The sequence below is a fragment of the Spinacia oleracea genome, chromosome 1 (assembly GCF_020520425.1).
Source record: "Spinacia oleracea cultivar Varoflay chromosome 1, BTI_SOV_V1, whole genome shotgun sequence".
NCBI classification, from domain to species: Eukaryota; Viridiplantae; Streptophyta; class Magnoliopsida; order Caryophyllales; family Amaranthaceae; genus Spinacia; species Spinacia oleracea.
This window is the reverse complement of record NC_079487.1, coordinates 18,447,707-18,519,795: the sequence shown is the minus strand read 5'-3', so window position 1 is coordinate 18,519,795 and position 72,089 is coordinate 18,447,707. Positions and strand designations below refer to the sequence as shown.

The following is a 72,089-nucleotide window of genomic DNA, read 5'->3' as shown; positions in this document are numbered from 1 at the left end:
TGGGCGCTGCTGCTCGGCCCCTTTGCCTCGCTGCTCCGCGCGCGGGCTTTCTTGGCCCTGGGCCTGGCATTTGCGCTGGGCCTTGCGTCTCGTAAGCTTGTTCGTCGATCGTTCGCACGTCGCGCTTCCGATTTGTTTTATGATTCCGGAATTCATTTCCGATTCAAACAAATATTTAATATTTCTGGTTCCGGAATTTATTTCCGATTCGAACAAATATTTAATATTTCCGATTCCGGAATTTATTTCCGATTTCGACAATATTTCCGATTCCGGCAATATTTCTATTTCCAATAATATTTTTCGATACGAACCATGTTTCCGTTTCCGGCAACATCTACGACTTGGATAATATTTATATTTCCGTCATGATCCATATTTCCATTTCCGGCAATATCATCATTTCGGGAGCACTCTATATTTTGCCTTTTGACGATTTCAGCTCCCACTGGAACCGAGATCCGTCGTTTCCGAATGTTCATCAATATAGTATTTAATGAATAATATATTCACTTAAATACTTTATCCGTTCACGTACTATTTGTGTGACCCTACGGGTTCAGTCAAGAGTAAGATGTGGATTAATATTTTTAATTCCACTTGAACTGAAGCGGCCTCTAGCTAGGCATTCAGCTCACTTGATCTCACTGAATTATTAACTTGTTTAATCAATTAATACTATTAGACTTAGCATTGAATGCATACTTGGACCAAGGGCATTATTTCCTTCAGTCTCCCACTTGTCCTTAGGGACAAGTGTGCATTGCCTAATTCCTTTGTCGCTTGATGCCTGCTCATGAACATAAGGTAAGAGTAGTCATCCTTATTATGTCCAGAGGTATTTCTCGGGTTTCAGAGTTCACCTGTTCAATTAAACAGACAATCATAGCTTATGATTCATTTGAGCACGGCCATGCATTTTTCAGTTTCTAGTTGTCCGAGTGGCCTTGTACAACTTTTAGCATCTTTTCCCGATTTATGGGAGGACAATCCCAATCTTGTGATCTTGAGGTTAGACTTCGTTTGATAGGTGATTATCTGAGCGTTGCCGTTATAGTCTCCTTTTATGGTGTGACGCTTGACAATGTCAAAGTAACCAATTCTCAAACAAGTAATCTCAAATCACTCAGGTATTGAGGATTAGTGTCTAATAATGTCATGAAATTTACTTATGATAGATTTTCATCTCTTACGGTAAAGTTTCATAGGTCTGTCCGATACTAATCTTCTCAAGTAAGTATCTATGAAAATGATTGCGATATTTCCATGTCCACATAGTTCATGAAACAGAACTACTAGTCATCTTGCATTCTAGTCGTCTAGCGTTTTCTATGCGTCCACCTTTATAGAAAACTTCCGACCAGGGACCTTTATTCAACTTTTGACATTCAAGTTCACTTGATAGACATTTCTTAGTCACAGGACTGGTCCTGACTGTCTATCTTAAAAATATCGTCAAATTGAAAGGACTCATCATTTAATAAACCACAAAATTAAATGGAAAAATGAATTCTATTCATTTATATGAATGGTTAACCAAAATGTTTTATAAAGTATTAAACTTTAAAACATTAAATGTTTTATTAAGGACATCAAATCCATTCTCCAACATGCTTGATTCCCAAAGCTGCAGTGTGCGAGTTGTGCTTCGCTTGCGGTAGAGGTTTAGTTAATGGATCTGAGATATTGTCGTCAGTTCCAATCTTGCTTATCTCGACTTATTTTCTTTCAACGAACTCTCGTAGAAGGTGAAATCTACGAAGTACATGCTTGACTCTCTGGTGGTGTCTAGGCTCCTTTGCATGTGCAATAGCTCCGTTATTGTCACAATATAGAGCTATTGGTCCTTTAATGGAGGGGACTACACCAAGTTCACCTATGAAATTCCTTAGCCAAATAGCTTCCTTTGCTTCTTCATATGCAGAAATGTACTCCACTTCAGTTGTAGAATCCGCAATGGTGCTCTGTTTAGCACATTTCCAGCTTACTGCACCTCCGTTGAGGCAGAAGACAAACCCAGATTGTGATCTGAAATCATCCTTGTCGGTTTGGAAACTTGCGTCCGTATAGCCTTTAAAAATTAATTCATCATCTCCACCATAAAACAGGAAATCATCTTTGTGCCTTTTCAGGTACTTCATAATGTTCTTGGTGGCAGTCCAATGCGCCTCTCCTGGTCTGACTGGTATCTGCTCGTAGCATTGAGTGCGTACACAACATCCGGGCGTGTACACATCATAGTATACATTATTGAACCAATCAATGATGCACATGGAATCCCACTTATTCGTCTACGCTCATCCAGTGTTTTTGGGCACTGAGTCTTTCTTAGAGTCATTCCATGAGACATGGGTAGGTAGCCTCGCTTGGAGTCTGCCATATTGAACCTTTCAAGCACTTTATTGATATAAGTGCTTTGACTAAGTCCAATCATCCTTTTAGATCTATCTCTGTAGATCTTGATGCCTAGTATGTACTGTGCTTCTCCTAGATCCTTCATCGAAATACATTTCCCAAGCCAAATCTTGACAGAGTTCAATATAGGAATGTTATTTTCGATAAGTAATATGTCGTCGACATATAAGTTTTGCTCCCACTGACCTTCTTGTATACACAAGATTCGTCTGCGTTCTTGACGAAGCCAAAGTCACTGACTGCTTCATCAAAATGTATGTTCCAGCTCCTTGATGCTTGCTTCAATCCATAAATGGATTTCTTAAGCTTGCACACCTTTTTAGCATTATTTGGATCCTCAAAACCCTCATGATGTGTCATAAACATAGTTTCTGTTAAAATGCCGTTTAAGAAAGCGGTCTGCCATATTTTGTAATCGTAATATGCAGTGATTGCTAACATTATCCGAATAGACTTTAGCATTGCAACTGGTGAAAAGGTTTCATCGTAATCCACACTGTGGACTTGCCTGTAACCTTTTGCAACCAATCTAGCTTTGAAAACTTCTAGTTTCCCATCCTTGTCCTTTTTCAGTTTGAAAACCCATTTGCTTTCTATGGCTTGGTAGCCATCTGGTAAATCGACCAAATCCCAAACTTGGTTTTCAGACATGGAGTCTAATTCAGATTACATGGCTTCTTGCCATTGCTTCGATCTAGGGCTCGTCATAGCTTGTTTTTAAGTCGCAGGTTCATCACTTTCCAGCAATAGAACTTCATGGCTCTCGTTCGTCAAAATACCTAAGTATCTTTCCGGTTGAGACCTATATCTCTGCGATCTACGCGGGGTTACATTTCTAGTTGGTTATTGATTCTCACCATATACTTCTAAAGATCTCTGTGTTTCAACCTGAATGTCATCTTGAGCATTCTCTAGAGTTTTTTATTCGACTCGAATTTCTTCGAGGTCTACTTTTCTCCCACTTGTCATTTTGGAAATGTGACTTCTTTCCAAAAAGATACCATCTCGAGCAATAAACACCTTGTTATCAGATGTATTGTAGAAGTAATACCCCTTTGTTTCCTTTGGGTAGCCCACAAAGATACATTTGTCAGATTTCGGTTGAAGTATGTCTGAAATTAATCGTTTGACGTATACTTCACAACCCCAAATCTTAAGAAAAGACACATTTGGAGGCTTTCCAAACCATAACTCATATGGAGTCTTTTCGACAGCTTTAGAAGGAGCTCTATTTAGTGTAAGTGCAGCTGTGTTTAGTGCATGTCCCCACAATTCTATTGGAAGTTCAGCCTGACCCATCATTGATCGAACCATGTATAGCAAGGTCCTATTCCTCCGTTCTGACACACCGTTTCATTGAGGTGTCCCTGGAGGAGTCAATTCTGACAAGATTCCACATTCTTTCAGATGGTCATCAAATTCATAACTCAAATATTCACCGCCTCTATCAGACCGCAGTGCTTTAATCTTGTTGCCTAATTGATTCTCTACTTCACTCTGAAATTCCTTGAATTTGTCAAAGGATTCGGACTTATGCTTCATTAGGTAGACATAACCATATCTACCGAAGTCATCAGTGAAAGTGATAAAGTAGCTGAAACCACCTCTAGCATTTGAACTCATTGGTCCACATACATCTGTATGTATTAAACCCAATAGATCAGTTGCTCTTTCTCCTACTTTAGAGAAAGGTTGCTTTGTCGTTTTTCCAAGTAAGCATGATTCGCATTTACCATAATCCTCTAAGTCAAATAGTTCTAGAATTCTTTCCTTTTGAAGTCTTTCTACGCGCTTCATGTTAATATGGCCTAATCGACAATGCCACGGATAGGTGAGATCTGCATCATTCTTTTTGGCCTTTTTGGTATTTATGTTATAAACTTATTTGTCGTGATCTAGTAAATAAAGTCCATTGACTAATCTAGCAGATCCATAAAACATCTCTTTAAAATAAAACGAGCAACTATTGTCTTTTATTAAAAAGGTAAATCCCTTAGCATCTAAGCAAGAAACAGAAATGATGTTTTTAGTAAGACTTGGAACATGGAAACACTCTTCCAGTTCCAAAACTAGCCTAGAGGGCAATGACAAATAATAAGTTCCTACAACTAATGCAGCAATCCTTGCTCCATTTCCCACTCGTAGGTCGACTTCACCCTTGCTTAACCTTCTACTTCTTCTTAGTCCTTGTGAATTGGAACATAAGTGTGAGCCACATCCTGTATCTAATACCCAAGAAGTTGAATTTGCAAGTATACAGTCTATAACGAAAATACCTGAAGATGGAACGACAGTTCCGTTCTTCTGATCTTCCTTAAGCTTCAAGCAATATCTCTTCCAATGCCCCTTCTTCTTACAGTAGAAGCATACAGATTCAGAAGTGGGTTGGCTCACCTTCTTCTTTTCAGACTTGGTGCCGCCAGTTTGCTTAGTTGGGCTGGCCTTCTTGCCACCTTTCTTAGCATTCCTCTTCTTGCTAGATTTCTTGAACTTGCCCCCACGCACCATAAGCACATCTTGCTTATCACTTTCGAGCGTCTTTTCAGCGGTCTTCAGCATACCGTGGAACTCAGTGAGTGTTTTTTCCAGACTATTCATGCTGTAGTTCAACTTGAACTGATCATACCCGCTATGAAGAGAATGGACTATGGTGTCTACAGCCATTTCCTGAGAGAACTGATGATCCAGCCGACTCATATTCTCAATTAATCCAATCATCTTGAGAACATGTGGACTTACGGGCTCTCCCTTCTTGAGCTTGGTGTCAAGAATTTGTCTACGAGTCTCGAATCTTTCGACTCGAGCCAGATCTTGGAACATGTTCTTTGACTCACTGATGATTGTGAAAGCATCTGAGTTAATGAACGTTTTCTGTAGATCTGCACTCATGGTTGCAAGCATTAGACATTTCACATCCTTGTTGGCATGAATCCAACGATTGAGGGCTGCCTGAGTGACCCCGTCGCCCGCGGCTTCGGGAATCGCCTCTTCCAGGACATACTCCTCTTCTTCCTGCATAAGAACTATTTGCAAGTTCCTTTGCCAGTCAAGGAAGTTTTTCCCGTTCAACTACTCCTTTTCGAGAATTGATCGGATGTTGAATGAATTGTTGTTTTCCATAGTTAAAACTACAATTGAAAAGAATAAACAAATAAATAACCATTCATAGTTTCTCTTAATAAACTTAAATTCTAGAAATCATGCATAATTCAATATTTATTAAGCATTTTATTCGAGTTATGTGTTCCGACAGGTGTGAATAAAATGAATCCAAGATCCTTAAATCATTGAAGAATTAAGCACATTATGTATTTAGACTCAATTCTAAAATATTTTAGGTAAGCAAATCCTTTGCTTATAGTCTAGAAACTACTCTTGGTTGATAGGTACGTCTAAGAACTTATTAGGTAAACCTATTTCATTTCCAACAACATAAAAGGACTCCTTACTTATATCGTTGAGTTTCACCAAAACTAACATGTACTCACAATTATTTGTGTACCTTAACCCTTTAGGATCAACAAGTAACACCTCGCTATGGCGGAAAACTATTACTTAGATTGGTGTAAAGGTTATCCAAGTAAGTGTTATTTTGGCATGGCACCTTTTAACTCAATTTTTAAAGTTTGGAACGTAAGGCTCTTACTATGTTGATTAGATTTTAAGTGAACTAAAATACTTAATCATGCAACATAATCAAGCTATAATCTCATGCATAATTAAGACATATTTAAAACAATAAATAACTTAAAGCATGCATAAGATTTAAATGTGATCTAGTATGGCCCGACTTCATCTTGAAGCTTCAACTTCAAAATCCATCTTTGAAAATGGATTGGAAACTCCGTCTGGAATTTCACCATGGCAGGCGCCATTTTCTTCAAATAGGATATGCTATAATTAAAACTAATTACAACTATTTGATGGTACGTAGACCATATTTAAAATAAAAACTTTGGTGCATTAGACCAATTTTACATTCAAATTAATGGTACGCATACCATATTTACTATCCTATTTGGGCCATACTAGTCACTTTCCATAACCTGCAAAACAGTACATTTACAATATACCATTCACCCATCCATTTATAATGAATGGCCCACATAGCAAGTTAGTAGAAAAATTCATGCATCACATAAACATTTGCAACAGCTAATTAAAGGTTCCAATAATCTACAAATTATTCAACCTTATTAGTTCTAATCGAGTTGTTTTAACCTTAAAGGAATGTAGACCTAATCAAGAGTTAATGACTAAAAGCTCCCACTAAAACCAAGAATCAACATGCTTTACAAATTTTAAACATAAAATTGTATTTCCTAGTCCAACCGGAAACTTACAAATTTAATTAAAATTTAAAGCTCATATAAAATAATATTTAAATCCCTTTATTTTATTTTCAGTTGATTAAAATTAATTAATTTAAATTTTATCAAAGTTTTAATTTTAGTAAAATAATTAGTATAAAATAATTTATAATAGTTAAATTAATCAAAATTAAATTCTGAGAAAAAATTAAATTACGAAATTAAATTTAATTAAAATCGTTTTCAACCGAAACACAAACAAAACGGCCCAAACCTACCAAGGCAAGGCCATAGGCCGAAGCCCATGCCTCGCCCAAGCACCAACTCCGCAACGCCCATGGGCCGCGTGCACAAGGCAGCGCCCAGGGCCCGCGTAGCTGCTGGCCGAGTGATGCACCACAGCAGCGTAACAGCTTCATGTTGTGCCTGCTGCCTGCTGCTCGCTGGCTACGCGATGGGCAGTGGCATGCGCAGCGGCATGCGAGCTCCCTTACTCGTTTGCTGATGCCTTGCCTCGTGCCTTGCGCTACGATGCATCATATCGTCGCCCAATTTTCTCGACCACCCGAACAACACACAAGGCACGGGGCCTAGCCTGCCGCGCATGCCTTGCTTGCTCATTGCCTCGTACCGCATGGGCGACGAGCTCCCTTGCTCGTCATCGCATGCCCGCACTATGCAACACCCCTTAAGGGTAACACTTAGTTTCCATTGCTTCGTGCATGCAAGATTGGTGATCAGTTTTATAAAAAATAATAATTTTTTATATTTTAAATTTAACGACAAATTAATAAATCATATTAATTTCACTAAATCTGGGCGAAAAATCGAAAATTTATTATTCAAATTAATTTCCGATTACATTTATTTTTAGGGATTAAAATCTAGGTCATAAAATTTTAAAACTTTTCAATTTTAAAAAATTTTATGGTGGTTTTTAATCATAGGATCCTAATTAAATTATCAATTAATTATGAAATTCAAATCAAATTCTAAATTATTTGAAATTCAACAAATTAATTATAATTACAAAATAGGTTGTATAATTAACAAGATTAGGCTTTAAATTTGTTAAACATATACAGTAGGTCAATCATAGATTCAAGATTTACATACAAGATTCCCAAATATTTAATTTAACATCATAAAAATTACAAATTTTGCAATAGAAAAACTAAAACCTCCGAAAAGTCATAGTTAGGCTTCGAATTTGGGAATTCTGGGTTCGGCGTCAAATCTCTAAGTTTTGTCAAAATTTTGAAACGTCGTTTACATGCGAAATTCACTATAAAAACATAAGATTCCGACCATTATTGACAAAACTGCCGAAAAATCCTGCGAACATATAATTAAATAATTGCACGAATTTGCAATTAATTACATACACGAAATTAATCACCCCCTTAATTCATTGCAAATTTATAAAATTTAATCCATTTTAACTATAATTTATTATGGAATTAATTAGAGGCTCGTGATACCAATGTAGGGTTATGAATAATATAAACAACATAATTCATGCGGAAAAATCATAAAGCCAAGAATCCAAATTAATTGTCACATAGTCAATTAGCATAATTAGTATACATACAATGTGATGCGTGCCTTCCCTAGCTACTTCCGAACCGAACAAGAACAAGTACAGGACTCCAAATGTCGCCCCTCCTGTTAGGTTATGATACATATGACAATTCATAAATCATGCGGAAAAACCATTTAGCCAGGAATACATATTATTTACACATAATCATATAGCATAGTTTAGATGCATACTCTTTGTTGCGTGCCTTCCCTAGCTGCGCCCGAACCGAACAAGAACAAGTCTTTAGGACTCCAAGTGTCGTCCCTCCGTAGATAGTCCACAGCACGTCCGGATCCGCCTTAAGATTAACCAACTAGAATCGCCCTTAAGGTACTAAAAATTTCGGCACTTTTGAGCAAGGAATGTGCCTGAATTTTTTCTCTCAAAAACTCACTTTGAATACTTGAAAAACTTATTATAAATTGTGAACCCAGGCCACATATTTATAGGGGTATGGAAAGAGAATTGGAATCCTATTAGGATACGAATTAATTAAATTAGAATCATAATAAAACTCTTATTTAATTAATTTATCAAATAGAATTAGGAATTTAATCATTAAACGAATCCTGCACGTTTTAGGTTTCGTATGTGAACACAAACACTCACGCACGCACAGCAGCCCACGAGGGGCGCCATGCGCGCGCGCGCACAGCCCGAGCATCGCAGCCCACGACTGCCGCAGCCTTGGGCGCGCGCTGGGCCTGCCTTGCGGTGGGCCTGGCGCAGCCTTGGGCTGGCGTGTTGTGGCGCGCGTTTCCCTTGCTGGACGTGGGCCTGGCTTCGTGTTGGGCCTTCGTCTAGCAAGCTCGTCCGATGCTAATTCGTACGACGCGCTTCCGATTAATTTTCCGATTCCGGAATTCATTTCCGATACGAACAATATTTAACATTTCCGATTCCGGAATTCATTTCCGAATATCCATAGATAGAGTATTTAATGCCATTAAATACTTGATCCGTTTACGTACTATTTGTGTGACCCTACGGGTTCAGTCAAGAGTAAGCTGTGGATTAATATCATTAATTCCACTTGAACTGAAGCGGCCTCTAGCTAGGCATTCAGCTCACTTGATCTCACTGAATTATTAACTTGTTAATTAATACTGAACCGCATTTATTAGACTTAACATTGAATGCATACTTGGACCAAGGGCATTATTTCCTTCAGTCTCCCACTTGTCCTTAGGGACAAGTGTGCATTTCCTAATTCCTTTGTCGCTCGATGCTTGCTCTTGAACATAAGGTAAGAGTTGTCATCCTTATTATGTCCAGAGGTGTTCCTCGGTTTCAGAGTTCAACTGATCAAATAAACAGATAATCATAGCCTATGATTCATCCGAGCACGGCCATGCATTTCACAGTTTCTAGCTCTCCGAGTGGCCTTGTACAACTTTTAAGCATCTCATCCCGATTTATGGGAGGACAATCCCAATCTTGCGATCTTGAGATTAGACTTCGTTTGATAGGTGATTACCTGAGCGTTGCCTTTATAGCCTCCTTTTACGGTGCGACGGTTGGTCAACGTCAAAGCAACCAGTTCTCAAACAAGTAATCTCAAATCACTCAGGTATTGAGGATTTAGTGTCTAATAATTTTAATGAAATTTACTTATGACAGATTTTCATCTCTTACAGTAAAGTTTCATAGGTCTTGTTCGATACTATTCTTCCCAAAGTAAGTATCTATGCAAATGATTATGACATTGCCATGTCCACATAGTTCAAGAAACAGAACTACTAGTCATCTTGCATTCTAGTCGTCTAACGTTTTCTATTCGTCCAATTTTATAGAAAACTCCGACTAGGGACCATTTTCAACCTTTGACATTCAAGTTCACTTGATAGACATTTCTTAGTCACGGGACTGGTCCTGACAGTCTATCTTGAATATTTCGTCAAATTTGAAGGGACTCATCATTTAATACTAAACCAAGATTAAATGGAATATGAAAATACATTTCATATATGATAAATGTTCAACCCCAATGTTTTACAACCATGGGCCTCTAACCCATCTTTAAAACATTTCATGGAATTCAAAGCTATGCTTGATTTCCAGTGCTACAACGTGAGTGTTGCTTCTCACTTGTTGCATAGGTTTAGTTATCATGCTTTGCCAATCTTAACATCCTTTTCATCGAATGTTCTTTGAGATATGATGATAAGATCTTTTCGAGTTTGTTTATTATGTGATCTAGTCTTTCTTACTTCGATGGTGGTTTTACTCATTTTGCAATGAAGAACCATCAAGTTAGCAGACGTTTTTCTTGCTTCAAGAGTGGTTCTACGCATTTTTCAATGAAGAACCATCAAGCCAGCAGATAGGTGATCTACCCAAGTTCAGTGAAGAACTTTAAACAACCCTGTTTTATTGCTTCTTAGGCAATAATTACTTTTACTTCAACTGTATAGGTTGCTAGTGATGCTTTGTTTGGATTTACCTATCCAGGCAGTTCATAGATATGTGGAAGATTCTCCAACTATATCTTAGAACATAGAAATTATTATTTTAATTTCCCACGCAACAACTCATGGTCTCCAACCCATGTTGCCATTTTCAAAACACGATGCTCTATAGCTCGTCCTTATCAATGGTTAACTCCAAAGGGTCTTGCTTGATCCTTTGCCAGTGTTTATGCGTGTAGCATCAATATTTAGCATATCTTTATTTCCTTGAATCAAGAACTATTCCTATGTACCTTTTCAAGTACCATAAGTATTCTTGATCTCAATCTAGTTGATCTTTACTTAGATCAATAGAGATTGGTATATTTTCGTCATGGCTAAAGTCATACGATACGTTTTTGGCGATCCTCATATTATATCATACATGATAAATTCTTTTGCAGAATAATTCCCAATTGAATTCTATTCATGTAACTTTAGCTTATCTAGTTTCAGTAGATACTAAATTCAGCTAAATTCTTTGACATATAATATAGGTTAAGAATCTTATTTAGATCCTTTGATGTTTAACTTAGTAAATGCTTATACATAGTTCAAACATCCTTTACTTAGATTTATTCACATGGGTCGAATATCTCCAATGGAGACTTTCGTGTTTGATTTAGTAAATGCCATTACTTAATCCAAAACAATATCATAAGATCTTTGTAAATAGATCTTAATACCCAGTATGTACTAAGTTTCGCCATGGTCCATCATTGATGAATAATTTCAAATCTAAGTCATTAGCATTTGAATGTTATTTCACAATAGAGAGATACGTGTGTAATACACATAGGACCAATTAAGTTTTAAGTACTCCCACTAAACTTATTATATATCTATAAGAATCATGTATATTTTATGAAACTAAAATACTTATAATTCCAATTCCCAATTGCTTGCTTAAATCTGTACTTAGATTTTATAAGCTAGCTTTCTCTTTCAAGCATTTATTTGGATCCACAAATCCTATGACATACCATGTACATAGTTTATTCCAACATTTGATTGAGGAATACGTTTTGTCATCCAATTGCTATATGTACCAATATGCAATCATTGCTTGAATTATAGACTTGAGCATTACGATTATGCATGAGGTTTCAACACAATTCACACCATGAATTTGCTTGTAACCTTTAGCAACTAATCTAGCTTTGTGTGTGAACACAATTCCATGTTTGATGGTTTTTATCCTTAAAACAAACTTGCAACCAATAGGTGTGAAACTATTCTTGCAAATCAACAAAATTTCAATTTTGTCATCAAAACATTGAGTATGTTTTATGGCCTTTAACCAATTAAACATATAGTCTATATATGGCCTCTAACCATTTTAGGGAATCTATATTTCGTCATAGCTTTCTTACAAGTCACAAACTCATTAATCTATATGATAATAGTTTGACTGCAAGTTGTAGGTTTCTTCACTATTTAATAGAAGAATCTCATAGTTTCATTGACCTGATCTCTATGTTTCTTCACTATCTAATAGAAGAATCTCATAGTTTCAGTGACTTGAATTCTATGCCTTCTTGGGTATAGAACATCAAACAATAGAATATCAATTGCCACTTGAAAGTCCTTTGAATATTCTGTTCTCCTTGAAGCACTTGTAAAGTCTTCTAAGAGATGTCTATTCTTTAAAGCCACTTCTAAAGTCCTTAAAGAATAAGTTCGGATTTTCTGAAGCACTTCGAAAAGCCTCCGGAATGTCCTTTATGTTTGTTGTTCGCCTCGAAGACTTTCGAGGTCTATTTTCTCCCAATTGTCATTTTGGAAACGAATCTCCAAAAGGACATTATTTCGAGCAAACAAACATTATGTTCTCAAAAATTCGTGGTAGAAACAATACCCTTGTGTCTCATTTGAATAAATCATAATGAAACATATATCTATACTTGGGCCTTAGTTTGTTGAATAACAGACACTAAGCTCCCACTGAGTTTAGGAGCTCTTTAGATATATTATGAAAAGATATTCTGAAATTACTTTTCAATAGCTTTGACGAATTTGGTTTAGTTTGGTGGTAGTTGAGCATTTTGTTTTAGAAATTATAGGAAAAGTCTTTATGATTCATCATTGATCGAATCAAGTACTAATTGACTTCGATCATTCCAACGTAGATATGCCATATCTTATGGAGCTAGATTGTGAAATTACAACACACAATCATTGATGATCATATTTGGTCTCAAGTAATCATCAACATGATCTAACCTAGATCTTTATGATTTCTTGCCAAGTGGATTTTATACTTCTGAATCTTTGAACTAGCCAAACAGTTTCAACTTATATCACATTTGAGTAAATAAACCTATATTCACTCAAATCCATGTGAAATAATAAAGTCATAAAATCTTTCTTTAGCTTTGAACTCTATTGTCTAGGCGTTCTAACAATAGTTCATATCTTTTGTTACTTTCAACAAGTAAGACTAGTTGTCTTAAAATGATCTAGAAATCAATCAACTTTCAAAAGTCCATTAAAATAGAGCTTGTGAATGTTAACTTGTTGACATGGTCTAAGCAACAATGCCAAAGATTAGTGGAACTCAAATCAAGGGCTTGATTTGAACCTAGTAAAGTTCTTTAAAGAGTTGTTTGTTTTAATCAAGCATATTGACTCATCCCGTAAATGACCATTTCATTCAAATAAACAAACAAACAAGCATTGTTTTTTGTTCTTCTAAATGTGAGTCTTTATGTGTTTGAAGCAGAAATTTAGGTATGCTGATTATGGAACAAAATAGCCATTTAGTTCCAGCCTTTGAAAGGACTTAAAACAAACTAGATGTCCCTACAACTAATGTAGCATTGCCATGCTTCATTTCCCACTTGTAGGTCATTAGTGTATCCTAGCTTCCATTGTTTGAGTTATTACCGAAGTAAGAACCTCAAGCGGTATATGATACCAAGGAAGTTTGATTGCTAGGTCACTTCTCTTTAAACATAAATTTATAGGTAGAAACGGAATCGTAAATTCCTTTCATTTGTTCCTCGTTTTCCTATTTCTTGTACCCTTTCTTATAGTCTTAAGAATTGAATTCTTTAGTGTTTGACTTTTATACTTTGTTAGACATGTCCAATGTCACCAACAAGGTTCTTTACCATTTTAATTTATGTTGAATATTTTGTTTCAACTAGATGATCTTACCAGAAGCTTCTAAAGTTCTCTAAGCATCGATCTATTCGAATGTCTAGGGACTAGACTCATTCGAGAATTAAATGGACAAAGATATTAGGTTGTTAACCATTGGTAAAGCTGAGCGTATTAAACTCAATGCTTTATGATCTCAAAACTACATTGTATTTTGAATTCACAAGCACCAATTGGTTTGCCATTCGATTTTGATATTCGAAAACAATCATAAAAGTCGCTAAAAGAAACGTACATTTCAAATTGCTCACTTTCTCTCATTTCCGTGAATCGTTCTTGGATTCACTACCAATCGAGGAAATTTACTGTTACCTTTCTAAAAGGATTTACTGCAGTGCAAGATATTTAATTATAAACAATAATTAAGACATACATTGAAGCATGCAAAGTCTAAACATTTATCATGAGTAATAACTTGAAAATTAAAGCAATCATGCAATTTCAACAAGTTATTAGCATTTTATTCGAATTTATTGTTCCGGCAGGTGTGAATAAAATGATTGCAAGATCCTAAAATCATTGAAGAATTAAGCACAGTTTGTCGACTTAATTCTAAAACATCTTAGGTAAGCAAAAACCTTTTGCTAATAGTCTAGAAACTATTCTTGGTTGATAGGTACGTCTAAGAACTTATTAGGTAAACCTATCGATTTTGCCACGACATAAAAGGACTCCTTACTTATATCGTTGAGTTTCACCAAAACTAACATGTACTCACAATTATTTGTGTACCTTGCCCCTTTAGGACCAATAAGTAACACCTCGCTGAGCGAAAACTATTACTAGATTGATGTAAAGGATATCCAAGCAAGTGTATATTTTGGCATGGCACCTTATAACTCAATTTTTAAGTTTGGAACTTGGCTCTTACTATGTTGGTTAGATTTTAAGTGAACTAAAATCCTTAATCATGCAACATAATCAAGCTTTTGATCTCATGCATTTTAAGACATATTTAAAAGCAATAAATAACTTAAAACATGCATAAGATAAATGTGATCTAGTATGGCCCGACTTCATCTTGAAGCTTTAACTTCAAAGTCCGTCTTGAAAATCTCCGTGGGAGGCACCATTTTCTTCAAATAGGATAAGCTATAATTAAAACTAATTACAACTATTTGATGGTACGCAGACCATATTTGAATTGAAAAACAACTTTGGTACTTTAGACCAATTACATTCAAATTAATGGTACGCAGACCATATTTTCTATCCTATTTGGGCCATACTAGTCACTTCATAACCTGCAAAACAGTACATATACAATATATACCATTCACCCATTCATTATCATGAATGGCCCACATTGCTGGTTAGTAAAACACATTATGCATCACGTAAACATTTGCAGTAATTAATCAAGGGCACCAATAATCTACCAATTATTCAGTCCTTATTAATTCTAATCAAGTTGTTTTAACCTTAAGGATTTTTAGACCTAATCAAGAGTTTATGACTAAAAAGGGCTCCCACTCAAACCAATAAATTCATATGCTTTACTAATTTTAAACATAAAAATGTATTTCTAGTCTAACCGGAAACATACAAATTTAATTAAAATTTAAAGCTCATATAAATTTATAATTGAATCCAAAAAGTTTAATTTAATTTCAGTCGTATTTAAATTAATTCATGATTTTAATTTTAGTAAAATAATTAGAATAAATAAAATTTATTATAATTACAATATTCAAAATTAAAATCCAAGAAAATAATTTAAATTATTAATTTTAAAATTAATTAAAATTACGTAAACTGAAAATTTCAAATTAAAATTTCAAAACGATCTAATCGTAACGCAACAACCTTACGCATCGCACGCCCATGGGCCACACGCACATAGCCATCGCTGGCCATGTGCGCGCAGCCCATGCGCTGCGTCGCATAGCTGCTGCTGCTTTCCTTCGGAAGACTCCACGCGAGCTTGTGCTCGCTGCGCGCGCGCCAGCGCTCGATGCACGCGAGCCATCGCTCGCTGTGAGCGCTCGCCAGCGCTCGATGTGCGCGCTCGCCAGCGCTCGCCAGCGCGCTCGCCAGCGCTCGCTTGTGCGAGCCAGCGCTCGCTGCGCGAGCCAGCGCTCGCTGCGCGAGGCATCGACGCTGGGCGCAGCACTCGTGGCACGCGAGCTTGCGCTCGCTGCGCGCGAGGCTGCGCGCGTTGTGGCGCAGCTCGCTTGCTGCCCACACGCGACTGCCGTGCCTTCGCCCATGCCCATTCGTCCATTGCTTTGTAGCCCACGACACAAGGCAGGGGTGCTGCCTTGTGCTCGTGCACCATACCCTTGCTCATTGCACTCGTGCCGCATGGGCGACGAGCTCCCATGCTCGTCGTCGCATGCCCGCACTATACAACACCCCTTAAGGGTAACACGTAGCGTCCATTGCTTTGTGCGTGCAAGTTATATGATCGAATCGCATAAAATTTAAAAATTTATATTTAAAATTAATGACAAATTAATAAATAATATTAATTTCATAATTTTAGGGCGAAAAATCGAAAATTTATTATTCAATTGATTTCCGATTAACATGGATTCAAGTCTAGGTCATAAAAATTTTAAATTTATCATAAATTTACAATTTTTATGGTGGTTTTTAATCATAGGTATCTAATTAAATTATAATTAATTATGAAAATCAAATTAATTCTAAATTATTCTAATTTTCAACAAATTAATCATAATTACAAATTAGATTGCATAATTAACAAGGCTAGGCATTCAAACTTGTTAAACATATACAGTAGGTCAATCAAAAATTCAAGATTTATCAACAAGAATCGCAAATATTTAATTTAACATCTTAAATTTACGAAATTTTGCACTCGAAAAACTAAAACCTTCGAAAAGTCATAGTTAGGCTTCGAATTTGAGAATTCTGGGTTCGGCAGAAAAAATTATTTTTGTCAAAATTTTAGAATGCCTTTTACATGCGGAATTGACACAAAAATCACTCGATTTGGATGAGTAACGAAGAAACTGCCGAAAAACTGCGTACGTATAATTAAATAAACGCAATTTGCAATTAATTAACAATTACGAAAATTAATCACCCCTTTTAATTCTTGCAAATTTGTAATATTTAACCATGTTCATACAATTTAGATTATGAAAATAATAAGAGGCTCTTGATACCACTGTTAGGTTATGATACATATGACAATTCATAAATCATGCGAAAAAACCATTTAGCCAGGAATACATATTATTTACACATAATCATATAGCATAGTGTAGATGCATACTCTTTGTTGCGTGCCTTCCCTAGCTGCGCCCGAACCGAACAAGAACAAGTCTTTAGGACTCCAAGTGTCGTCCCTCCGTAGATAGTCCACAGCACGTCCGGATCCGCCTTAAGATTGACCAACTAGAATCGCCCTTAAGGTACTAAAAATTTCGGCACTTTTGAGCAAGGAATGTGTCTGAATTTTTTCTCTCAAAAACTCACTTTGAATACTTGAAAAACTTATTATAAATTGTGAACCCAGGCCACATATTTATAGGGGTATGGAAAGAGAATTGGAATCCTATTAGGATACGAATTAATTAAATTAGAATCATAACAAAACTCTTATTTAATTAATTTATCAAATAGAATTAGGAATTTAATCATTAAACGAATCCTGCACGTTTTAGGTTTTGTATGTGAACACAAACACTCACGCACGCACAGCAGCCCACGAGGGGCGCCATGCGCGCGCGCGCACAGCCCGAGCATCGCAGCCCACGACTGCCGCAGCCTTGGGCGCGCGCTGGGCCTGCCTTGCGGTGGGCCTGGCGCAGCCTTGGGCTGGCGTGTTGTGGCGCGCGTTTCCCTTGCTGGACGTGGGCCTGGCTTCGTGCTGGGCCTTCGTCTAGCAAGCTCGTCCGATGCTAATTCGTACGACGCGCTTCCGATTAATTTTCCGATTCCGGAATTCATTTCCGATACGAACAATATTTAACATTTCCGATTCCGGAATTAATTTCCGTTTCGAACAAATATTTAATATTTCCAATTCCGGAATTATTTTCCGATTCCGATAATATTTCCGATTCAGACAATATTTCCGTTTCCGGCAATATTTCCGATTCCGGCAATATTTCTATTTCCGATAATATTTCCCGATACGTACCATGTTTCCGTTTCCGGCAACATCTACGACTTGGATAATATTTATATTTCCGATACGATCCATATTTCCGTTTCCGGCAATATCATCGTTTCCGGAGTATTCATTTCTTGCTTGTGACGATCTCAGCTTCCACTGAAACCAAGATCCGTCGATTCCGAATATCCATAGATGGAGTATTTAATGCCATTAAGTACTTGATCCGTTTACGTACTATTTGTGTGACCCTACGGGTTCAGTCAAGAGTAAGCTGTGGATTAATATCATTAATTCCACTTGAACTGAAGCGGCCTCTAGCTAGGCATTCAGCTCACTTGATCTCACTGAATTATTAACTTGTTAATTAATACTGAACCACATTTATTAGACTTAACATTGAATGCATACTTGGACCAAGGGCATTATTTCCTTCACCTCCGTAGATAGTCCACAGCACGTTCGGATCCGCCTTAGATTCAACTAACTAGAATATTCTCTAAGGTTTTATGTGCACTCGGGAAACTCACAATAATATTAGGCAAGTATTAAATTCTCTCTTGAATCTAATATGTTAGAATAGTATATTGAATTGCATTATAAATTGTGATCATGAACCACATATTTATAGGGTGGAAATAAAGGAATTTGAATTCTACTAGGAACCTATTAACTAAATCCATTAGGATTCTAGTTAAATTAAAATAATTAGAATTTTAGGTTTAATCAAACACTTAAGTATTTCAGATTTAACTAAAACATCTAAATTTAGTAGAATTAGGAAAACACGATTACTTGAAAAGCAAGCAACCCTAATCGGCAAGGGCTTTGGTCGTGTAGCACGCAGCCCCGCAGCCCACGAGTGGGCGTTGCTGCTTTGCTCGGCCCATGCGCGCTGGGCATTGGCAGCAAGCAGCACGCGGCCCACTTCGTTGGGCGCTGCTGCTCGGCTCCTTTGCCTCGCTGCTCCACGCACGGGCTTTCTTGGCGCTGGGCCTGGCGCTTGCGCTGGGCCTTGCGTCTCGCAAGCTAGTTCGTCGATCGTTCGCACGTCGCGCTTCCGATTTGTTTTCTGATTTCGGAATTCATTTCCGATTCGAACAAATATTTAATATTTCTGATTCCGGAATTTATTTCCGATTCGAACAAATATTTAATTTTTCTGATTCCGGAATTTATTTCCGATTCCCACAATATTTTCGATTCCGACAATATTTCCGTTTCCGGCAATATTTCCGATTCCGGCAATATTTCTATTTCTGATAATATTTTCCGATACGAACCATGTTTCCGTTTCCGGCAACATCTACGACTTGGATAATATTTATATTTCGGTCATGATCCATATTTCCGTTTCCGTCAATATCATCATTTCCGGAGCATTCTATATTTTTCCTTTTGACGATTTCAGCTCCCACTGGAACCGAGATCCGTCGTTTCCGAATGTTCATAAATATAGTATTTAATGAATAATATATTCACTTAAATACTTGATCCGTTCACGTACTATTTGTGTGACCCTACGGGTTCAGTCAAGAGTAAGTTTTGGATTAATATTATTAATTCCACTTGAACTGAAGCGACCTCTAGCTAGGAATTCAGCTCACTTGATCTCACTGAATTATTAACTTGTTTAATCAATTAATACTGAACCGCATTTATTAGACTTAGCATTGAATGTATACTTGGACCAAGGGAATTATTTCCTTCAGTCTCCCACTTGTCCTTAGGGACAAGTGTGCATTGCCTAATTCCTTTGTCGCTTGATGCCTGCTCATGAACATAAGGTAAGAGTAGTCATCCTTATTATGTTCAACTCTTCGGTTCTGATTAATGCATCTTCCATTTGCAGCACGTCAGCTATTTTGGTGGGTTTATTCATTGACAGCTTGTCACGGAACCTTCCTTCCTGAAGCGCGTGCTTCAATGCAAAGATTGCCACATCGGGTAGCAAGTTAGGGATGTTGGTTGATTCTTTCATAAACCTGGCCATGAAGTCTTAGACACTTTCGCCTCTTTCCTACTGTATCGAAGTAAGCTCAACATTGGTTTGTTCGAGGCGGTTGTTGCTGACGAACTGAACTTGAAATTTCTCACTCAGATCCCCGAAGCTAACGATTGATCCCTTCGACAGTGATCTGAACCATTCTCCCGCCACTTTGGTTAGCGTAGTTGGGAAGTACTTGCACCAACATGCTTCGGATTGGGGTCTCAGAAACATCTGCTGCTCGTAAGAGATTATGTGGTCTCGCGGATTGGTTGTTCTGTTGTATGTCAGATGCGCTGGTAGCCTGACCTTCAGGATCTCCTCCATGACCTACCCTTCGATGAATGGGGAGGACTTCAACGTCATTACCTTATTTCCTAGCCTCGCTTTGACTCCTCTACTCCTCAAGGTTTCTGCGCGAGAGTCCTCGGGTGTGTGATGGGGGCTAGGAGTTCGGTCGCGCCTCCTCTTACTCCTCCTGGCAGCTCGGCTACTAGTTTCAGGTTGGTCATTGGATTTGCTTGAATCACCTATTCTCTCATGTACCAAAGGCCTTAGCCTACTTAGGACTGCACTTCTGATCCGAGTAGGCTGACTTGTAGTTGTCCTGTTATTTCAGAAAGTCCGCGGGGTGGGTGACCTGAACCAATCCGGTTGATTCTGAGCCTTTTCCTGGGTGTTTCAGGTGTTTTCCGTCCACCGCGATGTCAGGTGAGTTCCTGTCACTGGTGGAAGCGTTTGATCAGATCTGGAAGGCTCCCCCACTATGTCATTGCTCCATGTTTAAGTGTCTTCTCATTCTCCGGTGCGTGCGACGGTCATTTCCCAAGTTTAGTTCCTTTTCTTTGAAAAGGAAGTTCTGCATACTCTCCTTTTATGGTCGCGATCAGCTCTTCCCTCGTAGGGACCAGAGGTCTGGAGGCCATCGTGTGTGTGTGCGTTGTCTGACTCAGTTGTGGACACACTTCTGATTCGTCCTGCGACTCGTAGTCGTGGAGGTTATCCATTCTTGGATGAAAAATCGTTAGTTTTGCAAGGCTTTGTAGTATCGTCCCCACAGACGGCGCCAAATTGTTCCGTTGTTGAAACAATGGGCTTCGGATTGAAGTCCCTTGTGTTGATGAGGAATATCTTGCTTGTTTGATTGTGTGGTGTCCAAATACACTTGCACAATAACAAAGTCACTATCATCAGGGGTGTTTCCGAGGAAAGCCCCTCCGATGCCTAAGAAAGTACTTGTTCGGATTCTAGAGAGAGTTATCTAGAATTATGAGTGTTTAGGCAATAAATTGGACGTACCTTGAGTTGTGGGCCTTGGCGGCTTATTTATAGTGTTTGTGTAGTAAATGTCTTTAGGGCATTTATTAATTGATGGGACGTGGGCCGCTTGGATTGACCGGACAGTCTTTGATGGGTGTTTGGCTTTTATATAATTTATAGCATGTTGGGCTTTTGAGTTGTAGGCCCATTGGAAGACAATTGGACACCCAAACAACTATATTGAGTCCCGAGACCCATTTTCTTCTCAAAAAGGGTTTAAAAAAAATCCAAATGCCAATTGCTAAACAATTTAGTTAGATGAGAGGGAGTACTTTATATGAAATACGAAGTATATATATATCAAAATTATCAAGTAAATTGGAGTAAACTAAGATGTTTAATAATACAATGGACGAACAAATCCAATTAATATTACAAACCCCCTAGAAAGTTAGGTGTCTCTTGCATGCTTCGAAAGGGAAGACAAAAGATGAAGTCCTATAAACATGAAAACAAGATGAACCCAACTCTTTGATAATCTCCTCAATCAATTCTCTAACAATTAAATCTTGAAGAAGCAATGCAATTCTTCCAACCTCTTGTCTTTGTCCTCGTTCGATGTCCCTACAAACCTCGATCACGCTCTCTTTCATCGCCGTACTCCATGGTGCCGCGGTTGTTACTGTCGTAGCAGCGGCGCTGAGCAGCTGCTGATGAGTAGTTCTTTCAGGAAGATGTAATGGTTTTGGTGTAGTAGTAACCATAACTGATAATGAGGGTTTGTTTAGGAAACTGCTCATGGCTTTGTCTTCATGATTCCCTGGCTTTTTCCTTGTTATTTGTTGTACGTACTTTTGCTTTGGCTTCTGTTGTTGCATAATTTGCTCTGGGTTATGGAAAATTTATTTTAGTCTTCACAGACAGTTAAACACAATGTACAATAAATATTGTAAGACGGGAATAAAAATTTAACAATAATATAAAAACTACCCATATATAATACTTCGTACAAAAGTTTTTTCACTATGAAAAAATTACCCCTTAAAAATAACTCATAGATATAAAAGCAACCATAAAGTAGTAATTCGTAATCGTACAAACATTTTAGTCACTTTTTCTCACGTGTATGGGGGAGAAAGTCAAAATCGCAGGCTTTTATGTTTTTGTAAAAACATAACAAAAAAAATAATCAATGAAATGATACTTTTTTAATCGAAATGATACTCTGTTTTTAATGAAATGGTACTCTTTTTAACGAAATGGTACATGTTTTTTATCGAAATAATACCCTGTTTAACGAAATAGTACTCTGTTTTTAATAAAATTGTACAATTTTTTTAAATAAATGGTACATGTTTGGCGCTGTGATATGTTTGCTCACACATCACAACATGTCGCCTCGCCTACCTCTGTATAGGGAGACTAACAATGGCTCGTCGTTGCGGCGGCTATCCGTGATGTATTGCAAAAACATAACACTCACTAAATGACAAAAGAAGCAAGGGTGGTAATAGGAAAAGACAAAAAAATTAGTACCATTTTAGTACCATTTCGTTAAAACAGTATCATTTCGTTAAAAGAGTACCATTTCGTTAAAAAGAGTACCATTACGTTAAAAGATGTACCATTTCTTCAAAAAAATGTTTCTCTAGAAAAAATATACCATTTCTTTGAAAGAAAATACCATTATATTGTAAGCAAGATGTTCATATATTTGTTTATTGTACAATCTCATTTTCCCTCCCAAAGTGTGGGTGGTGTACTGGAGTATTAATTTTAGCTTCAAATTTATGCTTTGCTATTAATAATAACTACGTTACCAAGTCTCGATCGAACGTCTTTTTCTTAATAGAAAAAAAAATACCAATTCTTAATGGATGATTTGATCCACACTAAATAATTGTGGATAATGCCTTAAAAAAGTTTAACAACTTATTCCTAATTTATTTGACATGTTTATTAGGATTATTATGAAAAAAATATACCAAATTAGTGTGGTGGATACATGTTTGTGTTTGAATAATGTGATTTTAAGTCACAATCTATATATATATATATATATTAAAACTCCAAGGCAATCCATGCCATCTCTCCATGTGTCACGATGACTTGGCAAGTGACATGGCACCGCGTCATGTCATACACACACATTATTGATTATTGTGTCCTCACAACAAAAATGTTCACATTCATCATCGAACTCATGACCTCTTGTATGTTAAGACAAAGTTTTATCAATCACTCCAAGAATGCAACTTATAACTCTAAAACTATTAAAAAATGAAAAAACTATTCTTATGAATGTATAAAACATTAATGTCCAAATTTATGTACTTGATTAACAATTTATGATTAAAAAAATTCTTCCTTGATTTTATTCATTTATTAATCAAATTATACGCAGTATATCTTTTCTAAAAAAATGTCTAGATCAAACATAAAAATTATAGAGAAAAAAATATGAAAAAAAAATGATTCGCTTTCCTTTAGCTAATCAAATAAAGTTTTACGCAAATAGTATAAACTACTCAAAAATTTCGTCTATCGATTGTTGATTAACCAATTTTATTTTTCAACAGTATATATATGAACGTCGTATTATTCTTTAAATGCATACATACAAAAATTTATAAGTGAACTTGAAATGAATTTAAAAAAAAAATTAAACTATAAGCAACACTCCGGGGCTTCGCCCGGCCACTAACTAGTTCACTTTTAAAAACATGTGGTCGCTATGATTCAAAAAATGGTTACTAAATCTAAGAATTTTGTTGTTTAATTTATTACAGTCACTATATAAACAATAGAGGTCACTATATACATAAAAAGGGTGCTGGAGAAAATGATTGATTTTAGGTCCACACTAATATTATTGTGGAACAGGTCCACGCAAGATTACTAAAAAAAAGGTACTTTAACCTTGTAAGAAATTTACCCGTCAAAAATTACTCTCCAATATAAAAAATAAATTAAACAAAATATGTTTAAAATTACCAGAAACTTAGTTAAAAGTTATCTCAATATACAAATATTTATTGTACACTAAAGACACACAAGACATTCTATTTAATCATTCATCTTAAAGTAAATCAATTAATCTACGCTTTTTCTCCTTACTAATTATGATATTCAGGGGCGGAACCAAGGGGGGCTGGCGGGGGCCATGGCCCCCCTATGATTAGGAAAAATATTAAATACTTCCTCCGTCTTTTAATACTCGCAACGTTTGTTAGTTTCACGCATGCCGATGCACAACTTTGATCATTTATATCTTAAATTATCTTTATGCAAAAATTATAAAAAGTTGATATTTTGAAAATACACATTGAGACGAATCTAACAAGATCCCACATGACTATGTTTTATCTTATATAAAAAACACTACGAATAGTCAAAGTAGATTATATGAATAGTGGCAAAAGTCCAAACGTTGCGAGTATTAAAAGACGGAGGAAGTATGCATTTAAAGACTACATATTATGAGTAGCTCAATTGGTTTGAATGTGTGTTGACGTTATGATGCTCCTAGGTTCGAAGCCTGCATCACACTCTTTTCTTTTTTCTTTTTTTTAATCCTTTTTCTTTTTCTCTTTCACTTGTACTTTTTATTTTTGAGGGGTTACAATAGTGCTACTACCTTATTTATACAACCGTATTACAACTTTTTCAAAAATAAACATACATCTTAGTTCAATTTATTGGGTTCCGCCACTGATGATATTGTTCACAAAATTTTGTAGCTGAATTTATGTGATGATGACACCCATTGGAGAATTAAAGAAGAATGGTTATTACTAATCACTAAAAGACAATGACGAATCAACAGTTAACACCAACTAGAGAGTTTGGCAACTACTCCGTATATGAGATGGGGTCCGGCCCATATCATACGTTGTGTGGTTATGGATTAAAGTTTGTCCCTTTTGCATGAACTAACATGCATTGTTTCCCACTTTAGTAATCAATTTCTACACATTTTATCTACAATTATACTTCGTACGTACCTAGAATGGCTGAATCCTAGATAATAGATTTGCACTTGAAAAATATATTGACAATATGTGCATTACACAGGGTTGAATTGTACTGTAATCTGTAGTATCACTTAACGTGAGAGCTTAAGTATTTTTTACACTAAATCTATTATGCCTTTATTCCCTTTATATGTATAAAAAGACAAAAATCCCTTACTATCACCCTCAACTCTTAAGAGGTTTTCCCTTTAACCTAGATCAAGTTGACATGTGATATTTTGGCTCAATAGAACCGTCTCCTTAACTATCTAAAAAAAATACGCTATATATTTAGGAAATACGTACACAAATATATACGTAGTAGATGCTACGGCCTACACTTAGCTTGGACAAGACCAAAAGAAACCTTAAGGGCACGCCTGGATTCCTTAAACTAATTATACAAACTTTTGTATAAGGCGGTCTTACGAAAAAGACCGCCTTGATGGCAGCCAATATGCCACGTAACATCTGATGTGGCATGACTCATCAACCTTTTATTTTAATCAAAATATAAATACACATTTTCTTCCCATTTTCATTTGAAAACCCTAATTCCTTTCTCTCTCCTCCAAAGCTCTCTGTCTCTCTCTCCTTCAATGCCGTCAACTTCTCATCAAAATTGACGACGGAGGTGGCGAAGGCGGTGGCGGAGCTCCTTCCCGTTCCACCGAGTAGCACGAGATGAAGGAGGAGCAACGGTGATTCTCTTCCTTTTCGACGCCACGGAGGAGCAACGGAGGTGGCTTGTTGAGGTAATTCCTCATCTCTCTCCTTCATCTGAATTTCTCTTTTCTATCTCCTCTGAAATTCTTCAATTTTTTCGATTTTGATTTTTGAAACCCTAATTTTTGATGATTTGAATAGAAGAAGCGGCGGCAGTGGTGGTGGTGGAGGAGGAGAACAGCGAAGTCGATTGTGGTGTTTAGCAGCGGGATCCTGGTGGCCGGCGGGATGGGGAAGCGAAAACCAGAGCGGCGAAGGAAAGAGAGGAATGAGAATCCGGCGTCGCCGCCTTGCCATCGTCGCAATCGAAGGTTGTCGGAAATCTAATCTCCTTTGCGCAACCTATAAATTTCCGGCTTCTCTCTCGCTCGAACTAAATCTTCAAGGTATGTAATTCATTTTTTTTATTGTTGTCGATTTTGATGGTTCAAGCTATGGTTATGCTGAAGTTTTTGGATTTTGATTTTTGATGTAATTAGGTCAACTCTTGAGATTTTGTTTTTGATTCGATTACGTTTTTGTTTCGCTTCGATTAAATTGATTAGGTTTTTGTTTAATCCTTTAGGTTTTTGGTGTCGATTAGATTGGATTGATTAGGTTTACTTTTTTCAGTTTTTTCAGTTTATGTGGATGTAATTGATTTGTTCTTGTTTCCGGTAGGAAGAGGAGGCTTTGCAGTGGTGGCGGTCTGGCTGATGGTTGTGCAGTGTTGCTGCTGCCGTGTGATGCCTATTATTGTGATAGAATCGCTGCAGACTGGGGATTCGTAGCTGGAAGCACTGGTGTTTTAGTTTTAGTTAAGAATTGTAATGTTTTAGTTACACTTTTTTTGTATTTAGTTAAGAATAATTATGTTTTAGTTTTAGTTATAATTCTGAAATAATTGTTGATGGACTTATTTTCTATGTTTTAGTTATTAATTTTTAAGTTTTAGTCACGATTTTTTTGGTTTTAGTTAAGGTTTTTTGAGTTTTAGTTACGTATTTTTGAATTTTCATTCAAGGCTTTAGTTATGATTTTTCGAGTTTTAGTTATGATTTTATCGGTTTAAGTTACGATTTTCTTGGTTTTAGTTAACATTGTTTGAGTTTTAGTTATGTATTTTTGAGTTTCAGATAACGAATTTCAGATTTTTAGTTAAGATACAAATTTTTAAGCATTGAAAATAATTAGTTAAGCAATTGAATCAATTAGTTAAAAATGAAACTAATAAGTTAAGCAATTGAATCAATTAGTTAAAAATGAAACTAATAAGTTAAGCTTCAGAACCAATTAGTTAAGCAATTAGTTAAGTAATGTAACATATTAGTTAAAGCATGCAACCAATTAGTGAAGCACTGAAATCAATTAGTGAAGCACTAGAATCAATTAGTTATGCACTGGATTTAATTAAGTTATCACTGGAACTAATTAGTTAAGTTTAAAATTCAATTAGTTAAGCAACGAAACTAATTAGTTATGCAACGAAACCAATTAGTTAAGTACTGAACCAATTAGTTAAGCACTGAAACCAATTAGTTAACCAATGAAATCAATTAGTTAAGCATTGCAACTAATTAGTTAAGATTTTATGAGTTTTAGTTAATAATAAGTTTGTTTAAAATTAATAACTATTTGACTCATAAGTTTAACTATTTGTCTTTATACCTTAACTATTTTGTTATTCAACTAGTTATGATTTTTATTAATTTTAGTTATGTTTTACACTAGTATAGTTATATAGTACCAAAAAAAAATTGAAAATTTTAATTTCAAAAAAAATTCGAATCGAAAAAATAAAATTTAAGCCTGAAATTCAATTAGTTAAACCTGGAATCCATTTAGTTAAGCTTGAAGTCCAATTAGTTAAGCATAAAGTCCAATTAGTTAAGCCTGAAAAAAAATTTCAAAAAAAAAATTTCAAAAAAAAAAAATTTCAAAAAAAAAATTTCCAAAAAAAAAAATTACATGCTGACGTCAGCATGACGTCAGCACACGCGCCAACATGGCTGCCAGCAAGACTGCCAACAAGGCGGTCTTTCCTGTGAGGCGGTCTCACACAAAAGTTTCTCAACTAATTAAGGGGGTAATTTTCATGGGGGGAAGATCTACAGAAGCATTTGTTTAGGGGATAAATTTTCATTTTCTAAAGTTTGGCATCATTTCTGGGGTGAATTTCTCTCCTCTCAGTCCAAAACCCCAAATTGATCCCATTGTCACCAACCCGAAAACCCACCGCACAAAACACCACAACCTAGCCGTCGGGTAAAAATGATCTGCTTTAAAAACTTGCAGATCAAAGAGATTTGAGGAGAGAGAAAGAAAGATCAGTTTAATTTCACACAAGGTTGTCAGCAAGCTCATCGAAAACTGAGATGAGGTGGTCGGTCGGATTTGTGATACGGCTGGAAACAAGACGGCGGAAGAGAGGGCAGTGGGCCGGTGGCCGGTGGTTGGTGGTGCACGAGTACAGGAGAGACGAGATGAAGAGGACCAGAGGAGAGAGGTTGAAGAAGACAACATTATAATTGTAAGGAAATTCAGTGAAACACTACCTTTAAGTTTGGTGGTTTTGTGAATTGCTACCTTTTAAAAAGGAAATTATATTTTACTACCTTATAAGTTTGGTTTGTTTGACTAACACTACCATTTGCCGTTTTTTGTTAATGTTTTACGTCTTTGGACTCCACTACAACGGTTACTTAATATGGCAAATGCACAAAATGACAAATGAACAGAGATATTTAAAAGAATAAAAAAAATACACGACGGAAAACATTAACGAAAAACGTCAAATGGTAGTGTTAGTCAAACCAACCAAACTTATAAGGTAGTTAAATTAAAAAAAGTTTTTATAAGGTAGCAATTCACAAAACCACCAAACTTAAAGGTAGTGTTTCACAAAATTTCCTAATTGTAATTGTTATTGGGGGAAAAGTTACTCTAGGGGGGCCTAGGTAACTGTTACCCTTGTTTTAAGGGGAACATATTAGATCAACAATTGTGGCTTATTCTTAGCCCACTCTTAAAGAGAGAGAAAATTTAAGAGTTACCTCTTAAAAAATAAGAGCTAACTCTTAACTACCTCTTATTTAGAGGTTGATTGTGACTTCCTCTAAATAAGAGGTAGCTCTTAAAAATAAGAGTGGGGTGAGGTGGAAGAATTTGATGTATTTTGGTTGCTTTTTATATTAAAAATAAAATTAAAAATATTAAAAAACTATATAAGAGTTAGTGTTTAAGAGATAGTCTATTTCTTGGTGTTTTTAGTAGCTAACTCTTGTTAAGAGGGGATGATGAGGTGTACAAGGAGAGAGACTAAGAGGGGGCAAATTAAGAGTGAGCCTACAATTGATGCTCTTACCCCTTTTAAATTATACACTCAATCAAGGCTTTTAAAAAAATCAGAATTTTTACTCCTTTATTTTTTTCTACCCCTATTCCATACAATCCAGGCGTGTCCTAATTGATACTCCAATACGTGTAAAGGGAAAAGAGAAACATCATCAATATGTTTGACTGCAAAACGCATCATTTTGATCGAGTAGAGGTGAGTTATATAGAACATGTGCTAAAAGTAAAGTATGGTCTCTATATGATTAGCTATCTTATCCATGAGATGATTGTGTTCTATTTGGAGTATCTATCTGACTCAGAAAGTTGCATTTTGGCACCAGTAAGGAAAGAAACAGGATTGAGAATCAAGGGTAACCGATGTAGACTGGATTTTACACTTATTTATGTTAAAATGTTAATCTTAACAAATCTAAATCTAGAATGTACTAAAGTGTTAGAAAAATCTAGTTAAAATAATGTCTAGAATTTACTTAGGAAATATCTAGTTAAAAAAAATCTAGATAAATGATAAGTGTAGAAAAATCTAGAAACTAGGACACAACCACTATAAATATGTTGTATGTGCATGAGTTGAGAGTTGAGCCAATCAAGAGAGCTCAACAAAATATAAGAGGTAGAAACAAGTGTTCTACCAAAGCATTATAAATATAAGGGGTAGAAACTAGGACACAACCACTATAAATAGGTTGTATGTGCATGAGTTGAGAGTTGAGCCAATCAAGAGAGCTCAACAAAATATAAGGGGTAGAAACAAGTGTTCTACCAAAGCAAATATTGTTGTACGATTCATATCAATATAATCAATGTTCAAAATACAATTTTGTTATATAATTGGGGTCCATCAAAACTTCCGTATGCGTTCTCAAATTTCTATCAATTTAATGGTTAGTTGTTGAAGTACTACGTAACGCTACTTGATTTGTTTCTTTAAATAGATTGTGGATCTTCCAAATTCCGAATTAAATTATATATAGAGTGAAAATTTTAAAATTTTCAATTGTTTACGGTTTTAAGATGATATCTTGACATGATATTAAATCTCGTCTACATTATTTACTCTCGCGTCTCCAACACAAAAGAAAAGTTGGTGTGCATCGTTATACAGAGTAGTACATAATTCACTTTAATTATCATCATAAAAACTAGGAAGTTTGGCAAGAAATTACATCCACCATTGTACCAACTATTGTCGTATTTGTTTTTATAATAGTATGTCTCATGTCATACCATTTGACATGGAGTAATCAACAACATGCAAGTTAAGTATGTAAGGAATTAGATGATGTGGCAAGTGATGTTGAAATTTATTACTCCCTCCGTTCTTAAATACTTATAACATTTTGACTTTTGTATTATTGAGTATTCACGCATTAACTTTGTCTAACATTTCTTACTGATATATAAAAATCAAATGTTATTGTGTAACATATTGTTGGATTAGTTTTAATGAATATCAATTTTTTTTATGTTTTTACTAATACGTAATTGCATATAATATATAATGGGCAAACTAGTGTCTGAACAAATGTGCGTCATACAGTTGTAACTTGTAAGTATTCAGAAACAAAGTGAGTACTCCCTCCGTATTTATTTAAGGGATACACTTGCCTTTTCCGGCCGTATTTATTTAAGACATACACTTGCCATTTTTAGTAACTTATCAACCCCACCATCTAATTAAATAATACATCTAATTTACTCTATGACCCACCATCCTATTAAATAAATAATTTCATAAACCCTCTCATATCTCACCCACCAAAATGACATGGTCCCCACTTGCTTAATTATTAAAATATCTATCCAACCCCACTTGCTTTATTATTTTATTTCATTCAATTATTCGATTCGGAACTATTATATGTCCAAGGTCCTTAATACCCGTATCCGGTCAAGTATATATCTCTTAAATAAATACGGAGGGAGTAACTGTTAAACAACATTTTATAAAAAAATTTGTATAATTATAACTATTACTCCTATCACATTGTAATTGTAAAATATGTTTTTCACCATTGATGCTATCATGAATATATATATTCTAATTAATTAATATTTTAAAATTATTATATTTAATTATTACGTATCAAAATCAAATTTCCTTTAAATTTAAAAATGAGCTAACTAGCAATGAAAATGGATTAATAAATGGACAAATTAGAATGTCACTCTTACCCTTTGGGGTTCTCCGGTAATAAGCATTGGACAAATGATGATGATCTAACACGGATACGGGACTCGGTTCATCACTCCCCACCTCACTTTCAACCTCCCCCACCTCTTCTCTTCTCCTCATCTCCACCACTCGTGGCGGCGTTTGGGTAGCACGCACTGCCTCGATGATCTTTTTTAACGCCTGCAAGTCCTCGTCACATTTCTCCAACGCCCCCAACAGCTTCCTCCTCTTCTCTGACCCCGGCAACACCGCCCTCGCCGGCACCGGGGAACTCACCGGAAAATCATCGAGCCCCATCAAACGCGCCACCACTCTCGGAGAGTTCGTCATGCCGTCCATGGATGAATACCGGATTTTCGCCGTGATCGCCGGGCTTCTTGGCGCCTGATCGTTAGATAATATCCCCACCGACGAGCCCTGCTCATGTGGTTTTGATGGTGGGATTTTTTCTTGTGGTGGCGATGCATTACGTTCTTGTTTTTTACCTGTTGATCATGTAAATATATACAATTGTGACAAATTAGTTTAAGTATAATTAAAATCAAACAAATTTTATTTCCTTAATTAGTTTAAATTAATAACAAATATTTTGGTTAATCACATAAGTTGTACTCAATGTACTGTGAACATAGGATCACGAGGTTGCCTAAAAAATAATAACATGTCATCACAAGTTTATGAGAGTGATGGATAGCTCAGTTGGTTAGAGCTTTCATCTCAGTTCCAGGTGATCTTGGGATCGATTCTCATCCCCGCCCTTATGACTTTTTTGCACACAAAAAAACAAGTTCATGTTACATTTTATTTCTTTGTTATATGAAAAAAGGTCGCTAAAAGAAATTCTAACATATTTTTCAACGAGGAAACATAATATATAGCAGATTGGATTGCCAATGAAAGAGCCTAGGACATCTTGTAAATTCTGATACGTTTATCAATTTCTATGCTACCGTTCATTTCGATCGGAAGTGATTTTAGCACATTTCACGTGAGTAGAGCCCAATTTTCTGTCTCACAAAGTGTATGCAAAAAATTATTAAGTAGTATGCTAAAATCAGAAGAACTTCGTCATTGTAATTTTCTTATCTAAATAACAAAGTTGAGCTTACCAAAAGTGAGGAATTTCCGGCGAGTATGATATTTGGACATGAGGTGGAAAATCCCGGACATACACCCAACATGGACTGTTTTAACATGGTTGTTTTGATGGGCAGTCGAGGTCGCCGGAGAACCGGAGTCTCGGCGATAGGAAGATGACCTCAACGATGACGATGACGACAACGACACAGTTTCTTGCCTCTTCTTCTTCTTTCCTGCCATACCTACTATAGTACTTAGCTAGCTACTATTTCTGAGCTAGTTCATTTTTGCTGAATCCTGATTTACTTTTTTTGGGTTGGAGAATAAGTGAAAGGGTGAAAAAAGAGATGGTGAGGCAAATATGTAACGGTAAGGAAATAACAACAAAAAGAAGAGTAATTAAAGTAAGTATAGTGGAGTGATGGAGGTTATTGTGGACTTGTGGGGGGTATATGAATATGATGAATCATGATGAGCTTTTTTTTCTTTTGCTTTTCCTTTTGCAAAGGGATACCTTTTGCGTATGATTATGGAAGGTAAAATTAGAATGTATATATTGTCATGTCAAGGCCATTAGAGAAGTGACTAGGGTAGGGTACGTGCCAGGTCCGCGTGCCTCTTGTTTTAACGGGACGTATTTGAAATGGGTCACGAAAAAGTCGTATTATGTTTGACTCATGCCTCTCTTCTATAAATGAGGCTTATGTGCGACTCGATCGCCGTGTCAGAGTAACATTTTTTGTTAATTGGTTAGAAACTATTTGCCTATGTACATGTCAAGTTGTTGTGCGGTCGTGCCTTTGTCAAGCACGTGTTAATTTTCTGAAATGATGTCCATGCACGACCCATGGCCAATCGATGTGCCTCTTGTATCATGCCGCGCTTACGAATGGCTCGTTTTGTATCGGACTTGAATATCCTGCATGCCGGACCGGCTCATGCCAAACGCTACAAGGTAATAAACTTCTTTGACTCGGTTCGGAAGTAAGAAATTTAGTTAGTGATTGAGCAAATGAGTTGAAACAATTTTAGTAGAGTTGTGGCAGCTAATTAATAGAGAAGTATTACGAGATCGACCAGTGAGAATTCGTGTTCAAAGTTTAAAATTTTGACAATCTTTTTTACCAATGGTGGGAATATAGTAATCTATAAAGAACGGAGGGATCGAGCAAGTGAACATTTGATACAAGTATAACAGTAACAACGACTCCCGTAACAAGTAATAACACCCTTTGCTTTTACTTCAAAGTTGTCCATACCACTATGTCATATACCCTGCAATATCAACGTCCTCTCTGTTAAAAGCTGATAATCTGATTACATACTTTCCACAATCCAAAATAAAAACATAAAATAAAAATGAGGCACCATGAATATGTAATATGTCGCATGTCAAATGTATATACTTTAGGCCAACAACTTTCATCATTGTGTGACCACTTGAATATGTTTATATGTAGTGTGGCTGTGTGGGGACTAAAAGCTTACAAAGCTTTGGATACTCGATCTTATAATCGATTATGTTTAGTCTTGTTCTTAATTAGGTGATAATTAAGGCCTTTTGTTCATAATATGCTTATGTTGAGATAGAAGATTAGAATTCTAGTGAAAAGTTGTATTAGGCTTTAGTACTATATTTAGCTGTCACAAGGCCTGCTCTTGCATATTCGGTACATGTATTGTCCCAGTTCATGCAGGATCCGAGGGAAGGGCACTGCCACACTGGGAAGCAGCCTTGCGTGTGGTGCGCTACTTGAAGAAAGGTCCCGTACAAGGTATTCTCCTTCGTTCTAACAGTGCGTTTGATGGATTATGTGTTAGTTTGGTTTATCTTTTGCGTCCTGGACAACCAAGAAACAACATGCAATATCTTGTACCTCTGCAGAAACAGAGTATTGTTTGATGGTAGCCGTTAACATGTGAATTGAAGTAGTTGAAGCAACTCCTTGGTGATTGAGATTGAGATAGAGTTTCAGAACAAAAATGGTCTGAAACCCAAACAATGTAAACTCTAAAAGCATAGTACTAAACCAAGACTGGATTTCATCGATCGAACAGAAGAAACTAATTCTCAGACCTGCATCTTGTGAAAAATCCAGGAGAATTTCATACAATTAAAACCTAAAAACTTCGAACAACTAAGACCTTAGAAAGTAGAAACTACCTAATGCACTACCTATAACCTGCATAAAACATTAAAACCTAATAGGCGGCTGAATCTGAACTACAGCAGAACAAAAAAGAAACATTTCCAACTTGTCAGAGCAAACCTCTCCTCCTCTTATAGTCACCCACTGAAAGAGTCAATACATGTGGTCTTCCATCGTCCACTGGAACTTGACAGCCTATATTAGCCTCAATCTTTTGTTTTCTGGCCAGAAATCCAGCTGATGCCCCATATGCTCCCCCAAAACTCTCTAACAAAGCTAGGGAAATGGGTAGCTTAAAATTATGCAGCGTGTTTGACTCCGTTACCTGGTCCACTGGTGCTCTGGTATCCACCAATTTTCCTGCTCCAGCAGCAGCCACCAAAGCTGCGGTTGTAGCAGTCAAACCAGCATTTGTTGCCGTAGCCTTATCATCACTTTTCTTGCTCTTCTCACTGTTTTCTGTGCCATTATCATTATCATTAACTCCTCCTTCAGCTGTTGTTGCAATTGTTGCAGGAGTAGCTTTCTGCTTCGCATAATAGTTGGTAGATCTAGTCCATCTCCTCGAAAAAGGGTCATATCCAGCGTCTCCGGGATTTAAACTCCGGTCTGCTGTTCTCGAGGATGAAACTCGGAAGTTCTCAGCTCGATTCTTCTTGTTCATTTCTGAAAGCTTAAGAGCCTTTTTATCCGTCTCTTTGCTTTGTCTGGCTTTGTCAAGTTCATGAATTCTGGCTTTAATTCTTTCAACCTCATCTGCTTCCTCTTTGTACTCAGCAACTTCCAATTCTCTCCTCAGTTTTTCCTTCTCAGCTGCAATGTTCATCGGCCTGGCTGAGACTGATTTCTTTTCATGCAACATTTGTTTCACTGTCTCAGCTGAGTATACAAAATTATTTATTTTATCAATAGCCTCCTGCTTCTCCAAAACTTCTTTACTGCGTGGCATACGGCCACTAGTGCGGTCCACCTCTCTCCTCCATTCATTAAACTCTTCCAAAGTAGGTGGTGAGTCTGAAACTCTAGCCATCTGCCACCTTGCAGCAGAACGATCACTGCCCCAAACACAATTTAGATACTTATGGGTGGTCTTTTTCTCAAGAACATATTTTTTATTTGGATCAGATGCATCAATGTTTTGAACCATGCATAATCTGTAAATGTTTCGACTATCTTTCATCCCAATACCAACCCTAACGAAGCAACCAACGATCAACTCCTCGAAAAATGGTTCCATGAACCACTTTCCCAGTTTTGACCTACTAATTGTAATGTCCGTTATCTGTTCATATGTCGGAGTATTGGAGACAGTACTGTCTCTGTCTTCATCACTATAGTCCATTCCACCACCTCTTGTCGACCCTTCATCATCGCTGTGAGAATCACTTCCATTTTCACTGTCACTGGAACTAGCCGAGCTAAAAGCACCACTGCCTTTCCTCTTCTTCGGAGAATATTCTCTGGAAGTACGACGTTCATGACTCATCCTCTGCTTCCCTTCCGGATCACGCTTCATCCGTCTCGCTTTCAACTCCTTCAAAGCATCAGCCTTGGCTGCTGAACGATCAGCATATCTGATGGAAGAACGCACACCACGAGAAGAAGCAGGAGGTGAGATATCTTTTGCGGAATGAGACTTTTTATCACTGATCAATCTAGATCGCATCTGTTTGTGCAATTTCCTATCGTCCTTTTTTGCAGCCCTGTCAGATAAGATCATCTCCCTCTCAAGTTCTGTCAACTTTGAAAGTGCTGCTCTATCATTTTCATCTATGTAAAGGTCACTACCAACGTCAGAGTCATCACTGCTATAAACTTCATGATCAGATCCTCCACCTTTGTTATCCATATCATCATCACTTCCGAGATCATCATTTCTATTCTTTGATCTCTTCTTCAAAGGAACCTGAGATCCAGACATCTTTTTACTAGCATGTCCATGGTTATCATCTGACTCATCATCCTTGGAATCACTTCCATCATCAGAATATGAACCCTTGTGTCGCCTTTTGGAAGGTGGATGTGCTTGTTTGTTTCTCCTGGGTGCACCTGTTCGTCCCGCTGCCTCCAACAGCATGTTCTCCAAGTCTGCCTCTGACATGACTGATATGATTTATGGCGTATTGTTAAGCTGTAAACTTCTGAGAGACTGAGACTAACTTGATGTTGAATTGTAAACTGCAGATAAACGAAAACGAAACATGAGAGAAAGTTTCGATTTACTGACTCACACAGGTTATTTTGAGATAGAACAATAATTCGTAAGATCAATCCAACATAATTTTGAGATAGAAGACATGTAAGCACCAACTAAAGCCTTCAACAAAATAGAGCAATATACATGTGATTAAGTTAAATTATGTCATACACACCCTTACAGCTATTCAAAATCGATATACAAGGAAATATCATATCCAATTCAGTACAAATCATCTCATAGTCCAATTATTCATTCATACCTGAGTCACTGAACTATCAATCTAAAATAAATGAAAAATTCAGCAGATACCGTAGTCATAAGATTCTGAGAATGAAATGAAGCGTGAAAGCTTGCATAATCTAAAGACTTATGTGGCACTCTAAGGTAAACTAATACATAAATATTCCATTGCAAGATCCAGAATCTTAAAAGTTTAACAATGTCGAGGTTTCATTTACACTAATCCAACTTTTCTCTCAACCAAATAGGATAACTTTCAGATTACAGAAGTCCATTTAGGTCGATCCTTACAGTTAGTGAAACTAAGATACATCAACAAAAATTAAAATTTGGTCCAACAAAGAAATTCAATTACAGAATACTATACGTAGCGAAGGAAATTTGGACGAAGAAATTATAGATTATGGACATATAATGACTTGATATAAATGAAATCATAGAACGCATAACACAGAATATAGAGGAGACAAGCTGCATAGATTATTACGAACAGAAGTATGACTATAAAACCAAAATACTGAAGTATAAATATTACATCTTCATCTAAACTACCATACAAAGAACAACAATTACACTCCAGCAATCAGTCAAACTTCAAGGTTTATGAGATGAAGTCCAAACCTCCCCAACAACGAAAATTTAAGTAGCGTGGCAATACAAGAAATCACTGAATTGAACTGGCATTTGAGAAGAACATGATAGTTAATGAAGCAATCGAGAAACACGATGAGAGGAATAAGTTTATCAAATCAAGACACCCATATGATCTCCTCCTTAAACAACTAGTATTATCACATCTAGTTATTTTCAACTTCATCTACTGCTAGAGTTGGAGCTCAAACCTGTTGCCTACAATTCGGTAACAATGAAAAAATCCGTCACCTATCCACCATTGCAACAAACAAATTATCATCTCATATCAAAGAGAGGAGAGAAAAAAAACTATGGAAAACAAATGCAAACCCTTGTTTCCAAGTAAATCATGAAAAATCAAATTATCTAAGTAAACCCTAATTTTTGGAAATTCAATTTTCATATAAGAAAAAATCGATTACAATCAATAATCAACCATTAAAATATCGAAAGCACCAATTTACACCATTCAAACCCTAAATTTCATCCACCTACCTTTCCTGACTCTGCATTCAGAAATATTAACAAAATTATAAATTTTTAAGCGGATAAAAATAACCTGGATTAGGCCCCAATTTGTAGAATCTCTGAGTTCAATTGTTATTCAAAATGCCAGCAACAATGTTGGTTTTTATGTTTTGGGTTTCTATCGTCCTCCTTCCTTCTCGCCTATTTCGACTCTGCAATGTTGCACAAGAGTACCGAGGGAAGAAAGGTTGGGTAATTTGATTTCGCAAATTCTTATTTACAATGGGTGTACAAATATGTTCTTTTTACATAACCAGATATTCTTTTAATTATATACTAATGTTCTTAAGGTGCACCATGCTCTATGTGCACCATGGTCCACCTTCTAAATTGCGCAAATATTATACACCGGAGTAAAAGTTAACTCAAAATGCTTAAAAGTTAAGCATATATATGTAAAAGTTATCTATTTTTCAGTGATAAATTTTTTCATTTTAGTAAAACTTATTTCTTCAAAATAACTAATAATGTATAAAATTAATCATTTAACCCTTTAAAATATTTATCTGTCAATTATTTTTTTACTAATATAAAAATATCAAAACTAGGTTAAAGTTACCTAAAAACGGTTACAATAAATTTATCGTACACCTTATGCGCGCAAGACCTTTTGATTTTATTTTATGTTTAATTTTCTCGAGGGGAGACCGGGTGAGCGGGACCGATACCCGGTTAAAAACCAATTCCACTTGTATGGACCCGGTCCACGCTATAATTAGCGTGAACCAGGGTATTTTTGCAAATTAACTATATATTCATAATAGTAACTATGAAAAAATATAGTCATTCCGATAAGAATAACTATTTTATACAAAAAGTAACTATATGTTCTGTAAAGTAACCATATCTTCGCAATAGTAACTATGAAAAAACAATAATATAGCCATTTCGATAAGAATAACGATTCTATCTAAAGAGTAACTAAATCATATAGAAAAGTAATTTTAACTGTAGAACAATTACTACGAAGTATATTTTAAAATAAACAATATAATATAGATGCTTTAGAGGTCATATAGTAACATTTTCGATTATAGTTACTATTATTTCATATAATTACTGAAATAAAAAAAGAGTAACTATATCAAAAGTAAGTGTAATTATAACTATTGAACAATAATTAAGAAAACATTAATTACATGATTAGTTTTTTTTAGCTACGACATTCTAATTATTTACATCTATTCAATAAGACACATTAAACTCAAATGTTTTTAAACTAAAAAGTACTAATCGCCACGTCCACGTCCCTTCTTTACACCAACACGTCCTCTCCTTCGACGTCTGCGTCCTCTCTTTTCTCTACCACGTCCTTGGTTTTCATTGTTGTCAAATTCTTCTTCTTCTTCTTCTTCTTCTTCTTCTTCTTCTTCTTCTTCTTCTGCTTTTGGTTTCCTTGCAGAAGTTATTCTTCGCACGACTTCAATTCTAGATGAATCATCTTTGTATTTCTGATTAATAATATATAAACTATAAGTTAATAATTTAACATTTAAGTGTGAAAAAATGACATAGTAACTATGTAAAAATATAGTTTCTATTATGCATCATACAGTAACTCTTAAAATTAATGATGGTAAGATATTCGCAAAATTGCAGATATAGTTATTGTTATAGTCATATAGTTACTGTCATTATAATATAGTCACTTATATTACTAATAACATAGAGACGAAAAAAAAAGAACATAAAAAGAACAAAATGATAACATAGTAACTATTAAAAACATATAGTTACTATTATACATGATATAGTATATTATATTTTAATATTAATGATAGTCATATATTAGCAGAGTTGCATATATAGTTATTGTTATGATCATATAGTTAATGTGATCATAACATAGTTACTCTTATTAATAATAACATAGAGAAAAACAAAGAACATAAAAATAACATTATTATATACATAATAACTATATCAAATATATAGTTACTATTATACAAGATATAATATCTATAAATATTATTCATGGTCATGTAGTCACATAGTTGCAGTCTTGCAGACATAGTTGGTGTGATAATAATATAGTAACTCTATCACTAAAAATATAGAATAACATCAAAACCATGCAAAGAACATAATAAATTAAAATAGTAACTATTTGAAACATATAATAACTATATAAAACATACAAATACTATTGAGGAAAATAAACATATGGTAACTAATCATGATAAAATAAACATATTAGATATTTCAAACATATAGTAACTATATAAATACTATATTAACTATTGAAGAAAATAAACATATGTTAACAAATCATGATAAAATAAACATAGTACCTATTTCAAAAATATAGTAACTATATAAAACATATGGACTATTATTATAATATAGTAACTATTGTACACATATGGTAACCATTATAATCATATAGCCACTATCTAAGAAGTAAATAAAAACATACTCTAAATAACATAGTACATAATGTAATCGTATAGTAACTATTATTTATCAAAAAGTCACTATAAACTGTTCATAACATAATAATTATCTTAAACACATAGTTACTGTTTTAAATTTATAATAACTTTCTAAAAAATATAGTAACTATTTTAAACACATAATAATTACTGTTTTAAAGTTATAGTAACTTTTAAAAAAATATAGTTACTCTAAAAACTACTACTAATATAAACACAACGAACATTCCAGTGACTATTAAAAACACTATTTCGCAACATATATTAAAGGTAACTATATCATTTATATACTAACTATGTGAAACACTAACCTTAATTTCAACAAAACAACAAGCATTTCAAATCACTCAACAAAATAATAGCTATTGTACACATATAGTAACTATTGTACACATATAGTAACCATTAAAATAATATAGTAACTATTGTACACATATAGTAACCATTAAAATTACATAGTACCTCTTTAAACCATATAGTTACTGTATTACTCATATAACTACTACTCCCTCCGTCCCGGAATACTTGACCTGTTTTCCTTATCGGGTCGTCCCTTAATACTTGACCTGTTTCTAAAATTGGAAATATTCTAACAATATTATATTATTTCTCACTCCACCCCTATTAACCCACCTACCCCCTACTCCATACAAAAAATAATTAAAAATTCAACTCCTACTCTCCCCAACCCCACCCCTTTACACATTTCCCACTAACTACATTAAAATAATACCCCACTATCAACTACTACCTATTAAATTAAATAAGTCAATTCAAGTCCCTTAAACTCTGTGCCGGTCAAACCGGGTCGAGTATTCCGGGACGGAGGGAGTATTTGAAATCGTGAAGTCACAGATCGAATTCGCGAAGTGAAAACGATATTTCGGCAAAACACAAACATTTATTTCTCCAAAACAACAAATATTTTCAATTTTAAATAAAAATAGACTTAAAATTCTTTAAAAAACAACAAACCGAGATGTGATCTCTAAAAATTCTTGCGAAGATTTTTAGACGAGCGCAAATTCTTCGATTCGGTTTCGGCAACGACGAACCTCCTTCTTGATCTACTACTTCCTCCAATTTTTCCTCATCTACTAGATCCAATTATAAGAATTATAAGATAATTACGAAGAAAATCGAACAAAACCTAGAAATTTGGGCTAAATTTTGAAAAGCATAGAGAGAAAAAGGAAGAGAGAGAAATGAAAGAGACATGAACAGAATGTAGATCTGAAATTTTGAAAAAAAGTTTAAAACGTATATAAAGTGGGCTAGACACAAATCGCATTGAAACTCTACAGAACACATTGTAACTCTTTAAAACACATAGTTACTATAATACGCATATAGTTACTATTTAATGAAGGAAATAATGCCCTTGGTCCAAGTATGCATATAATATTAAGTCTAATAAATGCGGTTCAGTATTAATTAACAAGTTAATAATTCAGTGAGATCAAGTGAGCTGAAAGCCTAGCTAGAGGCCGCTTCAGTTCAAGTGGAATTAATGATATTAATCCACAACTTACTCTTGACTGAACCCGTAAGGTCACACAAATAGTACGTAAACGGATCAAGTATTGAATGGCATTAAATACTCCATCTATGGATATTCGGAATCGACGGATCTTGGTTTCAGTGGGAGCTGAGATCGTCACAAGCAAGAAATGAATACTCCGGAAACGATGATATTGCCGGAAACGGAAATATGGATCGTATCGGAAATATAAATATTATCTAAGTCGTAGATGTTGCCGGAAACGGAAACATGGTACGTATCAGAAAATATTATTGGAAATGGAAATATTACCGGAATCGGAAATATTGCCGGAAACGGAAATATTGTCAGAATCGGAAATATTATCGGAATCGGAAAATAATTCCGGAAATGGAAATATTAAATATTTGTTCGAAACCGAAATTAATTCTGGAATCGGAAATATTAAATATTGTTCGTATCGGAAATGAATTCCGAAACCGGGAATTTAATCGGAAGCGCATCGTACGAATTAGCATCGGACGAGGCTTGCTAGACGAAGGCCCAGCACGAAGCCAGGCCCACGCCCAGCAAGCCAAGCGCCCAAGACGAAGGCCACAGCCTCGCCAGGCCCAACGCAAGGCCAGGCCCAGCAAGGCCGTTGGCGCGCGCGCTGAGCGTGCTCGTGGGCTGCGAGCAGCGGCTGCTCGTGTGGGCCGTAAGGCCTGCGCGGGTGGTGCGATGCTCGTGGTCGTGCGACACTCGTGTTCGTAACGAATCCTAATCCTATTGGAATTCGTGCATTGATTAAATCCTAATCCTAAAAGATTAAACTTATTATTTAGAGTTCTAGTAGGATTCTAATTAATAAATCCATATCCTAGTAGGATTATAATTCCTTTTCCATATCTCTATAAATAGGTGCCTAGGGTCACAATTTATAGACACAATTGAAGTATTCTAAAGGTAAGATTTTGAAGCAAAAATCAGCCAAACACTTGCAACCTATTAGCCGAAAATCCTAGTAACCTTAAGGGCGATTCTAGTTGGTCAAGCTTAAGGCGGATCCGGACGTGCTGTGGACTATCTACGGAGGGACGACACTTGGAGTCCTAAAGACTTGTTCTTGTTCGGTTCGGGCGCAGCTAGGGAGGGCACGCTACAAAGTGTACGCATCTAAATTATGCTAAATGATTATGTGTAAATAATATGTTTCCTAGCTTTATGGTGTTTCCGCATGATTTATGTTTTGTCATATGTATCATAACCTAACAGTGTGAAGGAAATAATGCCCTTGGTCCAAGTATGCATTCAATGTTAAGTCTAATAAATGCGGTTCAGTATTAATTAACAAGTTAATAATTCAGTGAGATCAAGTGAGCTGAATGCCTAGCTAGAGGCCGCTTCAGTTCAAGTGGAATTAATGATATTAATCCACAGCTTACTCTTGACTGAACCCGTAGGGTCACACAAATAGTACGTAAACGGATCAAGTATTTAATGGCATTAAATACTCCATCTATGGATATTTGGAATAGACGGATCTTGGTTTCAGTGGGAGCTGAGATCGTCACAGGCAAGAAATGAATACTCCGGAAACGATGATATTGCCGGAAACGGAAATATGGATCGTATCGGAAATATAAATATTATCCAAGTCGTAGATGTTGCCGGAAACGGAAACATGGTACGTATCGGAAAATATTATCGGAAATGAAAATATTGCCGGAAACGGAAATATTGTCAGAATCGGAAATATTATCGGAATCGGAAAATAATTCCGGAAACGGAAATATTAAATATTTGTTCGAAACGGAAATTGATTCCGGAATCGGAAATATTAAATATTGTTCGTATCGGAAATGAATTCCGGAACCGGGAATTTAATCGGAAGCGTATCGTACGAATTAGCATCGGACGAGGCCTGCCAGACGAAGGCCCAGCACGAAGCCGGGCCATCGCCCAGCAAGCCAGCGCGCCACAAACGCACCAGCCAAGGCTGCGCCAGGCCCACCGCAAGGCAGGCCTAGCGCGCGCCAAGGCTACGGCAGAGTGTGGGCTTGCGGCAGTGGGCTGCGAACTCGTGGGCTGCGCGCGCGCGCGCATGGCGCCCCTCGTGGGCTGCTGTGCGTGCGTGTGTGTTTGTGTGCTACTCGAATCCTAAAGCTACCGGGATTTGTCATATGATTAAATCTAATCCTAAGAGATTTAGTTTATTTAATTAGAGTCCTAGTAGGATTATAATTAAATAAATTAGTATCCTAATAGGATTCCAAATCCTTTTCCATAACTCTATAAATAGGTGCCTAGGGTCACATATTTACATCGAGCATTCAAGTATTCAAAGTGAGTTTGTGAGAGCAAAATTCAGTCATACAATTGCCTATAAAGTGCCGAAAATTCTAAGTACCTTAAGGGCGATTCTAGTTGGTCAATCTTAAGGCGGATCCGGACGTGCTGTGGACTATCTACGTCCTAAAGACTTGTTCTTGTTCGGTTTGGGCGCAGCTAGGGAGGGCACGCAACAAAGAGTATGCATCTAAACTATGCTAAATGATTATGTGTAAATAATATGTTTTCCTGGCTATATGGTTTTTCCGCATGATTTATGAATTGTCATATGTATCATAACCTAAAACAGTGGTATCACGAGCCTCTTATTATTTTCATAATCTAAATTGCATGAACATGGTTAAATATTACAAATTTGCAAGAATTAAAAGGGGTGATTAATTTTCGTAATTGTTAATTAATTGCAAATTGCGTTTATTTAATTATACGTACGCAGTTTTTCGGCAGTTTCTTCGTTACTCATCCAAATCGAGTGATTTTTGTGTAAATTCCGCATGTAAAAGGCATTCTATGTTAAATTAAATTCTCAAATTCTACCGAACCCAGAATTCTCAAATTCGAAGCCTAACTATGACTTTTCGGAGGTTTTAGTTTTTCGAATGCAAAATTTCGTAAATTTACGATGTTAAATTAAATATTTGCGATTCTTGTTGATAAATCTTGAATTTTTGATTGACCTACTGTATATGTTTAACAAGTTTGAATTCCTAGCCTTGTTAATTATGCAATCTAATTTGTAATTATGATTAATTTGTTGAAAATTAGAATAATTTAGAATTAATTTGATTTTCATAATTAATTATAATTTAATTAGATACCTATGATTAAAAACCACCATAAAAATTGTAAATTTATGTTAAATTTTAAATTTTTATGATCTAGACTTGAATCCATGTTAATCGGAAATCAATTGAATAATAAATTTTCGATTTTTCGCCCTAAAATTATGAAATTAATATTATTTATTAATTTGTCATTAATTTTAAATATAAATATTTTAAATTTTATGCGATTCGCTCATATAACTTGCACGCACAAAGCAATGGACGCTACGTGTTACCCTTAAGGGGTGTTGTATAGTGCGGGCATGTGACGACAAGCAAGGGAGCTCGTCGCCCATGCGGCAAGAATGCAATGAGAAAGGCCATGGTGCACGAGCACAAGGCAGCAGCCCTGCCTTGTGTCGTGGGCTGTGAGCAATGGACGAATGGGCGAGGGCGAAAGCAAGGCACAGCAGTCGCGTGTGGGCAGCAAGCGAGCTGCGCCACAGCGCGCACTGCCGCGCGCAAGCGTGCGGAGCCTCGCGCGCAGCGAGCGCAAGCTCGCGTGCCATGAGTGCTACGCCCAGCGTCGATGCCTCGCGCAGCGAGCGATGGCTCGCAGGATCGAGCGCTGGCAAGCGCGCGCATCGAGCAATGGCCCGCATAAAGCGAGCGCTGGCGAGCGCGCGCAGCGAGCGCTGGCTCGCATGAAGCGAGCGCAGCGAGCGCTGGCGAGCGAGCGCAGCGAGCGATGGCTCGCGTGCATCGAGTGCTGGCGCGCTGCGAGCACCAGCTCGCGTGATGCCTTGCGAAGGAGAGCAGCAGCAGCGATGCGACACAGCGCATGGGCTGCGCGCACATGGCCAGCGATGGCTGTGTGCGTGTGGCCCATGGGCGTACGTTGCGTGGGGTTGTTGCATTGCGATTGGATCGTTTTGAAATTTTAATTTGAAATTTTCAGTTTACGTAATTTTAATTAATTTTAAAATTAATAATTTAAATTATTTTCTTGGATTTTAATTTTGAATATTGTAATTATAATAAATTTTATTTATTCTAATTATTTTACTAAAATTCAAATCATGAATTAATTTAAATACGACTGAAATTAAATTAAACTTTTTGGATTCAATTATAAATTTATATGAGCTTTAAATTTTAATTAAATTTGTATGTTTCCGGTTAGACTAGAAATACATTTTTATGTTTAAAATTAGTAAAGCATATGAATTTATTGGTTTAAATGGGAGCCCTTTTAGTCATATACTCTTGATTAGGTCTACAAATCCTTAAGATTAAAACAACTTGATTAGAATTAATAAGGACTGAATAATTTGTAGATTATTGGTGCCCTTGATTAATTGCTGCAAATGTTTATGTGATGCATGATGTGTTTTACTAACCAGCTATGTGGGCCATTCATGATAATGAATGGGTGAATGGTATATATTGTATATGTACTGTTTTGCAGGTTATGAAGTGACTAGTATGGCCCAAATAGGATAGAAAATATGGTCTGCGTACCATTAATTTGAATGTAATTAGTCTAAAGTACCAAAGTTGTTTTTCAATTAAAATATGGTCTGCGTACCATCAAATAGTTGTAATTAGTTTTAATTATAGCTTATCCTATTTGAAGAAAATGGTGCCTCCCACGGAGATTTTCAAGACGGACTTTGAAGTTAAAGCTTCAAGATGAAGTCGGGCCATACTAGATCACATTTATCTTATGCATGATTTAAGTTATTTATTGCTTTAAATATGTCTTAATTATGCATGAGATTGTAGCTTGATTATTTTGCATGATTAAGGATTTTAGTTCACTTAAAATCTAACCAACATAGTAAGAGCCTTAAGTTCCAAACTTAAAAATTGCGGATTTTTCATGAAATACCCCCGAATTTTGGCGTAATTCACCAAATGCGCGCCCCTCGACTTTCAGAAATTCACCAAATGCCCCTCACAAATGACTTAATACCCAAAATACCCTTACTAATGATGCGCCGTTAGTCCTCCGTTAACCTAATTTTCAAATTCACCAAATACCCCTATTTTAATACTTATTTCACCAAATACCCTTATTCAGAAACTTAATTCACCAAATACCAATAACTTAAAATTACTCATTTTGATGCTCAACGGCTAGTTTTTGTGTTTGAAAATTAGCCGTTGCTTATTGTTTGCTTATAAATACTCTTTTTCTGACGGTTTATTGTAGTTTTCCTATTATTTTGTTAATTTCATATCATTTTTGTCATGAGTTTTCTTTCAAAATCATCATCCACAACCAATGAGTCCACATATGTAAGAGTCCCAAATAAATTTTGTTATCATGGGAGAAAATTTGACATCCGAATATCTGATACAACACTCAATCTGAAGCTCCGGTACAACACTAAAACAGAAAACACTCCTAAAACACCTCAAAACGTCGCAACTCTTCAAGAAAATAGCTACTTCTTTTGTACCTTATTCTTTATGTGACCAATTAATTATATTTACCACGCAATCGGAAGGTATTCCTTTTTCAATATGGGAAATATCTTTAACATATGCAAACAGATTAAAAATAAAGCTCTTATTAATTTTATTCTAACGCATATGTTCCAGCTACCTCGGCTTCTATTGCTTCCATGCCACATATTTAACGTTAACTCCCTTTTGTCTCCTGTCTCTACTGCCTCCAAACATCTTTCTTCAATCTCCTAACTTTCTCTCAACCTTACAGTCGAGGCATAAAGGTTTTCCCACTTTTCTTTTGAGCTAGGTCCTATTGACATGGTCAGATTTATGGACAAATGTCTATTTTTGGATTTGAGGGAACAAGAAAAAAAAATGAAACTAAGGTATGTTCCAAAGCTCATGAACCAGTGAAAAAACATGAATCTTGGCACAAAGATTTGCCTCCAAACTCAAGATTTTCACATCATGAATCCAAGTTGAAATCGAGGTTGTGATAAAAATGTATGTGTTATTGAACTTGATTTCTTAGTTTCTTTACCATTCGGACAATAAGAAAATTAAGGTGTTAGCTTTAGATTGAATTACTTCAGCTTCACTTACATAAGATCCCTTTGAAAATGGGGTTTTTTGGCCTTTTGCTCAGCTAAAGTGCATTGTCTTTACTGGATGAGGCCTGAACTTATTGGATCATAATTGAAACTTACTGAGTGTTGTATCGGAGCCTCAGATGGAAATTTCCTCCCATAATATTAGAAATTGTTTGGGACTCTTACATATGTGGATTCATGGGTGTGGATGATGATTTTGAAAGAAAACTCATGACAAAAATGATATGAAATTAACAAAACAATAGAAAAACTACAATAAATAGTCAGAAAAGGGGTTTTTATAAGCAAACAATAAGCAACGGCTAATTTTCAAACATAAAAACTAGCCGCTGAGCATCAAAATGGGTAATTTTAAGTTATGTGTATTTGGTGAATTAAGTTTCAGAATAGGGGTATTATATGAAATAAGTAATAAAATAGGGGTATTTGGTGAATTTAAAAATTAGGCTAACGGAGGACTAACGGCGCGTCATTAGTAAGGGTATTTTGGGTATTAAGTCATTTGTGAGGGGCATTTGGTGAATTTCGGAAAGTCGAGGGGCATTTGGTGAATTACGCCATAATTCGGGGGTATTTCATGAAAAATCCGTAAAAATTGAGTTAAAAGGTGCCATGCCAAAATATACACTTGCTTGGATATACTTTACATCAATCTAGTAATAGTTTTCGCTCAGCGAGGTGTTACTTATTGGTCCTAAAGGGGCAAGGTACACAAATAATTGTGAGTACATGTTAGTTTTGGTGAAACTCAACGATATAAGTAAGGAGTCCTTTTATGTCGTGGCAAAATCGATAGGTTTACCTAATAAGTTCTTAGACGTACCTATCAACCAAGAATAGTTTCTAGACTATTAGCAAAAGGCTTTTGCTTACCTAAGATGTTTTAGGATTAAGTCGACAAACTGTGCTTAGTTCTTCAATGATTTTAGGATCTTGGAATCATTTTATTCACACCTGCCGGAACACATAATTCGAATAAAATGCTAATGACTTGTTTAAATTGCATGATTGCTTTCATTTTCAAGTTATTATTCATGATAAATGTTTAGACTTTGCATGCTTCAATGTATGTTTTAATTATTGTTTATAATTAAATATCTTGCACTGCAATAAATCCTTTTAGAAAGGTAACAGTAAATTTCCTCGATTGGTAGTGAATCCAAGAACGATTCACGGAAATGAGAGAAAGTGAGCAATTTAAAATGTACGTTTCTTATAGCGACTTTTATGGTTGTTTTCGAACATCAAAGTCGAATGGCAAACCAATTGGTGCTTGTGACTTCAAAATACAATGTAGTTTTGAGATCATAAAGCATTGAGTTTAATACGCTCAGCTTTACCAATGGTTAACAACCTAATATCTTTGTCCATTTAATTCTCGAATGAGTCTAGTCCCTAGACATTCGAATAGATCGATGCTTAGAGAACTTTAGAAGCTTCTGGTAAGATCATCTACTTGAAACTTAATATTCAACATAAATTAAAATGGTAAAGAACCTTGTTGGTGACATTGGACATGTCTAACAAAGTATAAAAGTCAAACACTAAAGAATTCAATTCTTAAGACTATAAGAAAGGGTACAAGAAATAGGAAAACGAGGAACAAATGAAAGGAATTTACGATTCCGTTTCTACCTATAAGTTTATGTTTAAAGAGAAGTGACCTAGCAATCAAACTTCCTTGGTATCATATACCGCTTGAGGTTCTTACTTCGGTAATAACTCAAACAATGGAAGCTAGGATACACTAATGACCTACAAGTGGGAAATGAAGCATGGCAATGCTACATTAGTTGTAGGGTCATCTAGTTTGTTTTAAGTCCTTTCAAAGGATGGAACTTAATGGCTATTTTGTTCCATAATCAACATACCTAAATTTCTGTTTTCAAACACAGAAAGACTCACATTCAAGAAAAACAAAAACAATGTTTGAATGAAATGGTCAATTACAGGTTGAGTCAATATGCTTGATTAAAACAAACAACTCTTTAAAGAACTTTACTAGGTTCAAATCAACCCCTTGATTTGAGTTCCACTAATCTTTGGCATTGTTGCTTAGACCATATCAACAAGTTAACATTCAAAAGCTCTATTTTGATGGACTTTTAAAAGTTGATTGATTTCTAGATCATTTTAAGACAACTAGTCTTACTTGTTGAAAGTAACAAAAGATATGAACTATTGTTAGAACGCCTAGACAATAGAGTTCAAAACTAAAGAAAGATTTTATGACTTTATTATTTCACATGGATTTGAGTGAATATAGGTTTATTTACTCAAATGTGATATAAGTTGAATCTGTTTGGCTAGTTCAAAGATTCAGAAGTATAAAATCCACTTGGCAAGAAATCATAAAGATCTAGGTTAGATCATGTTGATGATTACTTGAGACCAAATATGATCATCAATGATTGTGTGTTGTAATTTCACAATCTAGGTCTATAAGATATGGCATATCTTAGTTGGAATAATCGAAGTCAATTAGTACTTGATTCGATTAATGATGAATCATAAAGACTTTTCCTATAATTTCTAAAACAAAATGCTCAACTACCACCAAACTAAACCAAATTCGTCAAAGCTATTGAAAAGTAATTTCAAAATATCTTTTCATAATATATCTAAAGAGTTCCTAAACTCAGTGGGAGCTTAGTGTTTGTTATTCAACAAACTAAGGCCCCAAGTATAGATATATGTTTCATTGTGATTTATTCAAATGAGACACAAGGGTATTGTTTCTACCACAAATTTTTGAGAACATAATGTTTGTTTGCTCGAAATAATGTCCTTTTGGAGATTCGTTTCCAAAATGACAAGTGGGAGAAAATAGACCTCGAAAGTCTTCGAGGCGAACAACAAACATAAACGGACATTCCGGAGGCTTTTCGAAGTTCTTTAGAAAATCCGAACACGTATTCTTTAAGGACTTTAGAAGTGGCTTTAAAGAATAAACATCTCTTAGAAGACTTTACAAGTGCTTCAAGGAGAACAGAATATTCAAAGGACTTTTAAGTGGCTATTGATATTCTGTTGTTTGATGTTCTATACCCTTGTAGGCATAGAGTTCAAGTCACTGAAACTATGAGATTCTTCTATTAGATAGTGAAGAAACATGGAGTTCAGGTCACTGAAACTATGCAATTCTTCTATTAGATAGTGAAGAAACCTACAACTTGCAGTCAAACTATTACCATGTAGATTAATGAGTTTGTGACTTGTAAGAAAGCTATGACGAAACCCAAATTCCCTAAAATGGTTAGAGGCCATATATAGACTCAAATGTTTTAAATGGTTAGAGGCCATAAAACATACTCAATGTTTTGATGACAAAATTGAAATTTTGTTGATTTGCAAGAATAGTTTCACACCTATTGATTGCAAGTTTGTTTTAAGGATAAAAACCATCAAACATAGAATTGTGTTCACACACAAAGCTAGATTAGTTGCTAAAGGTTACAAGCAAATTCATGGCATGGATTGTGTTGAAACCTCATGCAAAATCGTAATGCTTAAGTCTATAATTCAAGCAATGATTGCATATTGGTACATATAGCAATTGGATGACAAAACGTATTCCTCAATCAAATGTTGGAATAAACTATGTACATGGTATGTCATAGGATTTGTGGATCCAAATAAATACTTGAAAGAGAAAGCTAGCTTATAAAATCTAAGTACAGATTTAAGCAAGCAATTGGGAATTGGAATTATATTTTAATGAAGCTAATAAGTATTTTAGTTTCATAAAATGTACATGATTCTTATAGATATATAAGAAGTTTAGTGGGAGTATATAAAACTTAATTGGTCCTATGTGTATCACACACATATCTCTCTATTGTGAAATAACATTCAAATGCTAATGACTTAGATTTGAAATTATTCATCAATGATGGACCAAGGCGAAACTTAGTACATACTGGGTATTAAGATCTATTTACAAAGATCTTATGATATTGTTTTGGATTAAGTAATGGCATTTACTAAATCAAACACGAAAGACTCCATTGGAGATATTCGATCCATATGAATAAATCTAAGTAATGAATGTTTGAACTATGTATAAGCATTTACTAAGTTAAACATCAAAGAATCTAATGAGATTCTTCACCTATATTATATGTCAAAGAATTTAGTTGGATTCAGTATCTACTGTAACTGAATAAGCTAAAGTTACATGAATAGAATTCAATTGGGAAATATTCTGCAAAAGAATTTATCATGTATGATATAATATGAGGATCGCCAAAAACGTATCGTATGACTTTAGGCATGACGAACATATACCAATCTCTATTGATCTAAGTGAAGATCAACTAGATTGAGATCAAGAATACTTATGGTACTTGAAATGGTACATAGGAATAGTTCTTGATTCAAGGAAATAAAGATATGCTAAATATTGATGCTACACGCATAAACACTGGCAAAGGATCAAGCAAGACCCTTTGGAGTTAACCATTGATAAGGACGAGCTATAGAGCATCGTGTTTTGAAATGGCAACATGGATTGGAGACCATGAGTTGTTGCGTGGGAAATTAAATATTAATTTCTATGTTCTAAGATACAACTGGAAAGTCTTCCACATATCTGTGCACTGCTTGGATAAGTAAATCCAAACAAAGCATCACTAGCAACCTAAACAGTTGAAGTAAAAGTACTTATTGCCTAAGAAACAATAAAACAGGGTTGTTTGTTTATGTTAAAGAGTTTCTTCACTGAACTTGGGTAGATCATATGTCTTCTGACTTGATGGTTCTTCATTGCAAGATGCGTAGAACTACTCTTGTAGCTAGAAGGAATAGATCACAAAATAAACACACTCAAAAGATCTTATCATCATATCTCGAAGAACATTCGATGAAAGGATATTAAGATTGGCAAAGCATGATAACTAAACCTATGCAACAAGTGAGAAACAACACTCACATTGTGGCACTGGAAATCAAGCATAGCTTTGAATTCCATGAACTGTTTTAAAGATGGGTTTGAGGCCCATGGTTATAAAACATTGGGGTTGAACATTTATCATATATGAAATGTGTTTTCATATTCCATTTAATCTTGGTTTAGTATTAAATGATGAGTCCCTTCAATTTGACAATATATTCAAGATAGACTGTCAGGACCAGTCCTGTGACTAAGAAATGTCTATCAAGTGAACTTGAATGTCAAAAGTTGAAAATGGTCCCTAGTCGGAGTTTTCTATAAAATTGGACGCATAGAAAACGTTAGACGACTAGAATGCAAGATGACTAGTAGTTCTGTTTCTTGAACTATGTGGACATGGCAATGTCATAATCATTTGCATAGATACTTACTTTGGGAAGACTAGTATCGGACAAGACCTATGAAACTTTACTGTAAGAGATGAAAATCTGTCATAAGTAAATTTCATTAAAATTATTAGACACTAAATCCTCAATACCTGAGTGATTTGAGATTACTTGTTTGAGAACTGGTTGCTTTGACGTTGACCAACCGTCGCACAGTAAAAGGAGGCTATAAAGGCAACGCTCAGGTAATCACCTATCAAACGAAGTCTAATCTCAAGATCGCAAGATTGGGATTGTCCTCCCATAAATCGGGATGAGATGCTTAAAAGTTGTACAAGGCCACTCGGAGAGCTAGAAACTGTGAAATGCATGGCCGTGCTCGGATGAATCATAGGCTATGATTATCTGTTTATTTGATCAGTTGAACTCTGAAACCGAGAAACACCTCTGGACATAATAAGGATGACAACTCTTACCTTATGTTCAAGAGCAAGCATCGAGCGACAAAGGAATTAAGAAATGCACACTTGTCCCTAAGGACAAGTGGGAGACTGAAGGAAATAATGCCCTTGGTCCAAGTATGCATTCAATGTTAAGTCTAATAAATGCGGTTCAGTATTAATTAACAAGTTAATAATTCAGTGAGATCAAGTGAGCTGAATGCCTAGCTAGAGGCCGCTTCAGTTCAAGTGGAATTAATGATATTAATCCACAGCTTACTCTTGACTGAACCCGTAGGGTCACACAAATAGTACGTAAACGGATCAAGTATTTAATGGCATTAAATACTCCATCTATGGATATTCGGAATCGACGGATCTTGGTTTCAGTGGGAGCTGAGATCGTCACAGGCAAGAAATGAATACTCCGGAAACGATGATATTGCCGGAAACGGAAATATGGATCGTATCGGAAATATAAATATTATCCAAGTCGTAGATGTTGCCGGAAACGGAAACATGGTACGTATCGGAAAATATTATCGGAAATGGAAATATTGCCGGAATCGGAAATATTGCCGGAAACGGAAATATTGTCAGAATCGGAAATATTATCGGAATCGGAAAATAATTCTGGAAACGGAAATATTAAATATTTGTTCGAAACGGAAATTGATTCCGGAATCGGAAATATTAAATATTGTTCGTATCGGAAATGAATTCCGGAACCGGGAATTTAATCGGAAGCGTATCGTACGAATTAGCATCGGACGAGGCCTGCCAGACGAAGGCCCAACACGAAGCCGGGCCATCGCCCAGCAAGCCAGCGCGCCACAAACGCACCAGCCATGGCTGCGCCAGGCCCACCGCAAGGCAGGCCCAGCGCGCGCCAAGGCTACGGCAGAGTGTGGGCTTGCGGCAGTGGGCTGCGAACTCGCGGGCTGCGCGCGCGCGCGCATGGCGCCCCTCGTGGGCTGCTGTGCGTGCGTGTGTGTTTGTGTTCTACTCGAATCCTAAAGCTACCGGGATTTGTCATATGATTAAATCTAATCCTAAGAGATTTAGTTTATTTAATTAGAGTCCTAGTAGGATTATAATTAAATAAATTAGTATCCTAATAGGATTCCAAATCCTTTTCCATAACTCTATAAATAGGTGCCTAGGGTCACATATTTACATCGAGCATTCAAGTATTCAAAGTGAGTTTTTGAGAGCAAAATTCAGTCATACAATTGCCTATAAAGTGCCGAAAATTCTAAGTACCTTAAGGGCGATTCTAGTTGGTCAATCTTAAGGCGGATCCGGACGTGCTGTGGACTATCTACGTCCTAAAGACTTGTTCTTGTTCGGTTCGGGCGCAGCTAGGGAGGGCACGCAACAAAGAGTATGCATCTAAACTATGCTAAATGATTATGTGTAAATAATATGTTTTCCTGGCTATATGGTTTTTCCGCATGATTTATGAATTGTCATATGTATCATAACCTAAAACAGTGGTATCACGAGCCTCTTATTATTTTCATAATCTAAATTGCATAAACATGGTTAAATATTACAAATTTGCAAGGAATTAAAAGGGGTGATTAATTTTCGTAATTGTTAATTAATTGCAAATTGCGTTTATTTAATTATATGTACGCAGTTTTTCGGCAGAATGTTCGTTACTCAACCAAATCGAGTGATTTTTGTGTCAATTCCGCATGTAAAAGGCATTCTAAAATTGCCGAAACCCAGAATTCCCAAATTCGAAGCCTAACTATGACTTTTCGGAGGTTTTAGTTTTTCGAACGCAAAAGTTTGTAAATTGAAGATGTTAAATTGAATATTTGCGATTCTTGTTGATAAATCTTGAATCTTTCATTGACCTACTGTATATGTTTAACAAGTTTGAATTCCTAGCCTTGTTAATTATACAACCTAATTTGTAATTATGATTAATTTGTTGAAATTCGAATAATTTAGAATTAATTTGATTTTCATAATTAATTAATAATTTAATTAGGTACCAATGATTAAAAACCACCATAAAAATTGTTAATTTGTGTTAATTTTAAATTTTTATGACCTAGATTTGAATCCATGTTAATCGGAAATTAATTGATTAATAAATTTTCGATTTTTCGCCCTAAAATTATGAAATTGATATGATTTATTAATTTGTCATTAATTTTGGAAATAAGTTTTAATTTTTATGCAATTCTCTCAAAAAACTTGCACGCACAAAGTAATGGACGCTACGTGTTACCCTTAAGGGGTGTTGTATAGTGGGCATGCGACGACGAGCAAGGGAGCTCGTCGCCCATGCGGTACGATGCAACGAGCAAGGGCCATGGCACACGAGCACAAGGCAGCACGCTGCCCTGTGTCGAGTGCTGTGCGCATGTGGGCGAGTGGGCAAGGGCGAAGGGCAAGGCGCAAGCCAGTGGCAGACGCGTGTGGGCAGCAAGCGTGCTTCGCCACAGCGCGCGCTGCCACGCTCAGCAAGCAAGAAGACGCAAGCGGGCGCGCGCAGCGTGGCCTGCAGTGCTGCGTTGCGTGTCGCCTGCAGGCGCGACGAGCAAGCAAGCGCGCGCGCAGCGTGGCCTGCAGTGCTGCGTTGCGTGTGGTTGCTTGCGTGTTGCTGTACGAACAATCAAGGGGCGCTAAGCCTCATGCACTCGATGGGGCTTGGGGCGCAAGCCCAAGTGCCTCGTCGTGTCTCGATTGAGTCGTTTCAAATTTAATTTTGAATTTTCAGTTTGGAAATAATTTTAATTAATTTTAAAATTAATAATTTAAATTGTTTTCTCGGATTTTAATTTTGAATATTATAATTATTATAAATTTTATTTATACTAATTATTTTACTAAAATTAAACCTTGAATTAATTTAAATTCGTTTAATTCAACTGAAATAAATTAAATTAATGGATTCGATTGTAAATTTTATACGAGCTTTAAATTTTAATTAAATTTGTATGTTTCCGGTTAGACTAGAAATACATTTTTATGTTTAAAATTAGTAAAGCATATAAATTTATTGGTTTAAGTGGGAGCCTTTTAGTCATAAACTCTTGATTAGGTCTACAAATCCTTTAAGGTTAAACAACTTGATTAGAATTAATAAGGACTGAATAATTGGTAGATTATTGGTGCCCTTGATTAATTGCTGCAAATATTTATGTGATGCACTAACCAGCTATGTGGGCCATTCATGATAATGAATGGATGAATGGTATATATTGTATATGTACTGTTTTGCAGGTTATGGAGTGACTAGTATGGCCCAAATAGGATAGAAAATATGGTATGCGTACCATTAATTTGAATGTAATTGGTCTAATGCACCAAATTTGTTTTTCAATTTAAATATGGTGTGCGTACCATCAAATAGTTGTAATTAGTTTAATTATAGCCTATCCTATTTGAAGAAAATGGCGCCTCCCACGGTGAAATTCAAGACGGAGTTTTCAATCCATTTTCATGACGGACTTTGAAGTTGAAGCTTCAAGATGAAGTCGGGCCATACTAGATCACATTTATCTTATGCATGCTTTCAGTTATTTATTGCTTTAAATATGTCTTAATTATGCATGAGATTGTGGCTTGATTATGTTGCATGATTAAGGATTTTAGTTCACTTAAAATCTAACCAACATAGTAAGAGCCTTAAGTTCCAAACTTAAAAAAATTGAGTTAAAAGGTGCCATGCCAAAATAAACACTTACTTGGATATCCTTTACATCAATCTAGTAATAGTTTTCGCTCAGCGAGGTGTTACTTATTGGTCCTAAAGGGGTAAGGTACACAAATAATTGTGAGTACATGTTAGTTTTGGTGAAACTCAACGATATAAGTAAGGAGTCCTTTTATGTCGTGGCAAAATTCGATAGGTTTACCTAATAAGTTCTTAGACGTACCTATCAACCAAGAGTAGTTTCTAGACTATTAGCAAAAGGCTTTTGCTTACCTAAAATATTTTAGAATTGAGTCAAAATACATAATGTGCTTAATTCTTCAATGGTTTTAGGGTCTTGGAATCATTTTATTCACACCTGCCGGAACAATAAATTCGAATAAAATGCTAATAACTTGTTTAAATTGCATGATTGCTTTAATTTTCAAGTTATTATTCATGATAAATGTTTAGACTTTGCATGCTTCAATGAATGTTTTAATTATTGTTTATAATTAAATATCTTGCACTGCAATAAATCCTTTTAGAAAGGTAACAGTAAATTTCCTCGATTGGTAGTGAATCCAAGAACGATTCACGGAAATGAGAGATGTGAGCAAATTAAAATGTACGTTTCTTTTAGCGACTTTTATGGTTGTTTTCAAAGTCGAATGGCAAACCGATTGGTGCTTGTGAATTCAAAATACAATTTAGTTTTGAGATCAAGAAGCATTGAGTTTAAACGCTCAGCCTTACCAATGGTTAACAACCTAATATCTTTGTCCATTTAATTCTCGAATGAGTCTAGTCCCTAGACATTCAAATAGATCGATGCTTAGGGAACTTTAGAAGCTTCTGGTAAGATCATCTAGTTGAAACAAAATATTCAACATAAATTAAATGGTAAGAACCTTGTTGGAGTGACATTGGACATGTCAAACAAAGTATAAAAGTCAACACTAAAAAATTCAATTCTTAAGACTATAAGAAAGGGTACAAGAAATAGAAAAACAAGGAACAAATGAAAGGAATTTACGATTCCGTTTCTACCTATAAGTTTATGTTTAAAGAGAAGTGACCTAGCAATCAAACTTCCTTGGTATCATATACCGCTTGAGGTTCTTACTTCGGTAATAACTCAAACAATGGAAGCTAGGCTACACTAATGCCCTACAAGTGGGAAATGAAGCATGGCAATGCTACATTAGTTGTAGGGTCATCTAGTTTGTTTTAAGTCCTTTGAAAGGTTGGAACTTAATGGCTATTTTGTTCCATAATCAGCATACCTAAATTTCTGTTTTCAAACACAGAAAGACTCACATTCAAGAAAAACAAAACAATGTTTGTTTGTTTATTTGAGTGAAATGGTCAATTACGGGTTGAGTCAATATGCTTGATTAAAACAAACAACTGTTTAACAATAAAAACTTTACTAGGTTCAAATCAACCCCTTGATTTGAGTTCCACTAATCTTTGGCATTGTTGCTTAGACCATATCAACAAGTTAACATTCATAAGCTCTATTTTGATGGACTTTTGAAAGTTGATTGATTTCTAGATCAATTCAAGACAAGCTAGTCTTACTTGTTGAAAGTAACAAAGGATATGAACTATTGTTAGAACACCTAGACAATAGAGTTCAAAGCTAAAGAAAGATTTTATGACTTTATTATTTCACATAGATTTGAGTGAATATAGGTTTATTTACTCAAAGTGATATAATTTTGAATCTGTTTGGCTAGTTCAAAGATTCAGAAGTATAAAATCCACTTGGCAAGAAATCATAAATATCTAGGTTAGATCATGTTGATGATTACTTGAGACAAAAAATGATCATCAATGATGGTGCGTTGTAATTTCACGATCTAGCTCCATAAGATATGGCATATCTAAGTTGGAATGATCGAAGTCAATTAGTGCTTGATTCGATCAATGATGAATCATAAAGACTTTTCCTATAATTTCTAAAACAAAATGCTCAACTACCACCAAACTAAACCAAATTCGTCAAAGCTATTGAAAAGTAATTTCAGAATATCTTTTCATAATATATCTAAAGAGTTCCTAAACTCAGTGGGAGCTTAGTGTTTGTTATTCAACAAACTAAGGCCCAAGTATAGATATATGTTTCATTGTGATTTATTCAAATGAGACACAAAGGTATTGTTTCTACCACGAATTTTTGAGAACATAATATTTGTTTGCTCGAAATAATGTCCTTTTGGAGATTTGTTTCCAAAATGACAAGTGGGAGAAAATAGACCTCGAAAGTCTTCGAGGCGAACAACAAACATAGATGGACATTCCGGAGGCTTTTCGAAGTTCTTTAGAAAATTCGAACACGTATTCTTTAAGGACTTTAGAAGTGGCTTTAAAGAATAGACATCTCTTAGAAGACTTTACAAGTGCTTCAAGGAGAACAGAATATTCAAAGGACTCTCAAAGTGCCTGTTGATATTCTATTGTTTGATGTTCTATACCCAAGTAGGCATAGAGTTCAAGTCACTGAAACTATGAGATTCTTCTATTAGATAGTGAAGAAACATATAGATCAGGTCAATGAAACTATGAGATTCTTCTATTAGATAGTGAAGAAACCTACAACTTGCAGTCAAACTATTATCATATAGATTATAAAAGTTTGTGACCTGTAAGAAAGCTATGACGAAACCTAGATTCCCTAAAATGGTTAGAGGCCATATATAGACTCAAATGTTTTAAATGGTTAGAGGCCATAAAACATACTAAATGTTTTGATGACAAAATTAAAATTTTGTTGATTTGCAAGAATAGTTTCACACCTATTGGTTGCAAGTTTGTTTTAAGGATAAAAACCATCAAACATGGAATTGTGTTCACACACAAAGCTAGATTAGTTTCTAAAGGTTACAAGCAAATTCACGGCGTGGATTGTGTTGAAGCCTCATGCAAAATCGTAATGCTTAAGTCTATAATTCAAGCAATGATTGCATATTGGTACATATGGCAATTGGATGACAAAACGTATTCCTCAATAAAATGTTGGAAGAAAACTATGTACATGGCATGTCATAGGATTTGTGGATCCAAATAATGCTTGAAATGAATGCTAGCTTAAGGAATCTAAGTACAGATTCAAGCAAGCAATTGGGAATTGGAATTGTATTTTAGTGAAGCTAATAAGTATTTTAGTTTCATAAAATGTACATGACTCTTATAGATATATAAGAATTTTAGTGGGAGTACGTAAAACTTAATTGGTCCTATGTGTATCACACACATATCTCTCTATTGTGAACTAACATTCAAATGCTAATGACTTAAATTTGAAATTATTCATCAATGATGGACCATGGAGAAACTTAGTACATACTGGGTATTAAGATCTATTTACAAAGATCTTATATTAATGTTTTGGATTAAGTAATGGCATTTACTAAATCAAACACGAAAGACTCCATTGGAGACATTCGACCCATGTGAATAAATCTAAGTAAAGAATGTTTGAACTATGTATAAGCATTTACTAAATTAAACATCAAAGGATCTAAGTAAGATTCTTAACCTATATTATATGTCAAAGAATTTAGCTGGAATTAGTATCTACTGAAACTAGATGAGCTAAAGTTACATGAATAAAATTCTGTTAGGTTATGATACATATGACAACTCATAAATCATGCGGAAAAACCATAAAGCCAGGAAAACATATTATTTACACATAATCATTTAGCATAGTTTAGATGCATACTCTTTGTTGCGTGCCTTCCCTAGCTGCGCCCGAACCGAACAAGAACAAGTCTTTAGGACTCCAAGTGTCGTCCCTCCGTAGATAGTCCACAGCACGTCCGGATCCGCCTTAAGATTGACCAACTAGAATCGCCCTTAAGGTACTTAGAATTTTCGGCACTTTATAGGCAATTGTATGACTGAATTTTGCTCTCACAAACTCACTTTGAATACTTGAATGCTCGTTGTAAATATGTGACCCTAGGCACCTATTTATAGAGTTATGGAAAAGGATTTGGAATCCTATTAGGATACTAATTTATTTAATTATAATCCTACTAGGACTCTAATTAAATAAACTAAATCTTTTAGGATTAGATTTAATCATATGACAAATCCCGGTAGCTTTAGGATTCGAGTAGCACACAAACACACACGCACGCACAGCAGCCCACGAGGGGCGCCATGCGCGTGCGCGCAGCCCACGAGTTCGCAGCCCACTGCCGCAAGCCCACACTCTGCCGTAGCCTTGGCGCGCGCTAGGCCTGCCTTGCGGTGGGCCTGGCGCAGCCTTGGCTGGTGCGTTTGTGGCGCGCTGGCTTGCTGGGCGATGGCCCGGCTTCGTGCTGGGCCTTCGTCTGGCAGGCCTCGTCCGATGCTAATTCGTACGATACGCTTCCGATTAAATTCCCGGTTCCGGAATTCATTTCCGATACGAACAATATTTAATATTTCCGATTCCGGAATCAATTTCCGTTTCGAACAAATATTTAATATTTCCGTTTCCGGAATTATTTTCCGATTCCGATAATATTTCCGATTCTGACAATATTTCCGTTTCCGGCAATATTTTCATTTCCGATAATATTTTCCGATACGTACCATGTTTCCGTTTCCGGCAACATCTACGACTTGGATAATATTTATATTTCCGATACGATCCATATTTCCGTTTCCGGCAATATCATCGTTTCCGGAGTATTCATTTCTTGCCTGTGACGATCTCAGCTCCCACTGAAACCAAGATCCGTCGATTCTGAATATCCATAGATGGAGTATTTAATGCCATTAAATACTTGATCCGTTTACGTACTATTTGTGTGACCCTACGGGTTCAGTCAAGAGTAAGCTGTGGATTAATATCATTAATTCCACTTGAACTGAAGCGGCCTCTAGCTAGGCATTCAGCTCACTTGATCTCACTGAATTATTAACTTGTTAATTAATACTGAACCGCATTTATTAGACTTAACATTGAATGCATACTTGGACCAAGGGCATTATTTCCTTCAGTCTCCCACTTGTCCTTAGGGACAAGTGTGCATTTCCTAATTCCTTTGTCGCTCGATGCTTGCTCTTGAACATAAGGTAAGAGTTGTCATCCTTATTATGTCCAGAGGTGTTTCTCGGTATCAGAGTTCAACTGATCAATAAACAGATAATCATAGCCTATGATTCATCTGAGCACGGCCATGCATTTTACAGTTTCTAGCTCTCCGAGTGGCCTTGTACAACTTTTCATCCCGATTTATGGGAGGACAATCCTAATCTTGCGATCTTGAGATTAGACTTCGTTTGATAGGTGATTACCTGAGCGTTGCCTTTATAGCCTCCTTTTACGGTGCGACGGTTGGTCAACGTCAAAGCAACCAGTTCTCAAACAAGTAATCTCAAATCACTAAGGTATTGAGGATTTAGTGTCTAATAATTTTAATGAAATTTACTTATGACAGATTTTCATCTCTTCCAGTAAAGTTTCATAGGTCTTGTCCGATACTAGTCTTCCCAAAGTAAGTATCTATGCAAATGATTATGACATTGCCATGTCCACATAGTTCAAGAAACAGAACTACTAGTCATCTTGCATTCTAATCGTCTAACGTTTTCTATGCGTCCAATTTTATAGAAAACTTCGACTAGGGACCATTTTCAACCTTTGACATTCAAGTTCACTTGATAGACATTTCTTAGTCACAGGACTGGTCCTGACAGTCTATCTTGAATATATCGTCAAATTTGAAGGGACTCATCATTTAATACTAAACCAAGATTAAATGGAATATGAAAATACATTTCATATATGATAAATGTTCAACCCCAATGTTTTACAACCATGGGCCTCAAACCCATCTTTAAAACAGTTCATGGAATTCAAAGCTATGCTTGATTTCCGGTGCCACAATGTGAGTGTTGTTTCTCACTTGTTGCATAGGTTTAGTTATCATGCTTTGCCAATCTTAATATCTTTTTCATCGAATGATATTCGAGATAGGATGATAAGATCTTTTGAGTTTGTTTATTATGTGATCTAGTTTTTCTTACTTCGATAGTGGTTCTACGCATTTTGCAATGAAGAGCCATCAAGTTAGCAGACATGTGATCCACCCAAGTTCAATGAAGAACTCATTAATATAAACAACTCTGTTTTATTGCTTCTTAGGCAATAAGTACTTTTACTTCAACTGTTTAGGTTGCTAGTGATGCTTTGTTTGGATTTACTTATCCAAGCAGTTCACAGACATGTGGAAGACTTTCCAACTGTATCTTAGAACATAGAAATTAATATTTTAATTTCCCACGCAACAACTCATGGTCTCCAATCCATGTTGCCATTTCAAAACACGATGCTCTATAGCTCGTCCTTATCAATGGTTAACTCCAAAGGGTCTTGCTTGATCCTTTGCCAGTGTTTATGCGTGTAGCATCAATATTTAGCATATCTTTATTTCCTTGAATCAAGAACTATTCCTATGTACCTTTTCAAGTACCATAAGTATTCTTGATCTCAATCTAGTTGATCTTCACTTAGATCAATAGAGATTGGTATATGTTCGTCATGCCTAAAGTCATACGATACGTTTTTGGCGATCCTCATATTATATTATATACATGATAAATTCTTTTGCAGAATGATTCCCAATTGAATTCTATTCATGTAACTTTAGCTTCTTTTAGTTACAGTAGATACTGAATCCAGCTAAATTCTTTGACATATAATATAGGTTAAGAATCTTACTTAGATCCTTTGATGTTTAACTTAGTAAATGCTTATACATAGTTCAAACATTCTTTACTTAGATTTATTCACATGGGTCGAATATCTCCAATGGAGTCTTTCGTGTTTGATTTAGTAAATGCCATTACTAATCTAAAACAATATTATAAGATCTTTGAAAATAGATCTTAATACCCATTATGTACTAAGTTTCGCCTTGGTCCGTCATTGATAAATAATCTCAAATCTAAGTTATTAGTATTTGAATGTTATTTCACAATAGAGAGATATGTGTGTGATACACATAGGACCAATTAAGTTTTATGTACTCCCACTAAACTTCTTATATATCTATAAGGATCATGTACATTTTATGAAACTAAAATACTTATTAGCTTCACTAAAATACATTCCAATTCCCAATTGCTTGCTTAAATCTGTACTTAGATTTTATAAGTTAGCATTCCTTTTCAAGCATTTATTTGGATCCACAAATCCTATGACATGCCATGTACATAGTTTCTTCCAACATTTGATTTGAGGAAGATGTTTTGTCATCCAATTGCCATATATACCAATATGCAATCATTGCTTGATTTATAGACTTGAGCATTATGATTATGCATGAGGTTTCAACACAATCCATGCCATGAATTTTCTTGTAACCTTCAGCAACTAATCTAGCTTTGTGTGTGAACACAATTCCATGTTTGATGGTTTTTATCCTTAAAACAAATTTGCAACCAATAGGTGTGAACCTTATTCTTGCAAATCAACAAAATTTCAATTTTGTCATCAAAACATTGAGTATGTTTTATGGCCTCTAATCATTTAAAACATTTTAGTCTATATATGGCCTCTAACCATTTTAGGGAATCTAGGTTTCGTCATAGCTTTCTTACAAGTCACAAACTCATTAATCTACATGATAATAGTTTGACTGCAAGTTGTAGGTTTCTTCACTATCTAATAGAAGAATCTCATAGTTTCATTGACAAGAACTCTATGTTTCTTTACTATCTAATAGAAGAATCTCATAGTTCCAGTGACTTGAACTCTATCCCTACTTGGGTATAGAACATCAAACAAATAGAATATCAATAGCCACTTGAAAGTCCTTTGAATATTCTGTTCTCCTTGAAGCACTTGTAAAGTCTTCTAAGAGATGTCTATTCTTTAAAGCCACTTCTAAAGTCCTTAAAGAATACGTGTTCGGATTTTCTAAAGAACTTCGAAAAGCCTCCGGAATGTCCGTTTATATTTGTTGTTCGCCTCGAAGACTTTCGAGGTCTATTTTCTCCCACTTGTCATTTTGGAAACGAATCTCCAAAAGGATATCATTTCGAGCAAACAAACATTATGTTCTCAAAAATTCGTGGTAGAAATAATACCCTTGTGTCTCATTTGAATAAATCACAATGAAACATATATCTATACTTGGGCCTTAGTTTGTTGAATAACAAACACTAAGCTCCCACTGAGTTTAGCAACTCTCTAGATATATTTTATGAAAAGTTATTCTGAAATTACTTTTTAATAGCTTTGACGAATTTGGTTTAGTTTGGTGGTAGTTGAGCATTTTGTTTTAGAAATTATAGGAAAAGTCTTTATGATTCATCATTGATCGAATCAAGTACTAATTGACTTCGATTATTCCAACGTAGATATGCCATATCTTATGGAGCTAGATTGTGAAATTACAACACACAATCATTGATGATCATATTTGGTCTCAAGTAAACATCAACATGATCTAACCTAGATCTTTATGATTTCTTGCCAAGTGGATTTTATACTTCTGAATCTTTGAACTAGCCAAACAGATTTAACTTATATCACATTTGAGTAAATAAACCTATATTCACTCAAATCCATGTGAAATAATAAAGTCATAAAACCTTTCTTTAGCTTTGAACTCTATCGTCTAGGCGTTCTAACAATAGTTCATATTTTTGTTACTTTCAACAAGTAAGACTAGCTTGTCTTAAGTTGATCTAGAAAGCAACCAACTTTCAAAAGTCCATTAAAATAGAGCTTGTGAATGTTAACTTGTTGATATGGTCTAAGCAACAATGCCAAAATTGGAACTCAAATCAAGGGTTTGATTTGAACCTAGTAAAGTTCTTTAAAGAGTTGTTTGTTTTAATCAAGCATATTGACTCAACCTGTAATTGACCATTTCATTCAAATAAACAAACAAACATTGTTTTTGTTTTTCTTGAATGTGAGTCTTTCTGTAATTGAAAACAGAAATTTAGGTATGTTGATTATGGAACAAAATAGCCATTAAGTTCCAGCCTTTAAACGGACTTAAAACAAACTAGATGACCCTACAACTAATGTAGCATTGCCATGCTTCATTTCCCACTTGTAGGTCATTAGTGTATCCTAGCTTCCATTGTTTGAGTTATTACCGAAGTAAGAACCTCAAGCGGTATATGATACCAAGGAAGTTTGATTGCTAGGTCACTTCTCTTTAAACATAAACTTATAGGTAGAAACGGAATCGTAAATTCCTTTCATTTGTTCCTTGTTTTCCTATTTCTTGTACCTTTTCTTATAGTCTTAAGAATTGAATTCTATAGTGTTGACTTATATACTTTGTTAGACATGTCCAATGTCACTCCAACAAGGTTCTTACCATTTTAATTTATGTTGAATATTCTGCTTCAACTAGATGATCTTACCAGAAGCTTCTAAAGTTCTCTAAGCATCGATCTTTTCGAATGTCTTGGGACTAGACTCATTCGAGAATTAAATGGACAAAGATGTTTAGGTTGTTAACCATTGGTAAAGCTGAGCGTTTAAGCTCAATGCTTTATGATCTCAAAACTACATTGTATTTTGAATTCACAAGCACCAATCGGTTTGCCATTCGACTTTGATACTCGAAAACAACCATAAAAGTCGCTATAAGAAACGTACATTTTAAATTGCTCACTTTCTCTTATTTCCGTGAATTGTTCTTGGATTCACTACCAATCGAGGAAATTTACTGTTACCTTTCTAAAAGGGTTTATTGCAGTGCAAGATATTTAATTATAAACAATAATTAAAACATTCATTGAAGTATGCAAAGTCTAAACATTTATCATGAATAATAACTTGAAAATGAAAGCAATCATGCAATTTAAACAAGTCATTAGCATTTTATTCGAATTATGTGTTCCGGCAGGTGTGAATAAAATGATTCCAAGACCCTAAAACCATTGAAGAATTAAGCACAGTTTGTCGACTCAATTCTAAAACATTTTAGGTAAGCAAAAGCCTTTTGCTTATAGTCTAGAAACTATTCTTGGTTGATAGGTACGTCTAAGAACTTATTAGGTAAACCTATCGATTTTGCCACGACATAAAAGGACTCCTTACTTATATCGTTGAGTTTCACCTAAACTAACATGTACTCACAATTATTTGTGTACCTTACCCCTTTAGGACGAATAAGTAACACCTCGCTGAGCGAAAACTATTACTAGATTGATGTAAAGGCTATCCAAGAAAGTGTATATTTTGGCATGGCACCTTATAACTCAATTTTTAAGTTTGGAACTTAAGGCTCTTACTATGTTGGTTAGATTTTAAGTGAACTAAAATCCTTAATCATGCAACATAATCAAGCTTTTGATCTCATGCATTTTAAGACATATTTAAAAGCAATAAATAACTTAAAACATGCATAAGATAATGTGATCTAGTATGGCCCGACTTCATCTTGAAGCTTTAACTTCAAAGTCCGTCTTGAAAATCTCCGTGGGAGGCACCATTTTCTTCAAATAGGATAAGCTATAATTAAAACTAATTACAACTATTTGATGGTACGCAGACCATATTTGAATTGAAAAACAACTTTGGTACTTTAGACCAATTACATTCAAATTAATGGTACGCAGACCATATTTTCTATCCTATTTGGGCCATACTAGTCACTTCATAACCTGCAAAACAGTACATATACAATATATACCATTCACCCATTCATTATCATGAATGACCCACATAGCTGGTTAGTAAAACACATTATGCATCACGTAAACATTTGCAGCAATTAATCAAGGGCACCAATAATCTACCAATTATTCAGTCCTTATTAATTCTAATCAAGTTGTTTTAACGTTAAGGATTTGTAGACCTAATCAAGAGTTTATGACTAAAAGGGCTCCCACTTAAACCAATAAATTCATATGCTTTACTAATTTTAAACATAAAAATGTATTTCTAGTCTAACCGGAAACATACAAATTTAATTAAAATTTAAAGCTCATATAAATTTATGATTGAATCCAAAAAGTTTAATTTAATTTCAGTCGTATTTAAATTAATTCATGATTTTAATTTTAGTAAAATAATTAGAATAAATAAAATTTATTATAATTACAATATTCAAAATTAAAATCCAAGAAAATAATTTAAATTATTAATTTTAAAATTAATTAAAATTACGTAAACTGAAAATTTCAAATTAAAATTTCAAAACGATCTAATCGCAACGCAACAACCCCACGCAACGCACGCCCATGGGCCACACGCACACAGCCATCGCTGGCCATGTGCGCGCAGCCCATGCGCTGCGTCGCATCGCTGCTGCTGCTCTCCTTCGCAAGGCATCACGCGAGCTGGTGCTCACTGCGCGCGCCAGCACTCGATGCACGCGAGCCATCGCTCGCTGCGCTAGCTCGCCAGCGCTCGCTTCATGCGAGCCAGCGCTCGCTGCGCACGCTCGCCAGCGCTCGCTTTATGCGGGCCATTGCTCGCTGCGCGCGCTTGCCAGCGCTCGATCCTGCGAGCCATCGCTCGCTGCGCGAGGCATCGACGCTGGGCGTAGCACTCGTGGCACGCGAGCTTGCGCTCGCAGCGCGCGAGGCTCCTCACGCTTGCGCGAGGCAGTGTGCGCTGTGGCGCAGCTCGCTTGCTGCCCACACGCGATTGCTGTGCCTTGCTTTCGCCCTCGCCCATTCGTCCATTGCTCACAGCCCACGACACAAGGCAGGGCTGCTGCCTTGTGCTCGTGCACCATGGCCTTGCTCATTGCATTCGTGCCGCATGGGCGACGAGCTCCCTTGCTCGTCGTCACATGCCCGCACTATACAACACCCCTTAAGGGTAACACGTAGCGTCCATTGCTTTGTGCGTGCAAGTTATATGAGCGAATCGCATAAAATTTAAAAATTTATATTTAAAATTAATGACAAATTAATAAATAATATTAATTTCATAATTTTAGGGCGAAAAATCGAAAATTTATTATTCAATTGATTTCCGATTAATATGGATTCAAGTCTAGGTCATAAAAATTTAAAATTTAACATAAATTTACAATTTTTATGGTGGTTTTTAATCATAGGTATCTAATTAAATTATAACTAATTATGAAAATCAAATTAATTCTAAATTATTCCAATTTTCAACAAATTAATCATAATTACAAATTAGATTGCATAATTAACAAGGCTAGGCATTCAAACTTGTTAAACATATACAGTAGGTCAATAAAAAATTCAAGATTTATCAACAAGAATCGCAAATATTTAATTTAACATCTTAAATTTACGAAATTTTGCATTCGAAAAACTAAAACCTCCGAAAAGTCATAGTTAGGCTTCGAATTTGAGAATTCTGGGTTCGGCAGAAAACTACTATTTTTGTCAAAATTTTAGAATGCCTTTTACATGCGGAATTGACACAAAAATCACTCGATTTGGATGAGTAACGAAGAAACTGCCGAAAAATTGCGTACGTATAATTAAATAAACGCAATTTGCAATTAATTTACAATTACGAAAATTAATCACCCCTTTTAATTCTTGCAAATTTGTAATATTTAACCATGTTCATGAAATTTTAGATTATGAAAATAATAAGAGGCTCGTGATACCACTGTTAGGTTATGATACATATGACAATTCATAAATCATGCGGCAAAACCATAAAGCCAGGAAAACATATTATTTACACATAATCATTTAGCATAGTTTAGATGCATACTCTTTGTTGCGTGCCTTCCCTAGCTGCGCCCGAACCGAACAAGAACAAGTCTTTAGGACTCCAAGTGTCGTCCCTCCGTAGATAGTCCACAGCACGTCCGGATCCGCCTTAAGATTGACCAACTAGAATCGCCCTTAAGGTACTTAGAATTTTCGGCACTTTATAGGCAATTGTATGACTGAATTTTGCTCTCAAAACTCACTTTGAATACTTGAATGCTCGATGTAAATATGTGACCCTAGGCACCTATTTATAGAGTTATGGAAAAGGATTTGGAATCCTATTAGGATACTAATTTATTTAATTATAATCCTACTAGGACTCTAATTAAATAAACTAAATCTTTTAGGATTAGATTTAATCATATGACAAATCCCGGTAGCTTTAGGATTCGAGTAGCACACAAACACACACGCACGCACAGCAGCCCACGAGGGGCGCCATGCGCGTGCGCGCAGCCCGCGAGCTCGCAGCCCACTGCCGCAAGCCCACACGCTGCCGTAGCCTTGGCGCGCGCTGGGCCTGCCTTGCGGTGGGCCTGGCGCAGCCTTGGCTGGTGCGTTTGTGGCGCGGTGGCTTGCTGGGCGATGGCCCGACTTCGTGCTGGGCCTTCGTCTGGCAGGCCTCGTCCGATGCTAATTCGTACGATACGCTTCCAATTAATGTCCCGATTCCGGAATTCATTTCCGATACGAACAATATTCAATATTTCCGATTCCGGAATCAATTTCCGTTTCGAACAAATATTTAATATTTCCGTTTCCGGAATTATTTTCCGATTCCGATAATATTTCCGATTCTGACAATATTTCCGTTTCCGGCAATATTTCCGATTCCGGCAATATTTCCATTTCCGATAATATTTTCCGGTATGTACCATGTTTCCGTTTCCGGCAACATCTACGACTTGGATAATATTTATATTTCCGATACGATCCATATTTCCGTTTCCGGCAATATCATCGTTTCCGGAGTATTCATTTCTTGCCTGTGACGATCTCAGCTCCCACTGAAACCAAGATCCGTCGATTCCGAATATCCATAGATGGAGTATTTAATGCCATTAAATACTTGATCCGTTTACGTACTATTTGTGTGACCCTACGGGTTCAGTCAAGAGTAAGCTGTGGATTAATATCATTAATTCCACTTGAACTGAAGCGGCCTCTAGCTAGGCATTCAGCTCACTTGATCTCACTGAATTATTAACTTGTTAATTTATACTGAACCGCATTTATTAGACTTAACATTGAATGCATACTTGGACCAAGGGCATTATTTCCTTTAAATTCAATTGGGAATTATTCTGCAAAAGAATTTATCATGTATGATATAATATGAGGATCGCCAAAAACGTATCGTATGGCTTTAGGCATGATGAACATATACCAATCTCTATTGATCTAAGTGAAGATCAACTAGATTGAGATCAAGAATACTTATGGTACTTGAAAAGTACATAGGTTCTTGATTCAAGGAAATAAAGATATGCTAAATATTGATGCTACACGCATAAACACTGGCAAAGGATCAAGCAAGACCCTTTGGAGTTAACCATTGACAAAGACGAGCTAAAGAGCATCGTGTTTTGAAATGGCAACATG

General features: G+C 35.8%; 2 protein-coding genes across 3 annotated transcripts; both read right to left on the bottom strand.

The window, feature by feature from the left end:
- Window positions 1-21,582: 21,582 nt before the first annotated feature.
- LOC110778641 (uncharacterized) lies at window positions 21,583-33,007 on the bottom strand. Its single transcript, XM_021983195.2, has 3 exons — window positions 32,611-33,007; window positions 31,501-31,986; window positions 21,583-22,136 (listed from the first exon to the last, which is right to left on the bottom strand). Exons 1-3 carry the CDS (start codon window positions 32,819-32,821, stop codon window positions 21,694-21,696), a joined length of 1,140 nt encoding a protein of 379 aa, XP_021838887.1. The 5' UTR covers window positions 32,822-33,007; the 3' UTR covers window positions 21,583-21,693.
- A 1,594-nt stretch (window positions 33,008-34,601) lies between these two features.
- Window positions 34,602-38,533, bottom strand: LOC110778642 (protein RTF1 homolog). 2 transcript variants are annotated; one of them, XM_021983197.2, is made up of 3 exons: window positions 38,364-38,532; window positions 38,014-38,053; window positions 34,602-36,909 (listed from the first exon to the last, which is right to left on the bottom strand). In XM_021983197.2, exon 3 carries the CDS (start codon window positions 36,830-36,832, stop codon window positions 34,841-34,843), a length of 1,992 nt encoding a protein of 663 aa, XP_021838889.1. In that variant the 5' UTR covers window positions 36,833-36,909; window positions 38,014-38,053; window positions 38,364-38,532; the 3' UTR covers window positions 34,602-34,840. The 2 variants fall into 2 exon arrangements, with proteins under 2 accessions (XP_021838889.1, XP_021838888.1); XM_021983196.2 differs by lacking the exon at window positions 38,014-38,053 and having other exon boundaries at window positions 38,364-38,533.
- Between the last annotated feature and the right edge of the window lie 33,556 nt (window positions 38,534-72,089).

Coding starts and splice junctions, on each gene's coding strand:
- LOC110778641 (XM_021983195.2), bottom strand. CDS start 32,821: ATGGCAGGAAAGAAGAAGAAGAGGCAAGAAACTGTGTCGTTGTCGTCA. Junction 31,987..32,610: donor CCGGAAATTCCTCACTTTTG/GTAAGCTCAACT, acceptor CATGATCAACAG/GTAAAAAACAAGAACGTAAT. Junction 22,137..31,500: donor TTACCGGAGAACCCCAAAGG/GTAAGAGTGACA, acceptor TCCATAACCCAG/AGCAAATTATGCAACAACAG.
- LOC110778642 (XM_021983196.2), bottom strand. CDS start 36,832: ATGTCAGAGGCAGACTTGGAGAACATGCTGTTGGAGGCAGCGGGACGA.